Source organism: Eleutherodactylus coqui, chromosome 8 (assembly GCF_035609145.1).
Source record: "Eleutherodactylus coqui strain aEleCoq1 chromosome 8, aEleCoq1.hap1, whole genome shotgun sequence".
In the NCBI taxonomy this organism is placed as follows: Eukaryota; Metazoa; Chordata; class Amphibia; order Anura; family Eleutherodactylidae; genus Eleutherodactylus; species Eleutherodactylus coqui.
The window spans coordinates 63025495-63097583 of NC_089844.1; the positions used below are offsets into that span (position 1 = coordinate 63025495).

The following is a 72089-nucleotide window of genomic DNA, read 5'->3' on the forward strand; positions in this document are numbered from 1 at the left end:
GTATATACTGAAAGGCTGTAAAGTACCTAAGGAAACGGACATGGACTGCAGAGATGGAGCATGCCTTTAAGGCTAAAAAAGGTCTGCAAGCTAAAGTTTGGGGGTAAATTTGAATAAAGATGTCGATGGAACTACATTATTGTGATTTCCTGCGACAAGATATTCCTGGACATTTGCGCTGGATGTTTCACCAGTAGTCAGCCATCATATGCATATTCCATCGTCCACAGTCCTATTCTTCCACGGTCACCAGTAGTCGGCCATCATATGTGTATCCCATCGTCCACAGTCCTGTTCTTCCACGGTCACCAGTAGTCGGACATCATATGTGTATAACATCGTCTGCAGTACTGTTCTTCCACGGTCACCAGTAGTCAGCCATCATATGCATATTCCATCGTCCACAGTCCTATTCTTCCACGGTCTCCAGTAGTCCACCATCATATGTGTATCCCGTCATCCGCAGTCCTATTCTTCCACGGTCACCAGTAGTCGGCTATCATATGCGTATCCCGTCGTCCGCAGTCCTGTTCTTCCACGGTCACCAGTAGTCGGACATCATATGTGTATAACATCGTCTGCAGTACTGTTCTTCCACGGTCACCAGTAGTCGGCCATCATATGCGTATCCCATCATCCGCAGTCCTGTTCTTCCACGGTCACCAGTAGTTGAACATCATATGCATATCCCATCGTCCACAGTCCTGTTCTTCAACGGTCACCAGTAGTCCGCCATCATATGCGTATCCCACCGTCCGCAGTCCTGTTCTTCCACGGTCACCATTAGTCGGACATCATATGCGAATCCCATTGTCTGCAGTCCTGTTCTTCCATGGTCAGCAGTAGTCGGATATCATATGCATATCCCATCGTTCGCAGTCCTGTTCTTCCATGGTCACCAGTAGTTGGCCATCATATGAGTATCCCATCGTCTGCAGTCCTGTTCTTCCACGGTCCTTATTTCCTGGTGAAATCATTTATCCTGTTCATTACTTACATCACCAAGACCATCTGGAAATCCATCCAAAATGACCTCAGGTCCTGCAATCTGATGCTCACGTTACACCCAAGTGTTCAAAACCAGCAGCAAGCGTATTCTTCACAAATTCACCATATTTAACGGCCTTATAGCTCTCAGGGAAATGCTTTACAGCCAAACAAACAACCACCACGCCGCGCCTCAAAGTTGTCCACTGAATCTTGGAGACGCTGGTCTTTCATGAGTTCCTGGATTTGTGGTCCATCGAATTTACCTGCTTACAGCTTCTCCATGCTCATCGCAGGAATTCTTCTACATATGTAGATGAAACCCATTCCATTTCTCTTCAAAGTCTTTACACATCGTTTCATCAACCCAAGTTTGATGTGCAACGGTGGCGATAAAGTAAATATAACAAAAATAGATAATGACATCAGGAATATCTCAGAAACTAGAGCTCCTAGAATGCAATGGGTGGTACTTTCGGAATCAGAGGCACAAAAATACCCAGAATAAGGTCTAAAATTCCAGGCACCATGAAATTTTTTCTTTTGTTCCCCAGTGCTACAGCTGCTATGCTTTCACACTTAGTGGAGGTGGAGCACATCGGAGATCTCTTCTGGCTGCCCACCTCCATTCAGAGTGAACTGGCAGTCATGCATGGACAAACAACTGCCTGTTCACATGGGCCGCCAGTCACTTGGTCTTTAGGTGAGCTAAAAGCCAAGCAACTCCAATAAGAGAGCTCGCTTGTGCTGACGGGTCCGGTGTTATATGGGACAACAGTTGCCCGAAATCACTCTTTTGAGCAATTACTCAAGCAACTATCAGCCCGTGTAAAAGTACCCTGAGAAGAACCTTTACAGGGGTGTGTATAAGCAAAAGAAAGACATTGTTGGAATTAGCGAGGGTCCAAAGCTACGCACCTGATCTCGCTTACATGAGGACATGCAAGTAGAAGGCACATGAGCTGACCTGGAGCACACCATGGTCAAGAAAATGTAAAACTATATTGGAATGGATTCAAGATACAATGCATTTCGGGCCCACACAAGCCCCTTCCCCCACAGTAGCAGGTAATTAAGTATGACTAATTCAATGACAACCAAAATCCACAGGAATGGAATCAATATATTTAAATTTATATGTGTGGGTTTAAACTGGGTAATGTAGTTTTCGCTTGTAAAGTAGTTGAGGATTGCTTCCCCCTTAAGATGATATAAGTGGCACTGTTGCTCTAACTGGTGAGCTCAGGAGAAGGCCCTGCTGTGGTAGGAGAATGCAGTGGAGAAACAGTAAGGATACTTTTAGATGAGCCGATTCTCATTTGAAGAAGTGAACGAGCGAGTGACATCATCACTAGCTCATTCGCTTTCGTGTAGCCTATTTATACAGGCAAATAGATCGTTGGCTCGTTCAATGAACGGCGAACGAAAAGTGAACGATTCTTGTTCATCATTTAGTCATTAGCTCACATTTAGACCAAACAATTATCGTTCACTTTAGCTTTTTTGAACCTCATTGGATAATACAGGCCCATGTAAGGCCTGCAGATTAGGTCTGTGCGTGCTTGGCATCACACTCACACAGCACTTGGGCTTTAGGACGTCCAGCTACAGACGGGCAGAGTACGTGGCGGTAGCCATGGAAGACTAGTGATTGGACCACTGTCCCCATGTGGGGAGTAAAGCACGTCAGATGAGGAAAGGACTTGATGACCATGGACGAAATACACAGACCGAGTGGAAGGAGAGGGAGGCTCCATTCCCACAAGGACCTGATCCCAAAGTAGATGGCGAAATGCATGCATGGATGAATACAGACAGGTAAATAAGAGAGAGATGGTCTGTATTATGCGCACACGCTTTCACCTATGGTGCATGACGAGGCAAGATACTGTTATGCTGCGGAACTTTGAAAATATGATAATAGTAGGAAGTCCAAAGACAAAGATATATTGATGCCACTGTGTGTCGAGTGCCTTGCCATTCTGAAGACGTTATATCTTGTGGGACATGAGTGACCTATAATGCTATTGTAAACTTCCAATTAAAGTTATTACTAGAGATGAGCGAACATGCTTGTCCGAGCTTGATGCTCATTCGAGTATTATCATACTTGATGATGCTCGTTACTCGAACGAGCACCACGCCGAATTCGACCCCCTCACCGCATTACCATTTCCTGCTGTGGTGTCCGCACATCAACAACAGGGGGGAGGGAGAGGGAGGGAGAGAGAAAGGGAGAGGTAGGGAGAGGGGAAAAAAGCTCGGCACCCGGCGAGTAAAATACAAAAATGCTCAGGTCTCCCCTTGACTTCAATGGGGTTCATTACTCGAATATTACAAAAAGCTTGACTCGAATAACGAGCACCTGAACATTTTGGTACTCGCTAATCTCTAGTTATTATGCAACATTCAAAGTATTACAGCCCTCTTATGGAGCGAAAAGCCACCCTTAAAGTTTCAGTTCAGTAAAAGTTTATTTTTATAAAAGATGCTGACTCCGCCTCTGTCTGTCACCTCCATGCCAAATCACCTGCTTCAGGAGTCTCCCTACCTGCCTGTACTTCTAGGTGAAAGTGCGGGTGTTCAGGAGAGACGAAGCAACAGGATTAGTGCCAACAGGTCACAGGAGTTAATTCTTCAACCATTGTGTCAGAGCTGGAGGGAGAATTATGCCCCAAGTGAGTAACACAGCTGTAGGAAAGAAGACCCTGAGCCAGGACAGCTACTTGTGACATCGCCCCTCTATTAGGGAAATCCGCTATGGGACTAGCAGTAGGAGAGACAAGAGATTTTGTAAATATGTTAACCCGTGTATCCGTAAGGCCTGTTATCCTGTGAACTGTTACCAGGTAATATGCAACATTTTTTAAAAAAATGCCCCCACCCGCCATGGAGAAAAGAAATGTACTATTTGTACAGTTATGGGAGTGTGGTTGTCCTTGTTTCTACCTGCCTGATTTCCATGCCATTTCTACCACCTGCACATTACACTCAGCACAAGTACTTGCACTGTTAACAAGCTTTTTTTTGCGCTTGTGCAGCGACCGAGACACAAGGCCCACACTGAGGAGCTGTCGGGGTAAAGATGGCAATTGTCACGTAGCTCTACCAAGCTCCTCCCCGGAGGGACACACAGACACTACAGTTGCTCTCTGTATGACTCCGCTGTTGGACACACACACTCTGGGATGCAGGATAACACCGGAGGGGGACACAACACTTTGCAGATGCTCACTTGAGAATTAGTAGCTTAATTGCTGCACTGCGGACTCCTTCTCCTCTCTCACTCCTCAAAGGGGGTTCCTAGAACCAGAGACCTCAGGATACCTCTCTTCAGCTTCCATCCCTTCACTACATGAGGGTTGAAGGTACCTCCATGTGGCCGGAACTCTCATTTCTCTCTCAACCATGGAAGCAGATGGAACAAGATCCAAAAGACCCAGACATCCCTCTCTCATATTTATCATTCAACACCACATGACTAGACAAACTTACATTTTCCAGACATATCCTAGCCACTTTCAGACATTAACCTCTTAAATGCTACAGTTATGCAATACACATAACTAGAGACAAGACAATTATGGAGGGGCCAGATATACGTGTTTCGGGCCACTACACTTGTATCGGCGTAGTTTCCTATACTCTTTGCCCCTGCAGGGCATGTTCATTTGCACATGGCAGACAAACATGCCTCGATTTAAATGGCTATTCAATCTAATGAGTTCCAGATGTGTTTTTTCCAGCAGAATTGCGCTGTTTTTCATACATCTGCTTGCGTATTGTGCGTGCATCTGTACACCCTTCACAGATTTCTATGGGGACCTTTGGTGAGCAGATGTGCACAAAAATAGAGCATGGTGTGACTTTTTTTGCATGCGCTAAATATGTAAATGTGTATAAACCCATTGGCATCATTTTCTGCGGATTGCATACACAAATTTTGCACGTTTAAAAATGCACGCAAAATATGCTCGTGCGAAACCGCCATAATAGCTAAAATTTGTACTCAGCAGCATAACTACTATCAAGGCTCTTTTGGGGCTGAAAGACTACTTTCACATGTGCATTGGGGTTCTGTTTTTCTGCTCTGCTCAGGGAGCAGAAAAGGGGGATCCCCTGGCCGAAAGATCAGTCTTATGATGGAATTGAATAGCGTTGAATGGATTCCATTGACTATAATGGATTCCATTTGGTTTTCACTTAGCTGTCTGGCATTTTACTGGATGAAAAAGTCCTGCATGTGTAGTGTCCCAGAATAACATCCTGGTCCCCTCCATAATTGTAATACATGTGTTGTCTCATGTGGATGTACTGTGCAAAACTGTTATGTCACCTTCTGTATGTATGTTGCACAGCTGCGGCGTCTGAAGGGTTAACTCCCTTAAAATCATTGCCTGTCAGCTCTGTCTGCTTGTATCTATCTTACTGTGTCATGTGGTACGAGTGAGGTTATAAAAAGTAAATGTCTGAGAGCTTCTTCAATCTGTGTTGGAGCAGGGTTCCATCTTACCTGCTGCTCGGAGCTAACACAGAGCCGCATGGGAGCACCCTCAGCATCCATGTTGGCGAAGATGGAAGAGGAATGACTACCTGTAGTGCATGTAGAGTGGATGTAATAGGAGTGAGTCCATGCCAAAGAAAGAGAGAGTGCACAACCCACATCATACTACCTCACATAAGCCAGGTACACGTTCACACTACAAGCTTTATTTTTCCTGTGTGGCCATCCGCCAATAGGATCACCACACAGAGGTACGTGATTGTGACACCCACACTGAGAATGTGCGGGGTGCATCTAGACTAAGCCTATTTCTAAGTGATTTCTTGCCAGAGTATGTTGAGAGATTCTTGTCTTTCTTTGCCTCCTTCGGAGTATGAATGGCTGCCGTTCTCCTGACAGGTAAGGATCCTAGAAATGGCATATACTGTGATTATAAATACTCCTTTACTCTGTAGGATACTACAATTCCCAACAGGTCCTGACGGTCTAGAGCTGTTGGGGCATGCTGGGAGTTATGGTTTCCCATGGAGGGTATGAGGGTATAATTTCTTTGCAATGTAACAGTTTACTTAGTTCTGTTTATGCAAACTCTGCTGCCTACCTGGCCTTTGCATGCTTATTTCTCGGCTCTGTGGGCCATATGGCTAGAGCTACATAGCGACTTTGGCAGTGACACCAGTTCCATGGCCAAGATTGCATTGTGTCCTTGCAACATTGCAAAGTAATGGAAGTCCATGTGATCTTGCTGTGGCTTGCAAGTTGCTGTGACCTTGACTCGACAATTGCAAGAAAGACAAACTTGCTAGACGTCTTGCAATCACCGGTCATGGTAACTTTCAAGCTGCAACACAACCTCAATGACTTTGCAATATCATAGGACTACTTTGCTATTTTTGACAGCGCAACCTAGGTGACAGCTAAAGTGGCCATGTGGTCCTAGCCTAATCCTGCCATAGTGCTATGGGTCGTTGAAGGATGGGGACAGGCGGCTGTAAGAATGTCCTCACCGAGTACTGAGCAGTAGAGATGAGCTAGCACCAAAATGCTCGGGTGCTCATTACTCGAGTCGAACTTTTCGCGATGCTCGAGGGTTCGTTTCGAGTAACGAACCCCATTGAAGTCAATGGGCGACCCAAGCATTTTTGTATTTCGCCGATGCTCGCTAAGGTTTTCATGTGTGAAAATCTGGGCAATTCAGGAAAGTGATGGGAAAGACACAGAAACGGATAGGGCAGGCGAGGGGCTACATGTTGGGCTGCATCTCAAGTTCCCAGGTCTCACTATTCAGCCACTATAGCGGCAAGAGTGCCCCCCCCCCCCCAACAATTTTTACTTCTGAAAAACCCTCATTAGCAAGGCATACCTTAGCTAAGCACCACACTACCTCCAACAAAGCACAATCACTGCCTGCATGACACTCCGCTGCCACTTCTCCTGGGTAACATGCTGCCCCCCCCCCCCCCCCCCCCGCACGACCCAGTGTCCACAGCGCACACCAAAGTGTCCCTGCGCAGCCTTCAGCTGCCCTCATGCCACACGCTGGCCTCATAGCCACACCACCCTCATGTCTATTTATAAGTGCGTCTGCCATGAGGAGGAACCGCAGGCACACACTGCAGAGGGTTGGCAGGGCCAGGCAGCGACCCTCTTTAAAAGGGGCGGGGCGATAGCCCACAATGCTGTACAGAAGCAATGAGAAATCCAATCCTGTGCCACCTCCATCAGGAGCTGCAAACGTGGGCATAGCAATGGGGAACCCATGTGCCACACACTATTCATTCTGTCAAGGTGTCGCATAGCTCAATCCACACTGCAAGGGGAAAGCCGTCTGCGCTCTGCCCCCTACCCAAGTCAGTCAGTGTCTTTGTGCCAGACAGGTCAAACACCACAATGGAAGCTAAGTTTGCACCAACAGCATAGGGGGGTCCTAGGAAGCCCAAGACATGAACCAAAAATTGATCTGACCGGCCAAACATGGCAGACTTGCACCGCGGCCACGACATAGGCCTCGGCCCCCAGCTTCAGCAATCCTAGGCAGGAAGCGGACTTTAACTGCACCCAGGACATAGGCCTCTGCACAAACCCTCAGCAATCGCGGGCCTACAGCGGACTCCAATACTAGCGTAGCTGTGCACGTCTCATTAGCGCTGTATTGCTCCTGTAGTTTGTCCCAATGCAGTGCCCCGGATAGTAGAGCTAACGTCAGATTAAATACAGGTGAGCTTCGGCCCACACTGCATGCCCCAAACAGACCGGGGTTTTTAATACATAGACACAGGCAGGTACAACTCACTAATGTGAAGTCCGTGTGAACCGACAGCATGGGTGGCTCCCTGGAACCCACCGGCGGTACATAAATATATCCCATTGCAGTGCCCAGCACAGCTGAGGTAACGTCAGGTTTAATGCAGGTGGGCTTCGGCCCACACTGCATGCCCCAGTCAAACTGGGGTTCTTTATAAGTAGACACATGCAGTTACAACTCCGTGTGGATCGACAGCATAGGTGGGTCCCAGGAAGCCACCGGCGGTACATAAATATATCCCATTGCATTGCCCAGCACAGCTGAAGTAACTTCCGATTAAATGCAGGTGGTCTTCGGCCCACACTGCATGCCCCAGTCTGACCAGGGTTTTTAATACATAGACACTGGCAGGTACAAATCCCTAATGTGAAGTCCCTGTGGACCCACAGCATGGGTGGCTCCCTGGAACCCATCGGCGGTACATAAATGTATCCCATTGCAGTGCCCTGCTCAGCAGAGCTAACGTCACATACAATACAGGTGTGCTTCGGCCCACAGTGCATGCCCCAGTCAGACTGGTAATATGTACCTTAACAGTAACCGCGTTGGTGGGAATGTGGTGGCGACTACAGACCAGGTAGCGCGGTTTTATTTAGTTGGTTTTCAGAATGTGGCCAGGATTAAGTGGGCCGTGGCGGGGGGATGGTGGGGGGGCTCTCTTGTTGTGTCGGTAAAGGTGAAATTCTTGGACTGCCACCAGACGGACCAATGCAAAGGTATTTGACAAGAATGTTTTCATTGTTGGAGGAGGAGGGGGATGTTTTTGAGGCACTACATGTCCTCTCCATGTGTCCCTGGTTATATGCACCTTAACAGTAACCGCGTTGGTGGGAAATGGCCTCGCCACCATCATGTCTTTGGGAAGCCTCCGTTTCCACACCCCAGTGACATAGCATTAGTAGCGGTATAGGCAGAGCCCAGAATTAGTAACATTTCAGCGGTAGCATTAGGGACAGGCCCCAGTAACATATCACTAGCAGCAGTATAGGGGGAGCACAGTCTTAGTTCCATTTCAGTAGTAGTAGCAGTCAAGACAGGCCACAGTAACATTCCCGTTGCAGCAGTTTAGGGAGATAACAGTCTCTTTCACATTTCAGTAGATGCAGTATAGACAAGGCCCCAGTTACATTTTTGTAGCAAAAGTGTGGGCCAACCCCACACACCTTGCCGTACCATGAGTGCAGGCGAAGCCCATAAAAATTACTAGGATTACACTGTAGGCGAGGGCCCCAAAAATTGGTGTACCAACAGTACTAATGTACCTCAGAAAAATTGCCCATGCCCAACCAAGAGGGCAGGTGAAACCCATTAATCGCTTTGGTTAATGTGGCTTAATTTGTAACTAGGCCTGGAGGCAGCCCAGTTAAAATAAAAATTGGTTCAGGTGCAAGTTTCAACGCTTTAATGAGAATTGAAACATATAAACAGTGTTTACTAAAGTAATATGACTGAGCCTTGTGGGCCTAAGAAAAATTGCCCGTTCGGCGTGATTACGTGAGGTTTCAGGAGGAGGAGCAGGAGGAGGAGGATGAATATAATACACAGATTGATGAAGCTAAAATGTCCCCGTTTTTTATGGTGATAGAGAACGATGCTTCCATCCGCGGGTGCAGCCTACGTATTGTTTAGGTACCGCTGCTGTCCGCTGGTGGAGAAGAGAAGTCTGGGGAAATCCAGGCTTTGTTCATCTTTATGAGTGTAAGCCTGTCAGTTGACAGGCGGGTACGCTTATCCGTGTTGATTCCCCCAGCCGCACTAAACACCCTCTCTGACAAGACGCTAGCCGCAGGACAAGCAAGCACCTCCAGGGCATACAGCGCGAGTTCAGGCCATGTGTCCAGCTTCGACACCCAGTAGTTGTAGGGAGCAGAGGCGTCACGGAGGACGGTCGTGCGATCGGCTACATACTCCCTCACCATCCTTTTACAGTGCTCCCGCCGACTCAGCCTTGACTGGGGAGCGGTGACACAGTCTTGCTGGGGAGCCATAAAGCTGGCAAAGGCCTTGGAGAGTGTTCCCCTGCCTGCGCTGTACATGCTGCCTGATCTCCGCGCCTCCCCTGCTACCTGGCCCTCGGAACTGCGCCTTCTGCCACTAGCGCTGTCGGATGGGAATTTTACCATCAGTTTGTCCGCCAGGGTCCTGTGGTATAGCATCACTCTCGAACCCCTTTCCTCTTCGGCTATGAGAGTGGAAAGGTTCTCCTTATACCGTGGGTCGGGCAGTGTGTACACCCAGTAATCCGTAGTGGCCAGAATGCGTGTAACGCAAGGGTCACGAGAAAGGCATCCTAACATGAAGTCCGCCATGTGTGCCAGGGTACCTGTACGCAACACATGGCTGTCCTCACTAGGAAGATCACTTTCAGGATCCTCCTCCTCCTTTTCCTCATGCCATACACGCTGAAAGGATGACAGGCAAGCAGCATGGGTACCCTCAGCAGTGGGCCAAGCTGTCTCTTCCCCCTCCTCCTCATGCTCCTCCCCCTCCTCCTCCTCCTCAACGCTCTGAGATATAGACATGAGGGTGCTCTGACTATCCAGCGACATACTGTCTTCCCCTGCCTCCGTTTTCGAGCGCAAAGCGTCTGCCTTTATGCTTTGCAGGGAACTTCTCAAGAGGCATAGCAGAGGAATGGTGATGCTAATGATTGCAGCATCGCCGCTCACCATCTGGATAGACTCCTCAAAGTTTCCAAGGACCTGGCAGATGTCTGCCAACCAGGCCCACTCTTCTGTAAAGAATTGAGGAGGCTGACTCCCACTACGCCGCCCATGTTGAAGTTGGTATTCCACTATAGCTCTACGCTGCTCATAGAGCCTGGCCAACATGTGGAGCGTAGAGTTCCACCGTGTGGGCACGTCGCACAGCAGTCGGTGCACTGGTAGATTAAACCGATGTTGCAGGGTGCGCAGGGTGGCAGCGTCCGTGTTGGACTTGCGGAAATGTGCGCTGAGCTGGCGCACCTTTCCGAGCAGGTCTGACAAGCGTGGGTAGCTTTTCAGAAACCGCTGAACCACCAAATTAAAGACGTGTGCCACGCATGGCACGTGCGTGAGGCTGCCGAGCTGCAGAGCCGCCACCAGGTTACGGCCATTGTCACACACGACCATGCCCGGTTGGAGGCTCAGCGGCGCAAGCCAGCGGTCGGTCTGCTCTGTCAGACCCTGCAGCAGTTCGTGGGCCGTGTGCCTCTTCTCTCCTAAGCTGAGTAGTTTCAGCACGGCCTGCTGGCGCTTGCCCACCACTGTGCTGCCACCCCGCGCGACACCGACTGGTGGCGACGTGCTGCTGCTGACACATATTGATTGCGAGACAGAAGTTGCGTAGGAGGAGGAGGAGGGTGGTTTAGTGGAGGAAGCATACACCGCCGCAGATACCACCACCGAGCTGGGGCCCGCAATTCTGGGGATGGGTAGGACGTGAGCGGTCCCAGGCTCTGACTCGGTCCCAGCCTCCACTAAATTCACCCAATGTGCCGTCAGGGAGATATAGTGGCCCTGCCCGCCTGTGCTTGTCCACGTGTCCGTTGTTAAGTGGACCTTGGCAGTAACCGCGTTGGTGAGGGCGCATACAATGTTGCAGGAAATGTTGTCGTGCAGGGCTGGGACGGCACGTCGGTCGTCTGCACTCTCAGGGAAAAACTGCCAGACCTTTGAGCACCTTGGCCTCTGCAGGGTGGCATGGCGCGAGGGGGTGCTCTGGGAAACAGTTGGTGGATTATTCGGTCTGGCCCTGCCTCTACCCCTGGCCGCCGCACTGCCTCTTCCAACCTGCCCTGCTGCTGCACTTGCCTCCCCCTCTGAAGACCTGTCCTCAGTAGGCTTAGCAAACCAGGTGGGGTCAGTCACCTCATCGTCCAGCTGCTCTTCCTCCGAATCCTCTGTGCGCTCCTCCCTCGGACTTACTGCCCTTACTACTACCACCTCACTGATAGACAACTGTGTCTCATCGTCATCGTCCTCCTCACCCACTGAAAGCTCTTGAGACAGTTGCCGGAAGTCCCCAGCCTCATCCCCCGTACCCCGGGAACTTTCCAAAGGTTGGGCATCGGTCACGACAAACTCCTCTGGTGGGAGAGGAACCATTGCTGCCCAATCTGGGCAGTTCCTGGGAGTCTGCCTGCTCCTCAGAATGTGTCATTGTAATGGAGTGAGGAGGCTGGGAGGAAGGAGGAGCAGCAGCCAGAGGATTCAGAGTTGCAGCTGTGGATGGCGTAGAAGACTGGGTGGTCGATAGATTGCTGGATGCACTTTCTGCCATCCACGACAGGACCTGCTCACACTGCTCATTTTCTAATAAAGGTCTACCGCGTGGACCCATTAATTGTGAGATGAATCTGGGGACCCCTGAAACTTGCCTCTCTCCTAATCCCACAGCAGTCGGCTGCGATACACCTGGACCAGGAGCTCAGCCTGTGCCCACACCCTGACTTGGGCCTCCGCATCCTCGCCCTCGTCCACGTCCTCTAGGCCTACCCCTACCCCTCAGCATGGTGTATTACGAGATTAGCAGAAACAGAATGCTGTAATTAAATGTGCCGCTTATTGGCCTGTGGTTGGAGGCTGACTTCGCGTACATAACGCACCGCAGAGGCAGGAAACAATTATGCGCAAGGCTGGGTATTAATTCACCAACTACTACCCCCAGCAGAGACGCTGTAAACGGAAGGCACTCACAGGCAGGCCAAATCTTGTATATTTTTTAACTTGGTGGGAACAACCACATTGCCTGTGATATGCACTGTATTTCGATTGCCCTGTTGGAGGCTGTCTTCGCGTACGTAATGCACTGCAGAGGCAGGCAACAATTATGCGCAAGGCTGGGTATTAATTCAACAACTACTACCCCCAGCAGAGACGCAGTAAACTGAAGGCAGTGACAGGCAGGCTTAATATTGTATTTTTTTGAACTTTTTGGGAAAAAGCCCACTGCCTATATAGCCTGTATACCTCTTTCCCTGCCTCACCAATACTGCCCCTATACTGAGTAAAATGACTGCAGACTGAGGACGCTATGGTCTGCACGCCCGATATACAAAAAAAAAATAAATGTGCAACACTGCTAAAAGCAGCCTCAACAGTACTGCACACGGTCAGATGTGGCCCTAAGAAGGACCGTTGGGGTTCTTCAAGCCTAAAATAACACCTAACACTCTCCCTATAGCAGCAGCAGCATCAGCAGCACTGTCCCTGATCTATGTCAGCATGCATCGATGGCGAGCCGCGGGCGGGGCAGATTTTAATACTCGGGTGTCACCTGATCTCCCCAGCCACTCACTGCAGAGGGGTGGTATAGGGCTTGAACGTCACAGGAGGAAGTTGTAATGCCTTCCATGTCTTTCTATTGGCCAGAAAAGCGCGCAAATTTCTCAGAGATGAAAGTGAAAGTAACTCGAACATCGTGTGGTGCTCGTTTCGAGTAACGAGCATCTCGAACACGCTAATATTCGAACGAGCATCAAGCTCGGACGAGTATGCTCGCTCATCCCTACTGAGCAGTAAGAAGTTGCAACATGATAGAAACGGGAAGAGAAGGTGACACTGGGACTCCTGACTGAGTGTGACCCAATTCTATTCCCAAATCCACTGAGCGGTGCACTGATCACCTCACGCAGCACTGGCAATATACATACCTGCATTCACCATCATCATCTCTCTGGCTGCAGTACTGAGATGCCAGGTGCAGCAATGGCAGCTATGTAGGTGGTCCATGCAAAGGTTTGGAAAAAGATTTGTTGACTAGTACAAACGATTATTCTAACTTACGAACGTTCGCATGAAAGTTTATTCTCACGTGCAAAGCCCTGCCTCTTCTACTACATCTAGGAAATTTTGGGTGTAGTATAAGCCTCTGACCTCAATTACTGCAGGCAGAGAAGGGTAGCCTGAGAGACGCAGCTCCAGTGAGAAGTGAGCGCAGACGAGCAGGGGCAGCATCACCCAGCAGAGGCCCAGCGGACATGGTGGCAGCTAATTGAGAACTGTTACTGGACTACTGCCCCCATCTTGGGGAGCAGCGTAAATCAAATGAAGAAAGTGGATGATGACCATGGCCAAAATGCACAGACCATGCGGAAGGAGAGGCAGACTCCCTTCTGACAGTTGCCAGACATGTGAGACCGGTCTCTAATGACTAAGTATGCACACACTTGATGGACTATTATGGACATACGTGACTAAGTGATATGTGTACTGGTTATGTGTGGGTATCTGATTGCAGGTTTTGTGTATGCAATAAGTTTATACGGTATACCTGTTATGTGGAGGTTAATGCTGTGTATGGCAGGGCACTTCATGAAGCGGTATTATGGAGGTGATCTACCACATTTAGTGTGGCTGTATTTAATGTACCTTATGCACCCGTGGTACGTTGAGTCGGCAAGTAGGCAGAGCTCCCGAAATTATGTATGGATGAAAGCTATATGTATGATGTGTAGACAGCACCAACAATGCACTGAGCCTGCGATGTTGACGTGTGCCCTGGACCTCCTTACTACAACTAAATTCGGACAGATGTAAGGAGGGATTGATGTGCCTTACCGAACCGAGATTGATGCATAATGTTACCGTGAAGTAAAGTTATTATGTAACGTCTGAGGTATTACCGCCTTCCTATGGAGTGAAAAGCCATCCATAAAGTTTAAGTTTAGTAAAAGTTTTATTTAAAAAAAAACAAAAAAACATATATACTCGAGTATTAGCCGACCCGAGTATAAGCCGAGTCAATAGGTTTCACCACAAAAAACTGGTAAAACTTATTGACTCAAGTATAAGCCTAGTTATACTTAAGTATAAACTAGGCAAAGAAAAAATGCAATACTCACCTCCCAGCCGTTGTCTGTCTCCCCGGCGGTGCGGCAAGCTGCTTGAGAATTCTCCCCACTGTCATCTCCATGCTCAGCTTTGAATTCCCCCGCCGTCAGCGCTGTGTAGGTAAGCGCAGTGATTGGATCGAGTGCCAGCCAATCACAGCTGGAGTTCGATAAACCTATCACAGCCATTCAGTGATTTCATCTACTGAATGGCTGTGAATGATCGAGCGCTGGTTGTGATTGGCTGGCCCTCAATCCAATCACAGCGCTTACCTACACAGCGCTGACGACGGGGTAATTCAAAGCTGAGCATGGAGATGACAGTGGGGAGAATTCTCAAGCAGCTTGCCGCACCGCCGGGGAGACCATAGCGCCGGTGACACAGATGCCGGCTGGGAGGTGAGTATTGCAGGGGTTTTTTTGTTGTTGTTTTTTTACCTCACTCAAGTATAAGCCAAGGGGGGCTTTTTCAGCATTAAAAAATCTGCTCAAAAACTAGGCTTATACTCGAGTATATATGGTATTCAGACTCCACCTCTGTCTGTCACCACCGCACCATACATGTTCAGCAACCACCTGCTTCAGCTACAGCTCACTTGTTGTCATCTACAGCCAGCTGTGGAGCAGTTTTCTTTCATTGCTGGAAACGGTGTGAATGCTGTTATTTTTATTCTAAATGTTCTCAATTTTTCATCACACAACGAAATATCACAACTTTTCTTATCTTTTTTCTTCTTTATGTTGAAAAACATGCTTTTTTAACATTTGTTGCAAAAATATTTGGATTTTAATGGGCAGGGCTGAAATTTTTATTGAACAGGAAAAAGTTAAAGTAGTTGTAACAAAAAAATAAAGTTTTTCCCCTATCCACAGAATAAGGGATAGCTTTATGATTAGTGTGGGTTCAACCACTTGGCCCCCCACCGATCATGAGAACAAGAGTTCAGACTATTCCTGCATGAATGGAGTAGGGGATGTGCAATGAAGTGAACGTAATTTTTTTCGGCAATACCAAGCCAGGCCACTGCAGTGAAACGGCGCTGTCTGCTTCATTCACAAGTCATGAGCACATTGGCCTAGCAAACAGCAGATCAGCAAAGATCCTGGGCAGCAGACCCAGAAAGATCTACTACTGATTACCTATCCTAAAGATAGGCAGTTGATACTTTACAACTGGTCAACCCCTTTAAGTCTGAGAAAAAAAACTGTGGCTATGTGTAAAAAATACAACTCCTACCTGTATAAAGATATTTTTTTATGCACAAAAAACGTACGTCTGCATATACCAGTTTCATTCATTGGGTCCGTGTGCTGTCCGTAAAAAATGCAGACTGAGGGCGACTTCACAGTAGACTATGTGCAAATGAGCTTGCTTCAGCACAACATATTTACGCTAAGGTTGATTTGCAAGCATATCGATACATTTTACTCAACTTTTTGTGCCAGCATCCCGTTGCACATTCGCATACCTCCCATAGACTTCCATGGGGACCCTTGCTGCGCAATTTTTGTGTGCACGGAAAATGCATGCAAATACGTCCATCTGACGGAGCTCTTATGTGTACATCTGGGCTCACTCTGTGCGGCCGTTGGCTCCAGTAGTATGTGCAGAGGATAGAAAAGTTAGAAGAAAGTCACAAAAAAAAAGTAGCAAAAATGACTGTAGGGTTTGGCATATAGAAGATTCTACAGTAGTGCTGACCAGCAACCGTTATTTTGAGGCGTTCCCATAAAACGAGAGGTATGATTAGGGTGGAACGGTGTATCCAGGATGGTCAGAGCTGAGATGTAATGGGCACAGTGTAACACTTATGGTCAGGAAGAGGTTATGATTCATTCACTGCGGTTTTATAGGGTGTCCCAACTCAGTGGGCTCAGGGTGGCAGGCTTCCATGCAGTGGTTATAAAGAATAGGGTGTGACAGTAAAGACATTCATATTTTAAATGAGTCAATTACAGAAGTTATTACGAAGTTGGAAACGCAGTATAGCCGAAAACTTTATTAGCCAGCTATGAGTGGGAGGAGGGGAGATCAACCTTGTCAGAAATAGAAGCATGGAAATGATTTAATTATAAGGATTTACTGGGCAGATACAATGGAAAGATACACATCTAATCCAGCTCTCAGAAGCAGGCATGTACTGCCAGGGACATGACTGAGCGCATGGAGCCCCCTAGAGGACGAAGGCTGCCATTACAGCGTCTGATTCTAGTAATTATGCCCAGTGGCACTATGTCTACCCATGCTCATGTCTCTTTACGACAGCCATCCCCACTTCTATTTCTGTCTCTTCGGCACTGGAATAAACTATGCCAGAGCTATTTAGTAGTTGGTTCTTCTTCTTCACTCTCTTTAGGGATATACGTGAATATTTTAGATGAGGCAAGCCAAGATGCTAATAGCGATACCACAAGGTTTTTCGTAATTGCTTGCCAACGTTTCTTTGGAAATTAAGTCCTCATGTGCTGATCCTGGAGTATAACAGACCCGTGGTCACTCCATGTGTAACTGTATGGTACATCTATGTGGCATTACACAGTATTCTCCCCTAAGGGTGGCTTCAGACGAGCGTGTGCACAAGTACGCATGTTTCAGCGCAACGTATTTGCACAGTGAACAAGGTTGATTTGCACGTGCGTCAGCACATCGTACTGTACTTTTTTGCGCATGTAGGGACTGTTCATATGCGTGTGCAACACCCCCGCCCTGATTTAAAAATAGGGCTTGTTCTATGTTTTGCGCACGCATGCACAAATATGTCTGTCTGAAGCCACCCTGAGGGCGAGCACCCACTGGCGTTTGCGTTTTCCGCGGGAAAAAAACGCAGCGTTTTCGCCGCGTTCCCCGCGTTTTTTCCGCCCGTTTTCCGCGGCGTTTTTCGCGGCGTTTTCGCGGCGTTTTCGCGGCTTTTCCATTAATTTCCATGGAGAAAAATAAGGACACATATGCAACTGACAGCTCCTATGTTAAAAACGCAAACGCAACGCAAAAAAAACGCCAGTGGACAGGAACACATGTTATCTCTATGCCTGTGCAGGAAAAACGCAAAACGCAAAACGCAGGTAAAAAAACGCCAGTGGGTGCTCGCCCTAAAGGCAATGGTTCTAGGGCAGAATACATCTGTAATGCACCATGAGTTGAAGTATGGAATGATTTTTAGCTCAGATTCATATGGAATCCGTGAGAAAAGCCTCCACATAAGGGCTCTTTCACGTAGGCGATTTTATGTTCCACACCAATCTGAACTGGCCCGGTAGTGCAAAAAAAATCCAGTAAAGAAGCGTTGTTGCACTTGCAAGAGGACGTACTAGCGCTCCATTTAGAGTGCAATCACGTCATGCTCTCGCGAGCGTGAATACGTCATGATCATGTCGAGTCCTAAAATTTGCAGTATGCTCTATCTTGGCACAGGTTTTACACGCATACACGCCAAGATAGTGCATGGGGATTGGCAGCACGCAGAAAATATGCATGTCATTGCATACTTGCTGCATACCTGCATGCAAGAGATTTGCGCGTAGCACGACGGCTCATATGCGTGAGCCTGGCCTTAGAGCTTGTCTTCTTCTTCTATGGATTGCAGTAGCTTGGTGGTTGGCACTGTTGCCTAGCAGTACTTGAGTCCCAGGTTGAAATCTGACCAAGGAAAACTTCAGCAAGAAGTTTTCCAATTCCATGTAGAAGTAGATGGTCTGATTTGAAATGAGGACCCCAGTACTGCAAGGTAAAGGTGCTAACCACTGAGCTATACCTATGGAAGAGCTACCACCCTCCCTGACAGTACTTAATAGTTGTTTAACTTCTGGTTCAGTTCAAGCTAATTCAGACTGAACCAAACTTCTTCATAAAATTCAGCAAATCAGCTAAAACAAACTTTTGAAGGGTTTGATTATCTCTGTTCTTGAACATTTAAATGAGGAACTACCAACATTCCTGATATGCCTGTATGAGTAAATACTTGTATTCTTCATGAAATAACAATCCTCGAGCATCTTTTCTTATACCTCTAAGTCCTTATGTCCACGGGCACGCACGGATTCTGAGTGCAGAATCCCACAGCGGATACATTTACTCACCTGTCTGGACACGGCGTGGGTCTCCTCTGTCGTGACCGGATCCTCTTTCTCCTGCACGGCGTATGCGCACGACACATGTGCCGTACCTATTTTCCAATCTCTTGCTTTCCCGCGGACCCCTAGCACATCCGCGGTGTCAGCTGCAGGCGTGCCGCAGACCGGACAGCTTCCATTAACTTCAATGGAAGCCGTCCCCGTGGGATCCACAGAAAAATGGAGCATTCTGAGTTTTTTTCCCCACGTGTGATCCACATGCGGGGGAAAAAATGACATCCGCAGGTATTTAAATACCTGCAAATGCCCAATAATAGTCTATGGGCATTTTAAACTGCGGATCATCCATGCGAGAGACCCACGCAGATTCCACAATTCAATTATGTCCGTGAACATGAGACCTAAAGGCCCATTTACAACAGCCGATGATCGTTTTTAAAAAATGCCAATCGGCGATCGTTTTAGTGATAATGGGTGTGTCTAAATGTGCGGCCATCATGCGCTTTTAGGGCACTGCTAGCTGATCGTTAAATTCAGTCCGACCTAAAAATCATCCCTCACTTTTATCAGTAGTTCTCCACAGGGAGTGCTGATAGCATTGTTTTCCCGTGAAGAACAAAGGATCTGAGCACAGATAATAGCCTCTGGCTATTAACTGCATTCAGTGAATGCTTCATTTGCACACTTAAAGGGGTTGTCTCGCGAAACAAAGTTGGGGTATACACTTCTGTATGGCCATATTAATGCACTTTGTAATATACATCGTGCATTAATTATGAGCCATACAGAAGTTATTCACTTACCTGCTCCATTGCTAGCGTCCCCGTCTCCATGGTGCCGTCTAATTTTCAGCGTCTAATCGCCCGATTAGACGCGCTTGCGCAGTCCGGTCTTCTCCGTGTTGAATGGGGCTGCTCGTGCTGGAGAGCTGCTCCTCGTAGCTCCGCCCCGTCACGTGTGCCGATTCCAGCCAATCAGGAGGCTGGAATCGGCAATGGACCGCACAGAAGACCTGCGGTCCACAGAGGGTGAAGATCTTCGCAAGGTAAGTAAGAAGTCACCGGAGCGCGGGGATTCGGGTAAGTACTATCCGTTTTTTTTTTTCAACACATGCATCAGGTTTGTCTCGCGCCGAACGGGGGGGCTATTGAAAAAAAACAAACCAGTTTCGGCGCGGGACAACCCCTTTAATTACTACTAAGTAGCTGAGTAGCTACTTAATAGTTTATGCAAAATGATCACTCGAAACTGTCCTTTGAGCGATCATCACCCCGTGTAAACCAGCCTTAAGGCCCCCTGCACACGGGTGGAAATTCCGCGGCGGGATTTCCCGCAGAATTTCCCCCCGTGCAAGCTGCCATAGGATTGCATTAGAAAATGCAATCCTATGCAGACGGCTGCGATTTGTCCGTGTGAAATCTCGCACGGAAAACAAATCGCGGCATGCTCTATTTCTGTGCGGCGCGCTGCGAGCCCCGCACAGAAATTTCACTCTCTGGCCGCTAGCTCAGCTCTGCGCATGCGCCGGCTGGTCTCTGCAGGGGCTCAGGTTGGGTCCCGCTGCGAGGCGGCCTAAGTTGTGTTGTTTTTCCTCCAGAATATTTATAAATAAATTGACAATTAGGTGATACCATTACTTCTGTAAAAAGGGCGTGTCCCTATACTGTCTGACAGTATTTAAGATAAACGTCACCAATAAGGATAACCGAAGGCTACTGAGGGACAGTGGTATCTGGTATTAGGATCAGTGTCAGGGAGGCATTAAGGTGAGCTAGCATTAGGGTTAGGATTTATCTGGCTGTTATTTCTGTTCCGCACCATCTGTTTTTGTCTCCACTGTCAGTTTCATCATCACCATCTTCAACCTCACCATCCGGTTACCATAATCTTCTTCATCTACTAGGTAAGTCCCTAGTTTTGTATTTGTGTTTTCTATTGTGTTGATATATACTTCATATATACTATTCTTGAGACATTTCTTTTAATACACAATTAGGCTCTACTGTAAGTTCTGGGGGTATCTGAGTACTGGGAGACATGGATAGTACCCAGGAAAGGGGGCTGCCCAGGGTGCCATTTAGTGTCCATCTGTCATCGTTACAGGTATACAGAAATAAGAAAACTGAGTCACCGATGAGCACAGAATAATATATATTCTTAGACTTTTCAATAAATAATTGCATACACATCAATAATCTCAAAGTATTAGGAAGACAACATTATCATACTTAAATGAACTAAGTTTCATTCCACAGTGAAGACACCAGAAGCTAAGGGATCCCCAATAATGAAACAAGAATTAGTAAATTCAAATGTGTCTGGAGCAGAAGGAAACTTTTGTCTACGGTCTTGGAATATATGGTAAATAATAATGGATGATGCATTATATGAGTTGAAAGAGAAAATCTGTATACATAGATAATACGGGGCTCCTTATTAAAAGTCTTGAGAAGAGTACAGTACTTTAGAAAGATTCAAAGGGGGTGTCCTGATGTCCAAAACCATTTTCCGAAACTGAGGGTATCAGTGGGGATGTAGTTTTACTATAACTCTCTAAAGTTTTAATATTACGGTACATACTGTATATATGTACAGATGTAGCAATTGTTAACATGACTGGTGGATCGTGATAACTCAATTTACAACATTGTAGTGCATTGTAGTTAAAGGGGTTGTCCAGTTGCCAGACAATATTGCCTCTCTAGCTCCAACTGTGTTAAAATAACAAAAAGTATTTACTCCTCCTCTGGCACCACAATCCACCGCTGTAATCTTACCATGGTCCACGTGTTTGTTGTTGATGTCATCAGAGGTCAACTGATCGCTGCAGCAGCACCACCCGTTCTCCTGGCATCAGCACTCCCATCCTGGGCGCCATGATAAAAGAAGGTTAGAATGGTGACATTGCAGTCTCTAATTGGCTTCTGTGGCCAGGTGACTTCCGATGACATCATCAGCAACAACATACATCGAGACCATGGCAGGGCTACAGCTCTGGATCACTAATTGGCTTCTGTGGCCAGGTGGCTTCTGATGACCTCGTCAGCAACAACATACATCAAGACCATGGCAGGGCTACAGCTCTGGATCACTAATTGGCTTCTGTGGCCAGGTGACTTCCGATGACATCATCAGCAACAACATACATCGAGACCATGGCAGGGCTACAGCTCTGGATCACTAATTGGCTTCTGTGGCCAGGTGGCTTCTGATGACCTCGTCAGCAACAACATACATCGAGACCATGGCAGGGCTACACCTCTGGATCACTAATTGGCTTCTGTGGCCAGGTGGCTTCTGATGACATCATCAGCAACAACATACATCGAGACTATGGCAGGGCTACAGCTCTGGATCACTAATTGGCTTCTGTGGCCAGGTGGCTTCCGATGACATCATCAGCAACAACATACATCGAGACCATGGCAGGGCTACAGCTCTGGATCACTGCAGCAGAGAAAGAGTAAGTTCTGCTGTTTTTGTTATTTTAACACAGTTGGAGCTAGAGGGGCAATGTAGTCCACTAACCGGACAACCCCTTTAAGTCATCATAATGAATTAACTGTTAAGTTAAGATTTACTAGATCTGTATATATGTATTGCTAGAGTCTTGTAATGTGGAGAGCTTATTGATTCTCCCTACCTGTTTCTTCCATGGCATACAGTCGTACACAGAGTAGTGTTTTGGTCCCCCTGATTATAGGCAGTGTGGCTATGTACTCTTTTACCAATCTCCGGAGTACCATAACCTGAACTCAAAACGTTTCCGGGATTCAGATTATCTTTAATTTCTGCCACTGTCCCAGGATGCAACATATCATTCTTTAGTGCTGATCTCTCACATTGGTGTAATTAGAGATAGCTACATTTAAGAAACTACTGATATGCTATTCGGATGCAGGAGAATGGAGCAAATATTGTTTGTTTGTTGCATTGTAGGGGCACTGTGTAGATACATTGTTTTGGTTCGTCAAATTGAATGGGCAATGTTGTAATAGTAACTCAGTACAATACTTTAATAAGATTAGAACTATGTAATGGACACTACTATGTGGCTGCCACAATGGAATTGTAAATTTTGTATGGCAGTCTCAACACTTTGGGCAATTCTATATTAACATTATTATTATACCAACACTAGTAGTTGGCCTATGCTTTCTCATAGGCTCAACATAGGGCAATAACAGCAAGGTGTCACCAATCTGTAGATATTGAGGGTGTCTATGCATATTAGATCTAGATCAGGCGATCATCTAATGTGTATGGGGACATCTCAATTCTCCTTCTATGGCAGATGTCAGGGAAAAGAAGGGTTGAGCATGTTGGATTTCTACATACCCGATCCTTTTGCTCTTGGAGGGCATAAGCAGCCAGAGGTGTCTGGCAGCAGGTTTCTCCCCTCTCTACATTCACAATATGTGTGGAGTGTGCACATTTATGGGAAAATCGGGTGAGAAAGCTGTTGGCCAAACGAGTGTTCAGCCGACAGCTACTTAAAATATATGGGTGTCACAGTGTTGCTGGTGCCACCAAAGCTCAGACACATGCGTGAGTCCGGTGTACCATGACCGTGTCAGCCTCGGACCACATGATGCACTTGCGGGGGCATGCACAGTGGCATTTGGACGCCAAGGTAAAAACATGTCCTTTCTGTTATAGTGTTGATAGGGCTGCTGAGCTTTCTATTGTTTCAGTCATATCGGTGTCTTTCTGAGGGTATTTATGTGGTTCCTCTTTGCAGAAGATACTGGCAATATGCTTGTATACTAGTCCTGCTCAGTGGTGAGCGGTATTTGCCTAAGTGCTTCCATGTATTTCTTTTTGTGCCTTCCTTTTCCTGACTTTCGATTATGACTGCCTGTCTCTCTCTTTCTGAAACGAACAACAGTTGCTCTCAAACTTGCATCTCAGTTACTCTGTTTATTTTGTCTCGTCCTGCCCTCAATTACTCCTCTTTCTCTATATTACAACCAGGGATGATTAAGAAATCAATTTAGGTTCCATCTGTGGGGTTGCCCTTTTTGAGGCAGGTGCTCCATTTTCTTGGCAGGTCCAGTCAGGGCTAATCTAGGGAAAGACACTAGGTTTACCTCTGTTTCTACCATACCACATACATCTGTATTGTCTAACATGTCAACTGTGCGTTTTACATGTCAATCAGCCTATCCCTGCCCTCTGTTGGTCAGTTTCGTTGACAGGGCTGGACGGATGTGACAATGGTCAGTCTAAGTGGCTCTGATGTAAGGACAGCCAGCTGTGCACACTACTACATGGACTTTTTGACACTAGCTCTGCATACTCAGGCTGAGGACACAATCATCTTGAGGCTGATCACTGGGTTAATGTTGGAGACGCAGTCCTGATAATAAAGGATGGGGTTGTGGTGGGGCTTACATATCACAGATGTGCTGCGGCATGTGCTCCTATGATTGAGGCTCCTCAATACCAGATAGCTATTGCAGTGGCTCCCAGAAGGCATCTCTAGATGATCACTCTCCATAATATTTCAGGATACAGTAGAGGGACTATTATACAAAGGACAGGGCGGTTGAAGACGATACTTCTTGCACGGGATGAGCAAGTATTATTTTGGAAGAAGCAGGCAGGAAGGGTCCCTTAAGTTCTCGCCCCTAGGAAAGTAAGAACTAGGAAGGAAAATCAACCTATGGTTACATTAACGTGTTAATGGATTTCAAAGGGAGTGTCTGGGTGAAGCTGTTATCCAAAAACATTACATGAAACAAAAGGAGCACATTCTGAGTGCAGCATTTTAGATGTTTGTTTTTTTTTGTCTTTGGATACTTTCATTGATCACAATCACCAAACTTTGGGGAAATTATGTGAGAATTTAGTGCAAATGATTTGCAGTAAGCCACAGCAACCAATGACATACATAGCCCACTATAAACCTAATAGGGGATTGGTTGCTGCCGACTGTAACTAGTGTTCTACCTTTACTACAGCATAAAGTAAAACCTATTAAATGTGATGAGAACATGCAAATTACCTATTCACTAAACACAAATCCATTTAGGATCATTTTCATATTATCATTCCATTCAAAACAACACAATGAATAAATTAAAAGCAGCAGCTTAATCCTTCACCGACGTGATGACTTGCCAATTTCCTAATATTACTCTATATCCCCTGGGAAAATAAAAATGCATAGTCCGTTATCAAAAAGTATGGCGCATGCATGTGCTGCTGTATGAACTTAAAACACTCTGTATACTGAGCCCCATTAGAATATGTGTGTAATGACCAGTATGGACTGACTTGCAAGTCATGGTAACATTATTTCTCAGCATGCATGTATTGCAATACATTAGTTATGTACATGAACATATCTGTCTGTAATATAATGAGTCTTGTATGTGACCGTAATGGCTCATGATGTTGGTACATGAAATTACGCACATGGATCCGTAAGCATTCGATAAGCAGCTTTGGCAAGTCCTGCACGTATCATACAGGTCTGTAGTGTAGTTGGGACGATGACAGAAAGTAATAGAATCGTTGACTGTGGGCGGAAGGGTCAGAGTAGGAAGTCATAGGAGGAAATTACAGCGTGCCCATCCCGGTAACCTCAGACGTCAGCCTGAAAGATAGAGGGGAGAAATGGACATGGAGAGGCATAGTAAGAAGACGGTATGGAGTAGTTAGGAGTTAGAAATGGAGAAGGACACGGACACATCGGTGATAAATAGATGATAGGGTGGGAGAGGTGACCAGAAGACAGTATATCAGTAATAGTAAAATATAATCAAATGAAAAAAGTTCTATGCAAGACGACTGGAGTAAATACAATACATAGGGCTTAAAAATAGTCTACGCGTTTCGAGCGATAGTTCTTATTCATGGCATGTTGGGTTCAATGCAAGATGCCATGAATAAGAGCTATCGTTCGAAATTCCTGCCAGGCTGGATGTTGTCCAAGTATATGTATCTACAGAGGAAACCTGTTTCTGTGCACCAAGGTCACATTGCCGTGTTCGTGCAGTTGAGCGGACGCCCTTCTGCTTTTTTCCTAAAGAATAATCCAAGTGCATCCAACATTACACAATGACTAGTAATTGTACCAATATGTCAATTTGAAGGGGTTGGCCTTTATGATTATATATAAGTAATACAGGAGAGTGGGTAATGGGGTTATTCGTAAATTATTCAGTCTTGAGAAGTTCTTTCCCATTTATTTTTTCTTTTTGTAGCCATGCCTCTTTCTTCTAAACTACACAGTCCCACAGCTTCTGTCCGGCAAATCACCACTGGTGGAGGGGTATGTGATGCAACCTTACCCATCAGCACCTCCCACTGATATGCACTGCACCTATGCTAGTTTCCTGCCTGGACTTAGGTCCTGGATGAGCAAGAAACTGGTACAGACGCAGTGCATTCCCATGGAAGGTGTTGGCTAATGGGGTTGCATTACATGCCCATCTATCAGTGATGATTTGCAGAATGGGAGTTGCGGTACTGTGGAGGGAGAAGCAAGACCCCTACCAACTGGAAGAACGTTGGTCTTAAAGGTCCCCACACTAATAAGGAGAAGGTCACATATGTGCACCAACATGTAGTTTGCAGCATTGTTCTTCCATCCAAAAACCCGAAACCTGACAAAATAGAAGGCTGTGGAAGCCTTTCCATTTGCTTTCTATTTTTTTTTTTTAAACCCTATTAAAATCAATAGGGGGGAAAACTGATTTCTTTTTTTGGTTTGTTTTATTTCACTTCCTCTCCTCGAGAAACGCAGAAGAGAGCCGAAAACCCAGAACTGAGCCATAACACAGGTGTGAAAGCAGCCTAATTTATGCAAATAAAATAATATAAAATTCCATATTTATATTGTCTATTATGCCATTTGTAGCCCCCGCTTCTGTCTGCTTGGCCTTCTCTTTGCTTTCCTCTGCTCTAACACTCATGTACTTTATCATTGGAAGATTTATCGGTTTTAAAAAAAAACAAACTTGAAGTTCTTTGGAAAATAAAATAACTCAAAAGGGGGCTCTAAATCTGTGTGTCCGGTAAAGCAGAAAAATATCTGGATGCAATTAGATTGCTTCAAGCTGATACTTGTAATGCCAAAAATATTGTTGCCTGGCTCATACAGTGTTCTGATCCCAGCGTAGAGCTTTTCTTGCGGAACACAGTGTGACTTGATGATCAAAAAACATCTGTATGCAAGTAGCAATAAATGGCCTTGCCACTTTGGACTGCATTTTTTGCCATATACCTAGTGGTGTAACTAAGGTGTAGGTGGTGGTGTATGTTATTCCTAGAAACTAGAGGGAGCACCAACAAGCCTTGTAGGGATATGTAGAGGGCAACAGGGTAAGGGCAGGGAACGTAATCATTATCCCAAGTGACAGAGCTCCTACACTTCTTACACCAAAAGTTCTAGATGTTCAACTGGCTGAGGATTAAGAAGGAATGAGGTGGTCCCACTTCTAGCTATTGATCAGCTACCTTCAGGATTGGTCAGCATTAGAAGATTGCTGGGATTCCGCTGACCAGGACTCCCAGCAATCGGCTGTTCTCTCTGGCCGGTGTCTTTGGTACTTTTACATGGGCCAAGAGTTGCCCAAGTAATCACTGAATAGAGTGATTAGAAAAGACTGTGATCTTGTGTAAACATGGGACCCAACAAGGCAAAAAAGCAAGAATCGCTCACTTGTCGGAATCGCATCTTTTTTTTTTAGCTCACCTAAAAACCAAGCGACCATCAGCCAGCAGTCAGTGGTTCACCTATGAACAACTGCCTATTTATTCTGAATGGAGGTGGGTGGCCCCGTCTCCAGTCAGTGAGAGGTAATCGCTGGGACAGTTGTCAGGGACTTAAGCCCCCGATAGGTGACTCATGTAAGGATACGTTCACACAGGGCAGATTGGTTGGTGATTTTGTGCAGATCTTTCTCCACGGGAAATCTGCAGCATTTCCACACGTAAAATCTGCTTCTCAAATCCGTGGTTATTATTGCAGATTTTGCAGTGGATTATCTGCATACTTTATGTCCTGAAAACCTGCTGCCGAAAATCTGCAGCTCCTCTCCACTAAAGTTTATTGGCCGAAATCTGCAGCCTATCTCGTGCTATAATTGAGGAGCTGCGGATTTAGGTTCCGCACCCCAAGTCAATTTCCACAGCGGATTTTTTCCACAGCGTGTGGACAAGATTTTGAAAATCTCATCCACTTTGCTGGTATTGTTAATGCTGCATATTTTCCGTGCGGACGGTCCGCAAGGAAAATGAGTGGCAAACCCAGGCCATGTGAACATGGCCTAAAAGTAGCCTTTGTGTAACCTGCTAGCAGCAGACAGCTCCATAGATTGCACAGTGGCCCGAGTTGGTATTGCAGGCTAAGTGCCATTCACTTCAATGAAGATAGGCCATCAATAGCTAGAAATGGGGCAACCCCTTTAAGAATTTGACCATGTACCTGGCAATCTTTTTGTAGACTTTCTGGATGCTTTTATTCCATTGCCCCATATCATCACTGGTTCTACTGTTTGGATGTTTCCTTGGAGTCAGAGACCTTTATATAGCCCTCACACTCACTCATCATCTCCATAGCATCTACAGGGTGGGTCACAAAAAAATAGTCACCACACTTTTACGGAAGCTTTCTAAAAGAAAATCTGTCATTGTTGCCCGTAGCAACCAATCACAGCACAGCTTTCATTTCATATACTGCTGAGGTAAAATGAAAGCTGCATTGTGATTGGTTGCTATGCGCAACAAAGATTTTCTTTTAGACAGCTTTCATTACAGTGTGGTACTGGGCTAATTTTCCAACTTGTACAGCAAACTTTATTGAAATGTTGATTACCAGGAAATATTTTAATGAGAAGTGCTAAGGATAAAAGAAATGTCTGCGAAGGGCTGTTAAAACTTTCGCCAGTGTCTACAAAAATAGGCCAGTGGGGCAGCACGTAAAGGGACCTCCATGTTGGTTGGCCCTGAGCATTTCACAAATTCAAAATGGCCGACGCCTTTGTACTATAACTATTATTCCTAATTCTTCTAAATAATTTCTTTTTCTGAACATGGATATATATATATATATATATGTGTCTGTGTGTATATGTGTGTGTGGTGTGTGTAGATTGCAGTCACCGTCTTGGAACAGTCTTTCTACTAGTACAGCATATTAGGATTCATACACACAAACGGGCTCAGTCACGCCGCACCCTCGCTAGTCTGTATTAACCCTTTCCGATCCATTTTGTACCCTAGTTTTCCTAAGGGGCTGACTCTTTTTCTGCCATTATACAACAGCGCTATATGCTGGCTAAAGCCAGTACTGCATAAGGTGATACATTGGATAGGCTCCGACAGAAGAGAGGCTGGCAATATACAGTAAGAGAACCCCGACAGGCATCTTCCAACATCGGAGCTGTACAGCCTTAAATCATAATGTCCTAAGACATCAGACAGTGGATTGGAAAGGGTTAAGAAGATGGAGGCATTCTAGTTGCCACCATATCTTGTTTCCTTACAGTATTTTTATTTTATTATGGAAGCAATTTTTCTAGAGAAAACACCTTTTAACATCCATGAGGGAAAACGTTGCATGCCTATATATAAATTTTGAGGCACAGTGGTACAGTATGGGGGCACAGCGGGCTATGGGCATGGTATGACGAGTCCGTATCACACAGATCTGCAATACGTCATGAGGCCTGCAAGGAGTATGTTCACACTGTGATGTTACGTAAAGGTATCCTAAATTATTTCAGTATTTTTTGGCTTAGTTTATAGTTTTTGTTTGCAGTAAAACCTCCACTATTTTCTATTCCCCTAGTTTTATAAGTCTTCACGTTGTACAGTATACAATGCCTGCAATATTGCTTACCTAGCATTGATTAGGTACTGAGCAAGGCTGATGTTAGCTGGGCTTCCAGTGATGGTGATCTGACGCTCCGCTGACCCCTCCATGGCGCTGGCTATTTTGATTTGTGCTCCAGACATCTGTCGAATTTCATTGATTTTGGTCCCTTGGCGTCCGATGATGCAGCCTATTAGCTGGAAAGTTAGAAAAGCTGAAACATATCCAGACATGAAAAGGCAAAGGAACGGCAATTGCCAAAATGTATTTGAATACAGCGTACTACTGAATTCAAAATAATAGAACTATATTTTATGGGGATATGATAAAAGGTTGAAATAATGGGAATTAGAGATGAGCGAGCACCAAAATGCTCGGGTGCTCGTTACTCGGGACGAACTTTTCGCAATGCTCAAGGGTTCGTTTCGAGTAACGAACCCCATTGAAGTCAATGGGTGACCCGAGCATTTTTGTATATCGCCGATGCTCGCTAAGGTTTTCGTTTGTGAAAATCGGGGCAATTCAAGAAAGTGATGGGAACGACACAGCAACAGATAGGGCAGGCGAGGGGCTACATGTTGGGCTGCATCTCAAGTTCCCAGGTCCCACTATTAAGCCACAATAGCGGCAAGAGTGGGCCCCCCCCCCCCCCCGCACTGTCAGCATAAAGATCGTTCTCCTCTGCCATAGCTGTAACAGCTGTGGCAGAGAAGAACGATGTTTGCCCATTGAATTCAATGGAGCCAGCAATACAGCAGGTTCCACTGAAAGCAATGGGCTGCCGGTGATCGCGGGATGAATTGTCGGGAAGGGCTTAAATATATAAGCCCTTCCCTGCAATTCATCCAGAAATGTGTTACAATAAAAATATATACTGGCGCATAAGGCGACGGGGCGTATAAGACGACCCCCCAACTGTCACCTTATACGCCGGGAATACAGCGGAGCAAAGAATAAAAATCATTACTCACTTCACCGGGCGTTCTGCGGTGCTCCTGCAGGCTGTTGCTCCCTCCTGGTCCCCGGCAGAGCATTGCTTTCTCTACGAAGGGCTTTAAATCCCCGCCTCCAGAAACACACGTGCCTTCAGCCAATCACAGCCAATGACAATGATGTCATTGAATGGCTGTGATTGGCTGAAGGCACGTGTGTTTCTGGAGGCGGGGATTTCAACCACTGCGTCCAGAAAGCAATGCTCTGCCGGGGACCAGGAGGGAGCGACAGCCTGCAGGAGCACCGCAGAACGCCCGGTGAAGTGAGTAATGATTTTTATTCTTTGCTCCGCTGTATTCCCGGCGTATAAGGTGACAGTTGGGGGTCGTCTTATACGCCCCGTCGCCTTATACGCCGGTATATATTTTTACTGTAACACATTTCTGGATGAATTGCAGGGAAGGGCTTATATATTTAAGCCCTTCCCGACAATTCATCCCGCGATCGCCGGCAGCCCATTGCTTTCAGTGGAACCTGCTGTATTGCTGGCTCCATTGAATTCAATGGGCAAACATCGTTCTTCTCTGCCACAGCTGTTACAGCTGTGGCAGAGAAGAATGATTTGTCTTCTATATGTTCTCAATGGGGTCGGCGCTGCTGCCGCCGGCCCCATTGAGCGCATATAGAGAAGAGAACAGAAATCGCAGATCACACATAGGTGCGATCTGCGATTTCCATGGCCTAAGAAGGACCGTTGGGGTTCTTGAAGCCTAAAATCACTCCTAACACTCTCCCTATAGCGGCTCCGGCATCAACAACACTTTCCCTGAACTATGTCAGAATGCATCTGTGGCGAGCCGCGGGAGGGGCCGATTTATATACTCGGGTGTCACCTGATCTCCCCAGCCACTCACTGCAGGGGGGTGGTATAGGGCTTGAACGTCGCAGGGGGAAGTTGTAATGCCTTCCCTGTCTTTCTATTGGCCAGAAAAGCGCGCAAATTTCTCAGGGAAGAAAATGAAAGTAACCCGAACATCGCGTGGTACTCGTCACGAGTAACGAGCATCTCGAACACCCTAATACTCGAACGAGTATCAAGCTCAGACGAGTATGCTCGCTCATCTCTAATGGGAATGCATTGTATAGAAGATAAAAAAAAAACATAAAAAATGTGTATTAAAGAAGAAATTACAAGATTATATAAGATGATGTAACTATTCCGACCATGGGGTATTCTTTGTTATGAAAGAGCGTGTTACTCAAGTACTGGGACATACATATCATAGAAACAGACTATGCAATTCCTACGTGGACCTGGGAGACAGGGAGGCCCAAGCTGTGATTGCAACATCCCTTTTTCTATGGAATAGCAAGACCTTATGGAGGACTTTCCTCCAAAGAGGAACTGCACTGTTAGCAAACAAAGAGATGGAGAATATGCTCAAGGGTCATTTTAAAGGACGTGGAAGAGGAAACCAACACCGGGTCCTACTGTCCTGGGTGGTTAAAGTGGACACCATAATAGGGGACCTATTTAAGTTTTTGCTATGGAGCCCCCATCACTTCAATGTATGCCACTGTTCATGTACACATAGTTTCTGAAACTTGAACTGGTCAAACATGCAGAGAAATTGCTGTATTAATTATAATAGTGATTTGTAATTATGGAAGAAGATTAACCCCTTTAGTGGCACGCCCGGAAAATCTCCAGGGCTTGCTGCACTGACCATGCAGTTAAACCCCGGAAGATTTCCGTGGACAGCTCTAGTGCTGAAATGCAGGCCAGGACACACAGTTATTGTGCCGCTGTACACATTTGCCACTTTGAAGTACTTCAGGAAAATCTCTGAGGCTTGCTGCGCTGACATGGTAATAATAAACCTGCCACTGAAGGAGTTAATGGAGTTCATATCAATGCCATGTGACAGCTAATATTGAGCCGATGCTCAGATATGACAGCATAAATTGGCTTAGAACAACCATCTTTCCTGTTAATGATTCTCTGGAAAAAAAGAGAGATGTTTCAGGACGTTCCCTGGGAAGACATCTACTGCCTGTTTTTTTGGATATGCACCATGTCATCTCCTGACACTAAAAACAAATGGCAATGAGCCCTGAAGTCATCTGGAACACCCAAATCTTGTGAAAGAAGAATGAAAGAAGGACATCAGCAAACACGGACCATACTCACATCATTTGGTATGGTGAGTTCATGAGTACTTGCCTGGGGACTGGCATCCATACCTAATATATGAAGAAAGTGTATTAGAGCAAAGTCATAGTTTCCAAACACCCCAACTCTGTTGCTCTCACCTGCTCCTTTTCTTTGCTATCTCCTAAATGAGATCAGAATTTCAACATGCCTTTGAATTTTTTTGTGATTTGTCATACTGTATTTCCCAACATGCAGCTAATTAGCAAGAAAAGCAGCCAAATTCCAAGCTGAAGCTAAGGATGCTCTCAATGTGCTCAAGTGCTACTTACCTGCGCTCTACAAGGGTGTTCCCCAGACATTTTTGTCCAACGGATGTAATTCTTAAAACAAACCACTAAATTATTGATACCTCTACTAATTAGAACTCTACAGCAAAAATGATATTAAAACACTAATCAACCAACACGTTTTGTATTAAGTGTAACATAAGCAAACAAGTTAGTAAAGGATATCGATTTCCAATGATATCCGTTAAAAGTGTCAAGTAGTAAAAAAATAGAGGACAGTGTTAGACAAATCTCTAAAATATGGAAACAGTCTATGCCTTTAGGGTAATCGAACACAAAATATCAATCATACACAAAAACAAGCCAATATTTAGTATTAATGATTTTTACAACATTTATCTCAGTTGAGTTTCAAAACAGGAGAATCCATTTGCATGTCACCAGCTAATGATTCTAGGAGATCTTCCGTGCCAGAAAAGTCTTCTACCGCACTAAGAAGTTGCCCAACAGCCCATCAAAGGCCGTCATATATCGAGCTTTTTCTCTTGTATGTACTGTATTATAATCTAGTGACAATATAGACCTTATTATTCACCAATGAAAGTAAATATATCATATATTTAACTTCTCTGGTTGAGAAAAAAGAACATTTTTCAAATACCCCATTAGATATTAAGAGTTCATTGAGATCTTTATCAAATATCGTATTGGAGAGGTTACAATGAGTGTCTTTCTCTCTCTGGGGTACATAGCACATCTGTGCATTTCACAGACATCCTATTGATTTTCGATGGGAACTATGTAATGCTCAACGTCTCCTCTGGTGGCGCTGCAGTGGAATTGCAGACTTGCTGCTCGGTTCCCACACAGATTGCAACTGATTGCTGAGGGTTCCAGCAGCAGGACAACTTGTGATCAGCTTTTTCTTGGAGGATCCCAGTAATACAAAGGGATATCCAAAGCGGACAACGCCGTTAAATAAATTTAAGTACATAGAAATGTAAAGTACATATTTAAAAATTTAGCTATTGAGTTTTTTTTGTTTTTTTTAAACTTCCCTGGGGTTTGCTATATTGGAGGCGCACGAAGCCTCTTAGTTTTGTCTATATGCAGCAGGGTGTTTGTGTTTTCAATGAATAGAAGAAAATTAAAAGGAAAGTGCCAAGAGACTAAGGGCAGCTTCACACGGATATATTTGCACCGCATATTGCACATATGCTCAGCCACAAAGAATAGAATGGTGTGTGTCCCACGCCCATATGAACAGGCCCTGCATGTGCAAAAAAGAACAGTACAATGTGCCGATACGCAGGCAAATCCACCAAAAGCACATAAATATCATGTATGCGGTCTTGTTGGGGGAGATAAGGATTAAGCAGCTGCATCTCAACGGTCCAATTCTTTTTTTCTCATTGGAGGTAAGCTTTCTACCATCTCTATGTTCAGAGCACATGCCAAGAATGCACGTATTGGGCAAGATAGTGTCAGCTGAATGAGCATTTGGATGACAGCTATCTAATATGTACGGCCACCCTAAATGTCCTGACTTATCTAGGTTTCCAGCACTACAATAAACCTGTCCACAAATCTCTTTAATGATAATCTGATAACTTTGTTGACTCCGTCCCAGTCTACACGGCAAAGCCGAAAAATGACCTGCGATAAAAAACAAATGTCCGTTTGTTGCATGTGCTCTAGTAGCTAGTGTAAAAAAGTATGTCACTTTCTGTATTGCCCTTCTGTGATAATATACAGTCTGTGAATACATTTGACATGTTTACTGATAAATTCTGTAGAAATCGCATTTAGCCAATTGTAAACATAGACTTTTGCAAACTGGGTTCGATTCCTAAGACTTTTAATTTTGGAAGGAAAATGAACAATTCAAGTCTACTTGCCAATAGTATTTTGCCAGATCTCCCCAACTGTTTTGTATCACTTTGTATCCAAGCAAAACAATGGGGTGGATATTCTAGGATAAGAATGAATAGGCTGCAAACAGTAAGTCACTCACAACGATGAGAGACCTAAATCTCTATACACTGCCAAATCCTATTCTCCAATGATCATACTTGGTCCAGTCATTTCCAAGTTGTCTTTCTGCTGAAAAATACTACTAACAAGTAATCAAATTTAACAACTGGAACATCTACAGTAGGATATATTTCATTGTGTGGGTACATGATATGATCACGGCTGTTTTGAATTGTAGAGTAAAACTTAATATGAAAAAGGGCAATGAAGTGAAGTTGAAATGTACAAATATTTGACTGTGGAATGGTCTGACTACAATATTGAAAACTGAAGTCAATGTAGGATTCACAAGATGGATCATCATTACTTAATCTTAGATTGACAGGAGAATGATATGTAAAATGCAAACTTCTCCACCACCTTCCAACCCTTCATATTTGGGTCACAATCTTCCAGTGCTGTCCTAACTGATTAAGATTTAACATAAAGGTCATCCACCCAACAAAGCCTAAATTAAGTAGTGGAGACACCTAAATTTGCATGCAAATATATCTAATCCTACTATGATTGTTTTACCTGCTGACTGGCCCATCAAGTTTTGAGCTTCTTCAGAGGAATGTAAGGGCAGCTTTTCTCCTAAGGAGAAAGAAGAGATATATTTAAGTTTCTTGCCCTTGCGAAATATTGATGTTTTGCATCATCTAAAAAAGCTCATAAATTGATGAGAAAATGGAATAAAGCCAGCATTATTTCTAATACATATGACTATGTCTACCAAAGAACTACCAGAAGTTATCTAAAACCCAACCATTCAGTATGGAGTGCAAGCTGATGGAGTTATCAGAACATTACTAATTGTAGTGTATTATAAAGGAAATTAGTGCATAAAAAAAACATAAATGAACAAAAAAAATGAAATGCCTGAGACGTGAGAAGAGAAAAGAAGGAAGACTCTAGAACGGGAAAGTTGGGTACGTACCAGGGAAAGCAGGGGTGGTCTGTCCGAGGGGAGTAAAGGGGGTTTGCTGCATGGCCAACTGGTGGAGCTTGGTCAACTGCTGAGGGGTAGGAGGGACATTAGAACTAAGAAGGTTATTGTTAGAGAGTACAAGAAGTCACAGGCACAAGAAAACAGAGTCAAATAATAAAATAAAACAAAAATCACTAGGTCGCCATGGGACATACAAACACAATGTAGAGGAGAACAAGCCTGGCCCGAATGGACAAGAAGCATGGGACCTGACAAGTCCCTTTAAAGGGAATGTATCGCTTATATTTTTTTACTAAGTAAAACCATGTATTGAAGTATTTCCGCTTTTGTTTTCTGATTTTTAGATTTTTTTATTCTATTGTCTGTTCATGACTATGGGGGCGGCCAGTTTACCCAAGCATAAATATGCGTTATGGCAGCATCTAGAGATATACCTCAGGAATCATGGGCCATTCACACAAAAGACTGGAGTTGACCCACTGATGTCTACAGAGGACTGTGCCAGCCATGAACTGTTCTAGGCATGTCTGCAAAAAACGTATGGGAGGAGGGGTAGTAGATAAGCTGTGATTATCACCTATTGTGAATGGTGGTTTCTGTTTTATATATAGGTGTAAAGCTGCATTTAAACAGGACGAATGTCGGGCAAACGATGTCCGTCACTCGTCCGTGTGTGTCCTTACTCTCGTGCTGTTGCTTGGCTCGCTCACAGAGCGGCAAGCATGGGGGCGGGGAGGCTGCAGGGGATTCACTTAACACAGAGGCTGTTCAGTACTGAACGGCTGCTATTTACACTGAGCGATCAGCTCATCGTCTTGCTGTGAGCCAGCGATACTAGCTCCCGTGCAGCAGCACGACAGCTAGTATGTGCGGGGACGAGTGTCGGACATCGTTTTCCCGACATTCGTCCCATCCAAATGGAGCTTTACCTGTCAATGTAATCCTGTGTGTGATGATAATGAGATACCTGCTGAAACATTTTCACTACAGAACAGGAAGTGGCTGACTTTTATGAGGCTTAGTGGTCAATGTAAAAAATGCTGAACTTTAGAATTTTGTATAATAAAGATCGTGACATCGAAAAATTACAAAAAAAAATCTCCCAAATATTTTAGAAAATACAGTTTGCATAAATACTTGGCTTCTACAGCAGGTAATCTTCTGATGACACATTTGCTTTAAATATTTTGCCAAAATCAAGCATATTTCTTGGCTGGAGCATATTCGCTTCAGTTCACAATAGTAGGACATTTTATTTTCGGTGTACATTTACCTTTTCATTAGCTGGAATGTCCACGTTCCCTATACTGCTGCAGTCTATAATATCTCATTGCATAACGTTCAATGATATTACTCACTTTAGGTAGCATAGATGGGTATTATGTTCACAAACATGAAAGAACACAAAAAATATGTAAGATGGCCCTAAAAGTGGCCATTTACATTAGATAAAGATTGGCAGGACCAGCCAATCATCTGATGTATATTGTGGCCTTTCCCACATGACAGGTATCAGGTGAGCTAAAGAGCCTCACTACACGCTAGGCCAGAAAGAGGGGAGGGGAGGAGGGAGGGACTTGTTGTTTGTATAGCGCCAACTTATTCCATAGCGCTTTCAGGTAATTTATATATTAGCCCTAGTACTCCTTTTACCGACCTCAGAAGGATGGAAGGCTGAGTCAACCTTGAGCCGGCTACCTGAACCATGTGGGGATTGAGCCCGCAAACCTTAAGGTCATGAGCAAGAGCTTAGGACTGCATACTGCTGCCTTACAGAGCATGCATGTGTTAGATGAGGACGGGCAAGCTGGCTCTTGGCTGAGGACAGCTAACTAATGTGTATGGATAGTCTTATGGAGGGCACCAGTATTCAGTATTGTTGGAGATGTGAATCTACTATGGACTGTGTACCCACTATACACCTTGGCTTGACAATGCAGAATAATTATATTTCTACTTTTGTAAAGTCAACACTGTATTTCTAATTTAACATGTGCAAATATATTAATTGTAGGAGTAATTAGAATAATAAGCTACGAAAAAAATGGAAACATCCAAACTATACAGCATAAACTTGACTTCCATAGCAGAACAGAAGAACTGATGAAGCCAAATCCTCTTTCCATTGTGACATACATTCCATGGCTGCCCACTGAATAACAAATACAGAGCTCCCATCTCAGACATATTAATATTATGATCTAATATTAATTATCAGTAACATCAGCATGCTGGGGAAGAAAGTGTAAGGAAGAGAAAGGGTGATAGAAAATGAGAGATGAGAACTCACATCAGGGTGGGGGATTGCGTACTGTCCTTGGATAGAATAGGCCTGAAACAGAAGGGGAAATAAAATCAGAGTGATCTATAGATATGGAAATATAGGCATAGACAAAGAGAAGAAGACTACGAATGAATCCTAATTGACCCAAAAGAACTACAACGCAACATTTTGAAACTTGCACGATTTCATACTATGGCATCACACATGCTTCCCGTTCACGAGTCTCATACTAGTTCATAAAATATCAGAGAAGAGAATGACAAGTGTTATCAGTGAGGCTATCAGTCATATACCCAATACGGGCAACATAATATGTATGCGACATGGTATACAACCGCTAAATGTTGTGGCTTGCTGCAAACTTGGTATGCTTTATTAATGCTATGCAGCGAACAGTCCATGGAACTCAATATACACTCAACTTGTATGGGGAGAAAAGGTAAGTTGCATAACTCCAACGGCACAAACGTTGCCATTAAAGTCTTAAATAAAATGATCTGCTATTAACCGGGTATACAGGCAGGTAGGAACTATTAGGGGTTGATCCAGGGAACAGTCTGATTGCCATTAGGGAGTTGGGAAGAAAATTTTTCCCCAAAAGGGCTATCTGGCTTCTGCCCTTGGGGTTTTTTGCCTTCCTCTGGATCAACATAGAAGGATAAACAGGCTGAACTAGATGGACATTGTCTTCATTCAGCCTAACAAACTATGTTACTATGTAACCAAAAATGATTGAAGCAACAGATATGACAGTGTTGATGATACTATGTAAGACAATATAACCTTTCAATGTGATCTTGATGAACATACAGTAAGTATAGTGGACATAGTGGATAACTGTGTGCTCTAGGACTACTCCGACTTCAGGGAGAATATTGTATTATAGTGACATCTAGCGCTGACCATAGTATATTACACTGAATGGGAAAAGTGAAAAAATATGGAGTGGAAACATTAATTCCTACAGGGATAGCATTACCTTTAGTCTAGGGCTGCTACAATGTCACGCTTTCTCATTCTAGTGAATGATAGTGAATGTGGTAACATTGTGCCCTGCAATTGGCAGAAAGCCGGACCTGCGGAATCGCAGTGTGACTACAGTTACTATCATCAGTTGTCATTTTGGCAGCTGTTCAGTCCTAACCTTGTTGGGATAATTTTTATATATTATATTAGATAATTATATTACTTTTCTAGTAGCGAAATAATTGATAACCACTAATAAATTTGTCGTTCTCTGATTTTCCCTTTGGGAAAATGTTGATAGTATGAAAACAACTAGTAATAAATAGATCATGCATATATCTGTATTCTATGACCCCCTAAGTTACTGCCGGATGCAACTGTTTCTGCTTCACATGTTGCACATGACTTGTCAATGTTCTAAACACCTGCAGACAATTACAATCTAGACATCATTAAGACAACAAAGCTGTTAACATAAACTCCCATTACATTGGATGCAGACCATTGCACTAAATGTACCCACCGATTCATGCATAGGATGAGGGATCATTAACTTTGAGTCACACTGCAAGACTGTTTTGGCAAAAGATAATATATAGGACCTCGTGCAAAAGGAAATTTGTATAAATCGGTAAGAAAATACCTGTTTGTCTCTGTATGAATTCGGAGACATACGGTGGTATAGTATGGGTCCTTAGACTTCTATGGGTGCCACATTTGGATCTGTAATATGGCTATTTGTTTAAGATTAAAGAATGATGTAAGGCCCATAATATTTACGGCCTATCTAATATTGATCAATTAAGAATGCCTATTCTGTGGATCCTATGACAGATTGCGTTAAAGGGGTTGTTCAGTTGTAAACTATTGGTGGCCTATCAGCGGGATAAGCCATCAATAACAGATTGGTGAGGGTCTGCCACCAGGGACCACTACTAATCAGTTGTTTGCTGGGTTGGTGTGCTCATACAATGAGCAGATTTTTGCAGGAAGCAGACAACTCCATTCCCACTGCAGTGGCCAGGCTTGGTGTTGCGAATCAAGTTCCCATTCATTTCAATGAGAACTTTGCCTGCAATACCAAACCTGGCCACTCCAGTGAGAATGGAGCTGTCTGCTTCTTGCAGAAATCAGCTCAGTTCACAAGCACACAGGTCCAGTAAACAGCTGATTGGTGGGAATCCTTAGTAATGGACTCTGTCAAACTACTATTGATGACTTATCCTGCTTAAAGGACACCAATAGTTTGTAACTGGGCAGCCCCTTCAGCCTTTAGTTGATATGGATCACTTCAACATTGAACTGGAATTATTCCCATTAATGAAATTATTCTAGTCTCAAATGACAGTTCTATGTATTGGCATACTAAATACTAATAGAAAAACATTTTTCTTCTGTTGTGTGCAATGTGAACACCATGCCGGCAGTGTCTCAGAGCTAATGATCCAGTCTTGATGAGTGATAACTTGAAGGATGAGAGAACATGCAAGAAAATCTTTGCAAACTAACGGGCAGAGGCTGGTGCTGCAGCAATAGGCTGAGGTTGGCAGTGGAGGCACCCAGCGGGTCCGCTCTTACCTGACCACCTGCAAAAATGACAGGGGCGGAGGCGGGTTTTGGACGGTAAGGGATGGTGGCACCTTTTGGAGGGGACTAGGAAAAGGGATAGGAGAGGGAGAGATAATATTAGAGTACCCCCTCAGAATGAGACAATAGCCACTTGATGCAAAAGAGCAGAATAGTACTAAAAAGATTCTAAAATAATGTAACTATTTGGTATGTAAAGGGTGAAATCATTTAAAGCAAGAGCTCAAACAGGAGTGGACTGTCTCCACTTGAAAGAGATATTCGAAAAATGGTAGGAAAGGTAAAGAAAAATTGAGGAAATTTCAAAGTCAGTCAACTGGCTCAGTAAAATTAATATGTGTAAATACACAGAATATATATAAAAATTGGCAAATTAAGTAATTATTATAAATATCTGAACAATGGCCTGTTAGGCATCAGTTTTATATAGAAGAAATAATGTGCACAGTTTTCAGTCTTCTTCTGCATTCTGGTGGCCAGGGGTTTAAAAAAAAAACCCCGCCTCCAGAAAGCGCTGTCCCTTGATTGGCTGAGGGCTGCAACCAATCATAGGCAGTGCTCAGCCATTCATTGAATGAGAGCTGAGCGCTGTCTCTGATTGGCTGAGCGTTCAGCCAATCAAGGGACAGCGCTTTCTGGAGGCAGGGATTTTTCAATCCCTAGCCACCAGAATACAGAAGAAGACTGCCGCGGACGGGGGGAAGAGCCAGCCAGCACTTATAGGTGATTTAACTTTTTTTTTCCTACAGCTGGGGATGATTTTTGGAGAAGGGCTTATATTTCAAGCCCCTCACCCGAAAATCATTGCTGCGGGGGTTGCCTTCATCCCATTGCTTTTAATGAGGCAGCAGCAGCGCTGACCCCATTGAAAGGGGTCAATGGGATAGCATCATGGTCCTCTGCCACAGCTGTGGCAGGGGATTCTTTCATCCCGGCTGCAGTCCCATCCTCACTGAACACTGTCACAATGTTCAGTGATGAGGGGACTCCCCGCGAGGATTAAAGGAACCCTCTGCGAGTCCCCTCATCCCCGCGAGGACTAAGGCGTTAACAACGCTGTAAGCGTCGGGGAATCTGTTTTGTGCGCAGGACTTTCCATTAACTCCAGCTCCCATCGGAATCAATGGAAACTCCAGCAAAACACGCACCTATGCCCAATCTTTTGTAGGTGCGCGCCATTTTGCGCTCAAATTCCGCACATATGAACCCTTTTATAGGAATCCATTGGTTCTTTTAGAAGCGTGCATTATGCGCGCATAAAACAAACGCTCGTGTGATGAGGCCTAAAATCAAGTCTCGTGTACATCCTGCGGGTTCTGGTCTCCGTGTTAACTAATATTGATTTTTTTTTTCAGTGACAAACAGTAATTTGGACTCTGTTTTCTGGGACTTATTCTGTGCGCGCAAATGCGCAATACGGTGCACAATTCAATTTAAAAAAAAACATCTGTTCCTCATTAGGCTAGATAGCCATTTAAATCAGGGCTTGTTCGTCTGCCATGCACAAATGAACATGCCCCGCGTGCGCAAAAAGTACATTAAAATGCACCGATGCACTTGCAAATCAACCTCGTTCATAGGGAAAATACGTTGCACTCAGAGGCGTAACTTGAAGCTCCGGGGTCCCAATGCGAAACCTGTAACAGGGCCCCCAACTATAATGCTTTATTCATAGTACTGGGCTTCCTATATGGAGAAGAGAGGCCTTATGGGCCCCCTAAGGCTCCTGGGCCCGGGTGCAACCGCATCCTCTATAGTTACGCCAGTGGTTGCACTGAATTATGTGCATTTGCTTATATGCTCATGTGAAGACCCCCTTTTCTGGTAAATGACAAAGGATCAAGTGTGAACTAAGCCCTGAGCTACTCAAACACAAGAGTGATGGCTGAGGTTCTTTAGTTAGATGGATAACGTTATGCAGATACAGTTAATATAAGCATTTTCCATCAGTATCAGGATAATGGCCGTCTGTAACAGAAGGGAACTGGAAGGGTAACCAAGTCGAAAAGGGTTCTACTTCTAGGAGTAGGTGACTCAAATCTTTGTTCACAGAGCTGCTCAGAAGGGAGACCATGGTATGAAAATGTGGCAAAACATTTAATTTGTAAATTAGAAAAATTCTTCAGAACTATATATATATATAGGGCAAGCCATAAAACTGATGAGTCCAATGCACTTCTGTGTGGAGGCTCTTGCTTTAAGAATACCATATGTGGTTGACTTACCGAAACTAATAGTGTACAGTGTAAAGTCTGTTCTCCCTACATTTACATTTCAGCTAAAGGCTAAACTGAATGTTGGCTGAAGTATTGTTGGCACAATGTAAAAACATGCTCTATGGAAAACTCAGAATCTATAAAATACTTAAAATAAGACATTACTACTTAGAATGGAAGCTACCATCATAAAGCAGCCGTATAAGAACATGCCCATGCGAAATAATGCAATGCCCATCACCTTAAATACCCTCTGCTCTATTAATACATACTGTCATAGTGACACTTTCATAAACGATATACCATATCTTCCAAGTCAATTTGCAAGCATTGGCAGCATCTAATTGGCCAGTTTAAAGCCGCTTCTGCTAACTAGTAGTTTGTGAGATTATAACATTTTAACTACACAATCACCCCCTCGGTTCTGTAAATTTCCTTGCATTGAACAATTTGCTATCCAATTCCTATACTGAGTCACATGAACATTTCTATAGCACTGAATAGATTCCAGACAATTGGACCGCTGTTATGCATGTCTGCTAGATTTATTTTATAGCTACATTATCAGTCCTACCGGGGGCGCTGTCTCTCAGAATAATAGTATCTTCCTATGGAGGTCACTGGTGTGCACTGGTGTGTATACATTACCACTACTCCGACACTGTACCTCCAGCATCACTACACATATCTGCTTCACACACTGGATAATAGCATCCGGGGTGCCCGAAATTGTTACTGCTCGCTCTGTGGAATTTGGCAGCATGTCTCCAGCCACCTGCACCTGAGCTCCTGTAGACTGCACCAGAAAAGAGAAGAAAATACAGCATACTGTATGACAGGATCACATTACTCGATTGCTTCATGATGTCACATTATCTTCCCAAGGTTCATTTAAATAGCGTATCAATAGTTAAAAGGAACAAACAGGGATTGGACAAAAATGTGGAAACACCATACGAAATGCATGCCTTAAGTTACATGGGATTATAAATCATATCTCAATAAGACATGTAGAGATTAGAGATGAGCGAACACGTTCGGCTCCGCCCCTTTTTCGCCCGAACACCGAACTTTGCGAACACTTCAGTGTTCGGGCGAAAAAGTTCGGGGGCCGCCGTGGCAGCGCGGGGGGGTGCGGCGGGGAGTGGGGGGGAGAGGGAGAGAGAGAGGGCTCCCCCCTGTTCCCCGCTACTGCCGCCCGCGCCGCCGCGCATCTCCCCGCCCCCCGGCGGCACCCGGACACTTACGCGCGAACACTGCAGTGTTCGGCAAAGCCGGTGTCCGGGTGCGGATGTGTCCGTAACGGACACGTTCGCTCATCCCTAGTAGAGATCGATTTAAAGTGAAGGTATTATGACGCAGATGCTGCCAGGCAGAAGTGAACATCTACCCGAGCAACATGGTTCCATTGGTCAGGGGTTTGAGCCACTCAGCTGCTGTTACCAGCCGGCTCCCGAAACCTCCCAGAGCAGGGCAAGAGGTGAAGTAAACATAATTTTGGTGGAAAAGCTCTCAGCCAAGCAGGAGTCAAAAGGGCAGCTCAGTGCTAATAGTTAAAATCCCATGCATTTCATATGGTGTTTCCATATTTTTGTCCATCCCCTGAACAAGAGAATAGATATCCAAAAATAAAACTTGTTCAACTGGTTCATTATTTACATTTAACATACCTCTCTAATTTCCTTGATCTTAGAACCACCTTTTCCAATCAAAGATCCACACTGACTTGCCGGAACTACAAGTCTTAAAGTGACAGGAGGTTTACTGGTTGCAGTACTGTTACTCATGGAATTTATGATGTCCTAGAAAGAGAGGATACATCGAAAACTGTATAACATTTGCAATCAGAATACATAATTTCAAAAATAAGTATAGTTCTGGGTGCTACAATGAAAACTACTTTCTTAGGCCGCTCTTACACTGGATGCTTTAAACAATGGTATGATGCCCCTATTGGTTTCAATATGGCATCGCAGACCTGCGCTCGAATGTGGCGTTTCTACCGCAGAGATTTTCAAGGGCTGCCTGTTCTATTTTCACGTATTTTAGTGCTTTTTAATGCACCTCACCACCCATCACAATGATGGGGTGCGTTAAAAAGTGCTGTCAAACGCTGTACAGTGCGTTCAAAAACACCACTTGAAATTGCAGTAAAATGCCGCGATTTCGAGCGACGTTTTCTGAACACGCGTGTGAGAGCAGCCTTGGTAACCTCCTCAAGCTGATACGCATCTGGTCTACTCCCCTGAAAATATTATAGCAGTTTTTTTTAATGAGGTGAGAAATAGACTTTAATAGTAGTAACAGAATACTAATATAAAACTCTTACCTCTTCGAACTTATAAGCAATCATGGCAAAGGCCTTGAAAATGGCATCTGTTGGTCCTGTGATGGTGACAATCCTTTCGGGGCAATTCCCTTCGGATATATTAATTCGTGCTCCACTCTAAGTTATAAGCAAGTTTTTATTAATAATGGCATCAAAGAGTTGGATTCTAGGATCCCTTTAGAATGAATGTTCAACATCAAGCTCTATGTTTGGGTCTAGAAGCATTCTTTTTAAGAGGCTGCCCAATCTGGACAACCCCTGTTCTAAAGAAGGACCCACTGGCAATTAACTGATCATAGTGGGTCAGGCACATGAAACTTCTGGCAATTACAGCTGATAGTAGGAATTAGAGATGAGCGAGTATACTCGCTAAGGCACATTACTCGAGCAAGTAGTGCCTTAGCCGAGTATCTCCCCGCTCGTCTCTAAAGATTCGGCCGCCGGCACGGGTGACAGGTGAGTTGCGGCGGAGAGCGGGGGGAAGAGAGGGAGAGATCTCGAGTAGTTAGCCTTAGCGAGTATACTCGCTCATCTCTAGTAGGAATGCATCTTCTTGCACACAATTTTCTGACTCAAAGGGAGGGCAGGAAGGAAACATCCGACTATATGACATACATAAGCCCTAATACTGTAGGATTGATAAGCTACAGTGCTGTGAAAAAGTGTTTGCCCCTCTCCAGATTTCTTGTATTTTTGCTAATTTGTTACATTTAAAGCACGGCCCGTTTCGGCCTGCAGGCCTTGACTTTGACACATGTGCTTTAGACCGTGGCATCCGGTGCTGCTCTTTGATACCTTCTAGCCTACCTCACATTACAAGACGGGTTGTATTTAGGCTCCACACACTGGATATAGAGGGATCAATCAGAGTAGAACTGTCATTTCTACTGGTGACAATTATATTGCTAGATAGATTATTGTCGCCATATAAGATAAATGAACTGACAGGACTACGAAAACCCTACTACTACAATGGTAGAAATAAGAGTAGGGTATAGGTAAGAAAAATTTCTACCCTTTATGTGAGAGAAAGTTATAATTTCTCAGGGATAATAGTCCCGAGTACAGAAAGATAGAATAATTTTAGCCGTTAAGTCAAAGAGTATCCCGAGGGCAAAATTTTAGCAATCGGGTCCCTGGATAATCAGATGGCATATTCACAGCAGCCCAGAATAGCCGCCTTTTGGATAGCCATCTGATAAATTTTCGCTCTAGACCTACAAGGAAAATTCCTAAGACCTATAATAGTCCCTCAATAGAGTGGAAAGAGGATTCAAAGACCTATATTAGTCCCTCAATAAGGTGGTCACTAAGTCAGAGCCTTAATAAGCAAAAACTGAAATCAAACAAATAAACAAAACGGCGGCATGTCAGCCCTGGTGGTGGACTGACAGTTGTATTTAGGCTCCACAGGTCTAGCAGTAACCAGACTAGTAACAATGAATCCTGGTGCCAATTGAATTTGGTTGACTGGTTGCTTTAGTAGCTAAGGAAGCACGCTCACGAAGGGTCAGGTAGGGCTGCACGGTAATAAATTAAATCATTATTATAAATCATCATCTTGTGTTTACTTCGCTTATCTTTATCTAATATTAAAAGTAGTTTGATGATTTGAGACTTTTAAGTGTGACAACTACACAAAAATGGAAAGACTTGGGAAAGGGGCAAATACTTTTCCATAGTACTGTATCATTTCATTGCTGCATCTACTGTCTCTTCCAATCCTTATATCCGAATATATATATTTTTCTCAATCTCCAAAAGGCTCAGTAGTTCCATATTATGCTGTTATATTGGGGTCATACATACTACAACATCAAATTCACATTGTCCTTCAAATTCACAAAGACTATTGTCTTTAAGGCATTACCGTTTGTCCAGTTGCAAACTATTGATGGACTATCTTTAAAATAGGTCATCAATAGTAACTTGGCATGGGTCTGTCATCCAAGGCCCTGGCCAATCAGCTGCTCTCTTGGCCAATGGACTCATGCACTGAACTGATATCTGCAGGAAACAGCTTTGTTCTCACTTCAGTGGCCCAGCTTGGTATTACGGGCCAAATTCCCATTCATTTCAGTGGGACCCCTGCTGATCTACTATTGATGACCTATCCTGAAGATAGGCCATCAATAAATTATAACTGGACAACCCCTTCAATGGACAGGCAAACTCTGCATTGGCCTCAAGGGGAAGAATTATCATCTAATGGTAAATAGGGTAATGGAACCCATGCCCAACGATCACCAATTACCAACGATGACGGGGAGATAGCTGTCAATAGGTGTCAGTGGGAGATTAATGCCTGCAGGACATGAATAGTACAGACTTACAGGTGAATTCTAAAATGTTTCTGTTCTCACATTTTTGACCTACAGCTTTGGACCATCCAGACAAAGTACATGCTTAATTTAGAAAAGAATAAAAAAAACTAAAGCTCTCACTTGATTGGATTGGAGTACTGTTCTGAGCTGAGGGATTGGTATACACTTAACTTTCATCCTTTAGAGCGTTTGTATGTAAAAATAGAACAGATGTCCTCCAAATGTTTGCCTGGCTCAGGGCAGAACTCAATGTGCAAATCACAAGAGATATATGCATTTGACTTTTGCAAGAATTTGCAAGTAAGATTTGTTTTATCGTATGCAACTGCAAGACTTGACTTAACATACATGGAAAAAAAAGATAGCTAGCTACATGGAAACAAATAGACAGGACTAATCATTCCTACACCCAATGACGCATGCAAGATAACAGTGAAATAACATGCCATGGATGTGTATATCATGTACAGGAAACTGGGGGGGTTGACTTCAAAGGAACCTGACATCAGCTATAAGCACCATAAACTAAGCTATGGTGCTGATATGTAACGGTGGTGAGCGCATGGACGTTTAATAAGATTATAATGACTTGTTTGTAATGGCTGAACCTACAGCAGCCTCTGCTGGAGAAATTGTTGTGTACTGAAATGTTAACAAAACAAATCCAGTTGGTTGGTTGGTTGGGTCCCAGGTGTGGAGGGGAAGTTGTGTTTTTACGCTGGCTCTGGCGAATGTCAGAGAGTAATGTGAAGAGAGAATAGATGTATCTTGTTCCCATAGATCCTTGCATTTGGAAATTTGTTGAAGATCAATTGCCCTTCGCTACGAGGCAACTTTATATTGCCGTTTACTGCAAATAAAAGTTTTCTGCAAAGTTAAGAACGTGACATCCTGTTCACCAACCCACCGAAAGCCACAGAGTGCACACTTACACCTATGTGGCAGATAGTATGTTATGATGAGGCCACCAGTAGCTCTCTTCCAGAGAACCCGAGAAGAAGAGATGTTCCCTTGTAGCCAGTGCCCCTCGGCAGGACTCCTATTACCAGCCTGTCCTGTTCCATTGAACATTCCTGATTGCCCCTTCTATTTCCACTCCATCAACCTGTGGGCTATCTACATATAGTGTAGATGATTGGCGGTCCAGGGAGCTGTGTTTCATACTCACCCGGTCCCACATTCCTGCAGTGTTCCCTGGCAGAGTCAGCACGTGCACCTCAACTTGTCTCTTTTCAGAAGGCCATGTACGTGCACTTCCCATAGAGATGAATGGAAGGTGTGTCTGCACAGACTTCTAACAACAGTCAAGCTGCTGTGCGTGCGCTGACTTTGCTGGGAACGGAGAACTAAGTGAGTATGAGACACAGCCCCTCGGACTCCCCATCACCTAAACTATAAGCACTATAATTTAGTTTATGGTGATTATAGTTGACGGCAGGTTCCCTTTAATAATTCCTCGCTGCGCTTATACTGTTTCACCTAAACTAATAATACGATTAAACAGACAGAGGATAGGACATTTACTTAGAAAATGTAGAGGCAATGCCTACTACAGGATGAACAACTTTATTATCACAGCATCCACAAATATCAAAGCTGTAACTCTGAGAAATGTACCCTATATGAAGGTATAGGCCCGAATACGAAATCTGTGACAACTATTTAAGCTAGGTTCACATTGCTGTCAGTGGTTTCCATTGTTCAGCTCTATTGTTGCAGCCAAACAACAGAAAAATCTAAAATTTTGGATCTGGCATATACTAGACCTGGGTGGCACTGAAAGGACTCCATTAACTATAATGGGGTCCATTCGGCTACCGGCATGTGGGGAAAAATTTTACCGGATGGAATAGCAAAATATTGATGGAAGATTGTAATAAGCTGTGTTATTTTGTTGGGGATTTCACGTCAGATCAGTGCTGGAGGCTCTGAACGGAGCCCTCGACACAGTTGTGAACCCAGCCATTCCATTACATAGTATTAATCTCCTGATAATAAGCGCTAGTAGGACCTTTAGATCCAGGGCTCAGGTTCAACTACAACTTATGCATTCCCTATAGTTACGCCCACAAATATAACTCTGGAAAGATTTTCTGATACGACTTACCTCTTCCCGCATCTTTTTCACAGTTTCTCCTTTCTAAGAAAAGCAAAAAATGTTTTACTAGTCTTTGTAAAGTTTGACTCTTGTACACCATTGATGTGTCTTAGAAAAAGAAAATTTACTCCTCACCAAGGACTGTCAAATCATGTAGGTTTTGTATTTTGTAGGTAAAACCAAGCACAATTGAATCCTCATCAAGGTTGGTCTATTACCATGCAAAACCTTACTTCGTCAATGTAGAGGAGTTGTTGTACATGAATAATGTGGAATATACATGTATAGAGACTATGGCATAACAGAATGCGATGTTCTGATCTAAGCTCTCGATCTCTTACTTAAAAGCCCAGTTCTAAGGGTTCTTTTGCACGTGAAGACAAATGGATGCATTTGTAAAAATGGGTCCCAATGGATGGCATAGAGATATTTAACATTGGAAGACTGTACATTAGGTGACCAGTTTTGTAGATCCGGGTCTTACATTCAGGTAGGAACTATCAAAGGTTGATCCAGGGATTATTTTGACTGCCATTATGGAGTCAGTAAGGAATTTTTTCCCCTGAATGGGCTAATTGGCTTCTGCCTCTTGGTGTTTTTTTTGCCTTCCTCTGATCAACAAGGAGGTTGAAACAGGCTGAACTGGATAGACATTGTCTTCATTCGGCCTAACATACTATGTTACTATGTTACTATGTTACAATCGTCGTTCTTCCCACAATTTTGATTGCTTTTGAGATCACTTGTCTTTCCACTTTCCTTCCCATCTCCCATGCTAACAACCAGCAGATGTCTGTCTACATGAGGGGATAGAATGCCGACAAGCGATACTTTTTAGGCTGTCATAAAACATTCCATCAATGACAGGTGAGTGAATTATCGCTAATGGTGCAATCGCTGCACATATTTGCACTGGACAATTTTTGGAAAGGTTTGCCCGATATAGAGAACTGCGGCATGCTGCGATTTTAATCACAGGAGCGGAAAATCGCTATGATTCTCCGCTCGTGTGTGGTAGGCTGCACTTTCCATAGTTATCCTATGGAAAACGTGTCATGCGAGCTCCGCGTGCGATTTATCGCCGCAGATCTCCTAATGCACCTCGCCCGTGGACAGCCAGTCTAAAGGTTTTGGGAGCAGGAGATACATCTAAGATACAAATAGGTAAATATGTTGATTGCTGAACTGATAGACAGATGTAACTGACATATTTTCTCAACTTCTTCCATTCATTCAGTTTCTTTCTTGTATAGATGATTAATATAACAGAATATTGTGCTGTGTGTCCATCGTATTCTTCACTCTTACACTCATATATAATATTAAAGGGTTTGTCTAACTTAATTATTTTATATAGTTTTGAGCCCAGCATGCTGGTATCACGGCATTTGACAGGTGACATCACCGGGTCTTCATGACCACTGCAGCCGGAGTAAGCAGAAGGCTGGAGGTCTAGAGCTGGTGCAGGGAGCAGGGAGGTGCTGAGTATTGTGGGTTTCTTAAATTTATGACTCATGCTCTACTGCCACCAATGCTTTATAACTCAGAAACCCCCGAGCTGTCATCTAGTCTACTTCAGGTAATGTATGGACTGATCTAATTGGCTGCATCTATTAGCACTATTTGCGTATGGATTTTTTTATTGCCTTTGGCAGCCCTACATTTTCTATGACTGTTTTTTTCCCAATACAATGAAACCTCTTTGACATAACCAGCCAAAATTGCATAAAAAAGTGGTCTTCTAGGGGGCGCTCTTCTCAAAGAATATCGTCAGTATATACAGTATACTATAAGGTGAAGTTGAAAATGTGTCAGAAAATCGGATCCAGATAAGGGGTGACTTTCTCAAAGAAGTGGTCTTTTTAAAGAGGTTTTACTGTATATAGATACATAGATATGCATAGATACAATGCTGCTTTTATAATGGTTCTTACCTTCCCAATTATGCTTCCGACTTCCTGTATAAAATGAAAATGAATATTTGTCAATTTTCAAATAAACATAGCAAATATTGAGAATTCATACGACAAAATACATCGGGACTTCTAATAACCCGTGCTACCTTCCTTTAGTTTATTCTATACTGGTCAACCATGATGTTGTCATTGAATATTGAAAGGAGATTGTAATAAGCTGGGAAATTAACCTATTAGTACTACATTTACATAAATGGAGCATCATTTCTCATTGAAATTAGCACAATTTACAGAAAGGGAAATTGGAAGACTTTTTGAGACAGGCAGTCTGCAGCATAGATATGTGCAACCTGTAGGATGCCTCTATGTGGATGGGACTGTATCCACTGGACTCAAAATTGATCATCAGTAGGCACTATAACTTTTGGATTTGCCACTTGTGATCCAGAATTATGTCAAGTTGGTATTTGAACTCCCAGGATTAATAGTGAGTTGATAGTTGTAGTAGCCACTAACATATAATGGCATAATGGTTGTAGAAAAATTCACTTGAAGGTCTGTTCATGACCAGACAACCCATTGTAAAGAAGTTATCCTTTCTTTTCAGGTGGTCTGCCAACATAGAGCCATAGTCAACCATGACTTTCAGGAAAAGGAAAGGCCTCCGATATACAGCAGGAGTTAAGGTTGTACAGGCAGTGGCGTAGCTCCAGTGGAGACAGACCATACAGTTACTATGAGCCTTTATGGAGAGTCCAGTGCTGAGCAACCTGACCCACACCTATGAAACCATCTTGGTGATGTATTAATTCCTTAGGCCTCCTGCCTGATATCCAGCCATGTACCATCAGGCACGTTTCTTCCCCACCACCAAAATATGTATGTATATTACTGAACAAGCAATAACACATATAAAATAATGTAACATGCAATATAATGGCTGAGTTGACCACTTACTTTTCCATGCATTAACAGACGAATTGTCAAGGTGACATTTAAACCCCCTTCAGAGACTTTAGACTCCATGTTATAAGTCAAGAATAGCAATGGCTTGGGTTACCTGTGTGAGAAATGCATAATGAATACAAAAAAATTAAAATTAGATAAAATTACAATGTTTCCACGGGGAATCTAATATATCTGTACAGCATGCGCTTGACTTGTTGGCATTGTGCTACAAAACTATTAGTCTCCCCAATAATTCACAAAATAGGCACCTATCTTACTGTTCAATTCAACTACCAAGTTATAAAATTATTCCCCATCCACAGCGCAGGGAATAGATTTCTAATCGGTGAGGCATGGGTTGGACTGCTGGGACCCCACACTGTTCCTGAGGACAGGGCTCAATCGGATCTCTAAGTAAATGGAGTGGAGGTCGCGCAGTCATGCCGCCACTCATTCGCATCAATGACAGCATCGGAGATTACCAGGTTCAAGGGCTTTGGCAATCTCCAGTGCTGCCATTGAAGTGAATGCAGCAGGGGCACACCTGCGCAACCTTTGCTCCATTCATTCAGGGACCGACCGGACCCATGTTCCAGGAATCAGTGGGGGTTCCAGCGGTCCCTGAATCAATGGAGATAGGGGACAACTTTATTACTTGGCACAACTCCTTCAAAGTTGCAGTATCTTGTTAAGCATGGATAAAATAAAGACTTTGGCACCTAAATAGTGTATTTCTTGCTAAGTGGTTGTGCAGTTTGGTATCTGACAGGTTTGCATTGGATCACGAATTTCCGTAAATACTCTGGAAATTTTGTAGCGACTAATTTTTTTTATTCCACAACATCAGTATGCAGTAGGTTCCTAAATTCCCCACAGTGCTGGCAATAGGTAAGCAGAATTTTGTAATTTAAAGGGATTGTTCAGTTTGGAAGACCATTTTCATATACCATATTAGTGAATTCTGAGTTAATAGAGGGAGGTTCTGTTCAGGATCCTCATCTCTTGGGTAGAGTGAATAGAGGCTACAAGCAGATTTATAGATTGGGGGGCATCTGTCCTACATTACACAGACATCCCAATGATATGACTGCAACTGGGTAATGCTTAATTTCTCCAGTGGCGGCACTACAGGGAAATTAAACACTTACCTCCAGGTTTCTCACAACTGATCAATGGGGTTCCAAACAGGGGAGTAGTTTGCAATCAATATATTGTCTAGGGTCCCTTCTGACAAGTAGAAGTTGTCCAAAGCAGAAACCCCTTTTTACTATGCTTGGATGTTGGAACTAAAAATGTTTTTGTGAAAAGGTGTACATTCACTTTAATGAACAAGATATAACTATGATTGTTCAAGGTCAAGTTCAAAATCTACAAGTTACGAAAAGAAAAAGCTACAGAACCTGTCACCACCTATGAGCACAGTTATGGTGCTCATAGGCCAGGGAGGATCCGGGGATGCAGTTTTTATACTCACCTGACTCCCCATTCCCATGCTGTCCCCAATGGAAGTCATGTCCACAGACAACAGTGTGTGTGCATAGGCACCACCTGCAAAGATACGTGTGCTGTGCACAAACACATATAGTTTACTATGGCAGGGGTCCCCAACTCCAGTCCTCAGGGACCACCAGCAGGTCATGTTTTCAGGATATCCTATGGTAAGAACACTTGTGGCAATGTCTGAGACACCGACAATAATTACATCACCTGTGCAATACTGAGGAAATCCCGAAAACATGACGTGTTGGCGGTCCCTGAGGACTGGAGTCAGGTAACAGTGTTCTATGGAACTGCGCATACACAGCTTGCAGAGATGAATGCTAAATACAACGGGTGACAGCTTGGGAACAGAAAGCCAGGTGAGTGTAAAAATGACATCCCCGGACTCCTTAACCCTTTCCAATCCACTGTCTGATGTCTAAAGACATTCTGATTGAAGGCTGTACAGCTCCAATGTCAGAAAACGTCCGGCTGGGTGTTCTTACTGTATATTACTGGCCGCTCTGTTGTCAGAGGCCTCTCCAGCATGTCCCATACTGCAGTACTGGCTCTAGCCAGCAGATGGCGCCATTGTATAATGGCAGAAAGAGAAAGCCCCCTAGAAAACCTTGAATCCAAAATTGGATTGCAAAGGGTTAAGACCTGGCGTATGAGCACCATAACTTAGTTTATGGTGCTCATAAATGGTGACAGTTTTCCTTTAAAATGTCAATTGAAATTAAAAACAGCTCAAACAATATAAACATGGCAAACAAGACCATAAAAATGTAAGACACAGTTCAGATAGAGTGAGTAAGTCTGCCTGGAAATAAGCCCAGGACCTCAGTGGTCCTCGGAGCCAGCTCTTTGTCATATACATATGCTGGAAATGGTTCCTGCGGTTTGATTCCCTGTTTGTTTGTGTATGAGTCTTGGGAATTTTCTATGTATATGTGTTGGCTTCTGACTGCAGCATTTTGTCAGCCCAATATGAAAGTCATTAACTGAAGTCGCAAAAATAGGTAAAAAATGCACAGCACCACAGTCATAAATGATGACTACTACTCTTAAAACATCATAAGGAATATAGGTAAAATGTTACAAACCAAAGATGTGTTTAATCGGCATTTAGCTCAGCCACCGAGAGCTACGGACCTTCACACCTTCAAGGGCTGAACTTGTGGTTATCCCCTGTGATTTGTCTGGTTATTCCCTGTCATTTCTCATTAATGCAGCATGAAAACAGCCAAGGGTAAGCAAAAATCATTTTAGGGCTGCAACTCTGCTTGCTTACTTCCATGCACAGCGTAGCGACACTTTAGCGAGGTCGGCTGCAGGAAATCTGAACTGCTTGAATTCACAGGTTGCAGCAAAAGAGTCGGGGTATGCTCACGTGGGAACCCACCCATATGTTCACGTGGGAGGTTTGTTTCACATATTTCAGGGAAAGATGAACAACTCTGAACAGAGTTTGCAAAAGTCTATACACCTTAGGCCTCATGTCCAAGGTCGTGCCGTACCAGTGTTTGTAAATACCGTCTCTACCGGCAGAGACCGTGTATGGGCAGCGAGTGTACTGTGCATGCTCGTGTGTTACACGCATGCAGTCATGTGCAGTGTGACTTTTTGAAAACGGTTCCCCACTCTCTTTCATAGCGGGGTTACATATGACAGCATCGCCCATACATAATGTATTGTGTATGGACAGCGTTTGCATACGCTGCCTATACAAATGTATGGGGTTTATGCTGAGTGGTATACCGAGAAATAGAGCATGCTGCAATCTATTTCTTGTGCATATCTACACGCAGTGTCTACACATGTGCATGGATCAATGAAAGTCCATTTACTTCCATTGACTCACATTCATTGCGTATCACGTGACCGTGCATCACAGGCGTAATACGGGATGAAAAAGTGTCAATGGATGTCAGCCCTTACAGAAACAATGTCATTCTTATGCGTAGTTTTGGAAATTTTTGCAGAAAGTTCTCTACAAAGTTAGTAAATTGATTCATTCTTCTCCATTTGAGAAAACATTTATGTAAAACAATCAATGTTTATAAATACGTATCAAACTCAATGTCTCCTTCTACGGTCATTTGTAACCACCAGAACAGTTTTAGGCTGATTTCACATTTGTGTCAGAACCTCCATCGCAGATTCAGCTGCAAATACCGGAAGGAAGAACACTGCATGCAGCACCTTTTCTTCCACCCAAAAGCCAGCCAGCTGGACAGCCGTCCAGAGACAGAACTGTTCGGCCGAAAGGAGTAGGAAAGCGGAATCCCTTTGTAAAACCACCCATATGCATTTCTAGTCTGATCTCGGTTATGGAAGGGGCTTCCATAAAGAGGTTAAATGGTTGCCATGGCAATGCACAGAAATGCGTCAAATTGACCTTGTGTGCTAATGAAAACTGAGCATGCCCAGAACAACATTCCCTGATGCCTATTTTGCTGTGCCATAGAAAGATACACAGATGTGACAGAAGAGATGCTGCTGAGGACTCGAACCGGGAACCTCCTGCACTCTGAGCGGTAGCCCTTCTTATTGAGCCATCAGTTGCCCTGCATACCTGTTGCCTTGTTCCCAGATCCTGCAGCCCACCCCATGTCCTAACTCCACCTGGTTCTTTATTAGACTTCCTATAAAAGCCTGGCCCTGCCACTGAACCAGCGTGTGATTAATCTGCTTCACAGCCCTGTTTAGTCCAGCTCCACATTGCCTCCTTGTCCGCTATTTGTACATGATCTCCTGATGCTGGCTTCTGGCTTCCTCCCTGACTACATTACCTGCCTCATCCCTTTGTATTGCAAGTCGAGACCTTGTGTTGCTGATCTCTGGCTTTCCATCCGACTAAGTTACCTGCCTTTTCCCTTTGTACTGCAAACCGAGACTTCCCGATAATGGCTCCTGGCTATCCTGACTACTGACCTGCATGGCTACTACACTCGTGGTACCTATCTAGCGCCAGTAAGGTTAGAAGTTACAGGGGCTCGTGCCTGCTGCTGAGAGATTGCTGTGGGCGCTACTGTGAACACTGCCTGAACAGGGAGGACCAGAGACTATTTGGAGCTGTTCCAGAGGTTGCAGGAATGCAACCATCCCAAGTGCAACAGTCTGTAGACCAGAAGTACAGTCAGCCTTGAGATTTCAACTGTCAGAGGACATCTAAAGCATTTACTGGATTGTTGAAGATTGTGGTTGAAGAATGCTGTTGATTTCGGATTATTCAGAACAGGTTGCAGCCAGTAACATCAGACGACTTATGGAAGTGAGGCCGGCCTCATTAAAAAGCAATTGGTGTACACACCACTAAGGACATGTTAGGCCTGCTGCACAATATTGTGGCCCTGGATATTAGTTATACAGACAGAAGGGTTTTACCCAGGGCTCGACCGGCCAAGTGTGAATTATTGGGGGGACTTTGACCAGGATCGAGCTTGAATTTCATATACGCAAATATAGCTTAAAGGGGTTCTGTCATTACAATCTGTATTTTTTTTCTCCAGTAAATCTGCCCCGCTGGCAGAACCTGTGGTAAATAACACATATAAAACATTTTTTTCAGAAGTAGTACTTACCTAGGCTTCATTTTTCACCTCCATGCTCTGTTTACATCTTCAGCCCCTCCTGCTAGGAGGTCATCTCCCAGCACCCCTTGCTGTGCTGACCACTTCCGCCCTCACAAAGCTACTTCCGCCCATCCAGTGCAGTGAATAGTCCTGCCTGCAGTCTACCAAAATCTGCTAGTGTTTCTCCCTGGGTCTCTGAACACCCAGAGTTTCCCAAGGGCCTCCAGATCTTCCCTGCAATCTCACAGTAGCCACTCACTGTAGTCACTCAAAGCAGTCACTCATAGCAGTCACTCATAGCAGTCACTCACAGTAGTCACTCCACATGGTAAAAACAGGAATATTCCCCATGCAATGTATTGTATGAGTGTATGTATATATACATTTATCTATGCATATATGTATCAAGATGTGTGTGTATAGATATATGTATGTATGTGTGTGTGTGTGTGTGTATATATATATATATATATATATATATATATATATATATATATATATATACACATACATACACACACACACATATAATATGTATAGTAATATATCTACACACTGCATAGGACATGTACGTTCCACGCTTACACCCATGTGCGGCTGCCCTCAGAGAGACAAAAAAGTGCACAAAAGTGTGCGCAACTGCACTTACATCTGTATAAAGCTGGTCTTATTGTATGTATATATGTATGTCCTGTTGTACCGCCTCTAGCTTGGATACAAGATGTGATACGGGCGGGCATGCAGGCTCTAGTACCCTGTTGTACCGCCTCTAGCTTGGATTCAAAATGCGAAACGGACGGGCATGGACGTTCTAGGACCCTGTTGTATCGCCTCTAGCTTGGATACAAGACGTGATATGGGTGGGCACGCTGCCACTTGGGATGCATTATGCATTGACACTTGGGGGTCAGGATAACAGCATGCTGACAATAGAGGGCAATGTATAGCTTTATGTCTTTGGTGATGTTAAATTCATTCTCTGTGGCTGATTTTACACAAGTGAGCACTATATCAGCCCGAGAAACTCAGACAAATATCTCGCATGGCAAATATGCGAGTGTGTCTGCCAGTGCAGTGCGCCTTGTAAGAACAATGGCTTGTGATGTGCGTATGTGTGTATCATATATATACACATACATACATACATACATACATACATACATACATACATACAAACAAACACACACACCGCTGTAGGAGCAACTGTAAGAAACAAAATAAATGGTGGGAATACGGCGGCCGCCTGATCTTTCACGCACATAGTATTCATAGGGGAGGTCCTATATTTTCTCGGTCAAGTATTAACGAGAGAGAAACCACAGTAATCATAGGCTTAGTTTTGTCCCAATATACGGCCGTGACAATCATGGCCGCATAAGGGAAGAAAATTACATTCGCCTGAAACCGCCATATACACACACACAGACAAATAAAGCTAGATAGATATATGTGTGTATATACACATAAACATATAGATGAATAGACGCGGATGGATAGACGGGCAGACGCAGACGGATAAATGCAGACGGATAATTACAGACGGATAGATGGATAAATACAGATGCATAGAGAGATAAATGTAGACGGATAAATACAGACGGATAGACGGATAAATACAGACGGATAGACGGATAAATACAGACGGATAGACACAGACGGGTAGACAGATACAGATAGCATATATATGCATATAAATATATATATATATATATATATATGCATATATGCTTTTTATATATATACTTTTATTTATATATATATATATATATATAAAAGCATATATGTGTGTGCATATATATATATGCATATATATATGCATATGCATATATATATATATGCATAAATATATATATATATGCATATATACATATATATATATATATACATATATATATATACACATATATGCATATATACATATATATATATGCATATATATATATACACATATATGCATATATACATATATATACATATATATATATACACATATATGCATATATACATATATATATATACATATATGCATGCATATATATATATATGCATGCATATATATATATGCATATATATATATGCATATATATATGTATATATGCATATATATATATATGTATATATATATATGTATATATGCATATATATATGTATATATGCATATATATATATATATGTGTATATATATATATGCGTATATATGCGTATATATATTTATGCATATATATATGCATATGCATATATATATGCATATGCATATATATATGCACACACATATATATATATATGCATATATTTATATATGCATATATTTATATATGCACACACACATATATATATATGCATATATTTATATATGCACACACATATATGCTTTTTTATATATATACTTTTATTTATATATATATATTTATATAAATAAAATATATATATGCTTATATGCAGAAGCTTGCATTTCCATTGGCTAATAGAAATATATTCTGCCTGACAACAGTGTCAGGGATACATTTCTATTGGCCGAGAGGCAGCAGAAGCTTGCATTTCCATTGGCTAATAGAAATGTATTCTGCCTGACAACAGTGTCAGGGATACATTTCTATTGGCAGAGAGTGTGCACGTGTAACGTGCTCCCAGGCGAGCGCGAGCGCGCCGCAGACTCGCGCATGCGCAATCGTGTGCCGCGCTCCCAGGCGAGCGCGAGTGCGCCGCAGACTCGCGCATGCGCAGTCGTGTGCCGCTGTCTCGCGCGTGCGCAGTCGTGCCGTTGTCTCGCGCGGCTACCTTCATTCCGCGCTTCCTCACAAGACAATGTACGCACACGTCACTAGTGACGTATGCGTACATTGACCTGAAGGAAGCGGAAGGTAGGCAGTGTACGCTTTTTGACCGGATGGAAGAAAATCGGGTGCTGGAGGTCACGTGACCGAATTGACAAGCGGCTCCAGGAGAAGATTTGGGATAAGAAGAAGAGGTAAGCAGGCTGCCTGGGGAGCAATAGGTAAGTATAAAATTTTTTGTTTTTAATGACAGAACCCCTTTAAGTAAACCATTTCTAGATAACACAAAACGTGTTGTTAATGGATTGCACAAACTGAAGTGCAATTTACTGTTCCAGTTGCCTTTAATATTGTGTGTGCTGGCATTGTAGCAAATCTATACGAAATGTGAAATATTGTTTTTTCCTAGTGTGCCTATAGTAATATTGCTAAGCCTTAGCTAGTCATAGTTAGGGTTAAGTAATGGTACCATGAATGTTAATTAGTATGCTAGAACCTGTGTCTCATACCACCACCCATGACAATAGTTTTTGTTAAGTTCTTCTAGGCTACTGGCATTGGCTGCATTGGTTTCTTCACTTAGCCCCTGGCATTCCATAGTATGTACTATTGGGTTATTCTTAAGAGAAGTCCCACAGGGAACAGGGTATCAAAAGCTACAATCTAAAGGGGGAGACAGTTTTATAGTTTTAGGTGTGTAATAACTAGAAAAACCATTTTGAATTAGTGTTAAGAGTGTCAAGTCCTCTTACCTTCTACCCTGTTCTCTCAGAGTTGCCTATATTGTGTGAAGACATGTGAGGTCTGTAACATGATTGAACTTGACACTGACTCTCTATTTCTAACCTCAGATCTAGGTAGATACTCATCTCACGTCTGGTCGTCTGTACTACGGTTGTGACCGTGATTTACTTAATTAGCTTCTTTCCTGAGAATTAACCCATGTTCAGCCACCATTGGTTGAGACAGTGTTGTGATGTTTTATTGCTATATTTGTGTTGTTTATGCTTTTCCGGAGTCAGAGGAAGAACATCTGTTTTTAAAATATGTATTCCTCTTATCATACACATTGTGTGATGGGGATCTGTTCCGTGGTGATGTTAAAAAGGGTTTTCCAGACAGTGCCAACTGTCAGTGCCAGGATAAACCAGGGTCGGAGTGGAAGCCACTGCTCCGACCCCTGTGCACTGGCTGGTGCTTGTAATTGCAGGTGAAACTCCCATTGATATCATTGTGCCATCAAAAGAGTATGCAGTAAAGAGGCGAGAACTGATGCAGTTACCCAGAAGGGTTAGCTGTTTGCTGGAGTAACAGAAAGTGCCTACATTAGGCCCTTCCTGTGAGCAGTATCCCCTAGAGATGGATGGAGGGGTTAGATAGAGACTTGACCATTGTGGCTCTGAAGTAGTTAGTGGACTGAGAAATATTGAGACTGTGATTAAGAGAGGGTCTGAAACAGTCACAACGAACGTAGGCCACCGGTCAAGGATCAAAACTGGGTACAGTTGGAATATTGTTGAAACTGTCAACCTGAGAACTACTGCACTGAGTAATCCGAGTAAAAAAGTTAAAGGTTAAGTACCTCTCTGACTGGACAAGACATCATTCTACTCCATTAAACTGTTTTCATTAAGTGAGTGTGTAGTGACCCAGTACATCATCCTGGTCCCCTCAATAAATGTCATACAGGTTTGTCTTATGTGGATGCACTGTGCAAGCCTGTCTTGTCAATTCCAGTGTGTGAGTTGCACAGCTGCAGCACTTGAGAGGTTAATGTCTGCAAAAATCCAAAGCCTGCATGTAAGTGTATCAAGTCTGTCATGTCATGTAGAATGAGAGAAAGTATAAATAGGAGTGATTGAGAGCAGCCGTGTTGAGCCTAGATCACAGCGTAGAGGTACACCCATTAATTAACACACCCCTACGTCTTCCAGGCTGGGTGGAGGTACTACAAGAGAAAATAATATGCGTTGAAAAACTAACCTTTTGCCTGCACTGTGAAGCATATGAGTGTACTGCCTTGTATTTCCCTGTTTAAAGTTTTCAAGTAAAAGTTCACAAGGAAGCCATAAAACTGTTTCCAATGTGTATTTCTTTCCTCAATAGGGCCTTGTAGCTCAGAAATTTTGAAATGTATTGTCCTATAATATATTCATCTAATCTGTTACTATAAATTTCTGCTTGAAGGGAACCTTTCATCAGGTTTGAGCTCCACAAAATACATTATATGGCTCAAATATGAGGGAACAGGAATTCGGGGAAGTCGTGCTTCATCCCATTCCAGCACTGTGCCCCAGCAAAGTTGGCGCATATACACAGATTGACTCTTTCTGCATGCACATCTTCCATTCATCTCTATGGGAGATGCTTACACAAAAAGAGTCAGGCTGCTGGCGCCAACTTCGCAGGGACACAGTGCTTAAATGGGGTGCCTGGCGAGTGGACTCTCTGTTCCCTGACTATTCAGCCCCATATTGTAGGTTATAGGGCTCAAATAGGTTCCCTTTAAAGAAGGGCTACCTTCTACAGCAGTGTTCCCCAACTCCAGTCCTCCGGGACCGCCAACAGGTCATGTTTTCAGGATTTCCTCAGTGTTGCACAGATAATATAATTATTGTTGGTGCCTCAGACATTGCCACAGGTGTTCTTGCTATAGGATATCCTGAAAACATGACCTGTTGGTGGTCCATGAGGACTGGAGTTGGGCACCCCTGTTCTACAGTAGGTATATATAAACCCCTATGAGCACTAATGCAGCTCTCATATTGCACATATCCCACCCAGCTGAGTGTATAAGCTTTCGTATTGTGTTGTTCAAAATTGTGTCCACTGACCTGAAACCATCTTGGATTTTCTAGATGATAGCAGAAGAAAATACGAAATGAATGATCCAACCAATAGGCTATTCAATCACAGCAAATAGATATTCTGACAACAAAAGTCTATGGTGGGTCCCAAAACTTTGGACTCTAACCTATTGGAAGATCAGTTCACCTGTTGTCCTTGTTTGGCATGTTGCAGCCAGTCGGCAGCAGCCACACGGAGTAGAAGAAGCCGGACCAGCATTTGCATTGCTCTCTATTATAGTTTATGGGAATTATGGAGACAGAAACACAAAGTAGAGGAGTACATGCTGCACAATGGGCAGTGGCATGTCAGCACAATGCATACAAGTTGACTACACAAGTCAGATGTGACAACAATGCTACACATGACCGGGATCTGCTTTCTTTCATTGCATGTACTATTTTTACGTCATCTACCCTGTGTATACTTAGGCCCAATGTCATTAATTATGCTTAGTTGAATCATTCTGTATATTATAGAAAACAGATCAAACTACACACGACTATGAAGATATATATACACATTGTTTGGAAAGGGCTGATTGAGTTAGATCTAGACAGTAATCAATAAGAGATATCACAAAGGACAGAGATTACATCCAGCATACCACATGCTGACAAAGACATCATTAATTCCCATGTCTGCATCTCCTGTGTAAATGTTTCCAATTGACTGAAAAAGTGGGTCATGTGCTGAAGCGGTGAGATCTATCAGGGTTATTGGATTACTCACGCTTCACGTTCTCCTGTACTGCCGGGAACACAAGTCTTTTCTTACCCATCTAAGAAGAAACTGAGATGTAGAAACTGCCCTGCACCTATTTCATCCATTAAAGGGAACCGATCAACAAATGAGAGCTTCTATATGTGAGGCATAAAGGGGGAAGGTGGAGGGGGAAGTGGTTACAGTGAGCAGAACATAAAGGGCTTGGTGTTGACAAATATGCTTTAATATCGTATTAGTCAACAACATGTGCATTTAGTGAAACACCAACAATCATCAGTAATAGAGGATATCCAAACAGAATTCAACCGAGGACTCAGAAGTTACCTTTAAGTTGTCAGATTAACTGAAAATGATTTTTAAGCACAATTTTAGAAAGGATAACAATCAGGACTCATTATGTAAATCATTGCCTTAGAGCGGCTTCAAATGGATATATTAGTGCGCAATTGTGTGCGCAAAATACAGAGAATAGAAGCCATTAATTTTAATGGTTGTGTTCACATTTACTTTTTTGCGCAGGCAAAAAAAATAGGACATGCTCTATTTTCCTGTGTATTTGCGCACCAATTGGCCCCGTTGAAGTCTATGAGGGTGGGCAAATATGCATGCAATACGCTGCGCAAACCCGCCAGGAAAAGTGCACACAGCCATTTATAGCTCTCACCCATGTGAATAGGCCGTGCCTGCACAAATACATATAATAAAGCACACAGGCATGGGTGCAAAGAGGTCTTGTTCATTGCGCAAATAGGTTAAGGCAAACATATTTGCGCATACGTTTGTCTAAAGCCGCCCTAGGATCCATCCCTGCCTTTTTCTGATTTCAATGCACAGGACAGTGACTGTGTTGTTTTTTTTTGCGTGAGTAAGTAGTTGCGTGCACAAATACGTAACAACCTATGCGCAAAAATGTGGCACAATTACACATATGCTTGTGTGAATCAGGCCTAATTCTAAGATTAAGATGATCCAGAAGAATTGCTGTTCCCTATATATTGTGCAAAACAACTTGTGTGCATTTCATGCATGTGCAAAAAAATAGGACATCTTCAATTTTCCTGTACACTTGTGCAGAAAAGGTCCCCATAGAAGTCTATGTGATGCATGAGCAAATATGTCATACGCTGCACCATTCCGCTGGAAAAAGAGCACATCTGGAATTCATTAGGCTATATAACCAATTAAATCAGTGTGTTTGTCTGCTGTGCAGAGATGAACTTGCGAGAGCAAAAAGTACATTTCAATGCGCTAATACGCGCACAAATCAAACGTGTTCATAGCGCATATGTGTTGTGCTGAAGCGTCCATATTTGTGAAGAAGCCCTTGTATTCGTAGATGTTACAGAGGATTGTTTTGTACAAATCCCCAGTGCTCAACACATTCCCACTTAATGAATAAATAATCGTAACAAATGGCTGTGTGTCACCGCTGCACTGATATCCGTCTACAATGTAACACAGCCATATGACATTCTAGGCGGAGAGTATATCTTACATGATACATAATTGAAAAATCCTGGAGTAAGGGCAAAAACACATGGTTGTATGCACAACTACACTCTACGCTATGGAGCATAGTTGTGCATGAACCTTTGTTTTATTTCTCTGAGTATTCAAACTCCGCATTATATAACAGCGAGAATATAGATCCTGCCCCATCTTATCTCGCCGTTTCTGGTGGCACAATGCACCACACAGCTCTACTACATGCATTCTGATTCACACACACATCATGCACATGGCTGTGGTACATCCATGCTGATTTCCAGACATCACCAGCTCCGCAGACTCCTGGATATAGTGATCAGCTCCTGGTCAAGTGATCCCTGACTCCACCCACACAGGTGATCACTTGACGGTGACGTCATCACAGGTCCTAGTGGTTGTTGTCGGCTTCTCCAGCATGCATAGATCCCTATTCCACACCACCTCTACTTGAGCCAACCTAAACAACCAATCACCGTGAATCAGCCAACCCAAATAACCAATCACTGTGAATCAGCCAACCCAAATAACCAATCACCATGAATGAGTTAATCCAAACAACCAATCAGGTTGCGAACGGTATAGAGATGGTGTGGAATTTAGTTATACACATCCAGTATATAGTACTTTCTGCCAAACTGCACGATGGCCCCTCCCACAGGAGTGACGTCACCGCAGGTCCTTCAGCCCACCGGATCTCTTTTACCAAACTGCACAATGGCTCCTGCCACAGCAGTGATGTCATCGCAGGTCCTTTAGCCCACTGGATCTCTGTGGTGGGGTAGGTCAGTGTCTTCTGTCAGGACTGCTGAGTTGTGTCTGAGATAATAACAGCTTAGTTGTATTTTCATTTTGTTATTTTTGCCCTCCCCTCCCAAGAGTCCTAACTTTGCTGCTTCTCTGTCGGTCAGGCTCTGTGTTTTATATATGTTGTAGGACCTGTGATGACATCACCAGGGGAAAAGCATAAGAAGCACCCACACACAAACATACATACTCACGATCAAGTGGTTGTTAGTAGTTTGATAGCATTCTACCACTGGATGAAACGGTCAATATTTTCTGTTTAAAGACTATGTTTTGCTATATATGGTCGGCATATTTTTGCTGGTTCCGCAGGACTTGCTTATTCCTGTACTGTACTTTAGGGGCTTGGTTGTTCCTGGTGGTCTTTTGGGAACCTGCTCATTCCTGTTGGTCCAGTGCTAGTCTTCTCATCCATACAATGTCTTGGACTAGAGATGCCTTTACACCGGTGAGATAACTTTACTTTTGAGTCTCAGCAGCCGACTGTCCATGTGAAAAGGAAAGTTTTCTACCCAGCTTTAGGGTTTCTTCACATGAGTGTACGATCAATGTATTTGTACATGAACAAGGGTTGTTGAGGAAGATCAGTGCGTATGTCTAGCATAGTACTGTACTTTTTACACACGCAAGACCAGTATTTAGCCTAATGAGGTCCAGGTGTGTTCTTTTTTTTGCAGTTTTGCGCAGTGTTTCATGCATCCCCCTACGTATTTGTGCACCTCCGATAGACATCTATGGAGGCCTTTGCTGTGCAAAATGCAGAGAGATAGAACAGGACTTATTTTTTGCGTGCGCTCTAGATGAGCCCTATTCTCTGTGTTTTGTATGCATATGTTTTACGCTTGCAAAAACATGCGCAAATGTGGTTCTATGAAGAAGCCCTAAAGGTGTCTTTAGAGGGATTGAGAATTGGTCCATTGTAACAAGTACTGATGGACACAGCATATCGGTCAACACTAATTCACTGATGTTCACACATGGGAGAGGATTGCCTGTATGGGGTCGAATGACCATTACTACGATTGTTCATCCCCATGCAACTATCATTGGTCGGTTTACGCATCTCATTGTTCACATGGGGAGATGTACAGCCTAGGAGCTAGCAATTTGTATACCTGCTAAAAAGTCAAGATCCCAGGCGAATATTCATGCCTGGTAGTCCATGCAAAAGGCTCTTAATAAGTTACACTGACAGATTTTCTGCCAGGAAAGATTACTAATCATAGAGTCAAAGAATGTTCGAGTTGGAAGGGACCTCCAGGGTCATTGGGTCCAACCCCCTGCTCAATGTAGGAGTCACTAAATCATCCCAGACAGATGTTTGTCCAGCCTTTGCTTGAACACTTCCATTGAAGGAGAACTCCCCACCTCCCGTGGTAACCTGTTCCACTCATTGATCACCCTCACTGTCTAATATCTAATCTGTGTCTCCTCCCTTTCAGTTTTATCCCATTAATCAATATTTTCACAAGTCGATTGGGACTCATTCATTAACTCAATATAGTACAAGTGCAGTATGTGCACAGAACTTAGTCCTGGGCTTTCACCTGTCCCATTATAAATGTACAGCGCAGGTTTAAAGCACCTTCTCTGGCAATCTAGCGGGAGCAGGTTGGGTGCTCGGATGTCAAAGAAGATAGAAGTAGCATATAACCGCTTCTATTTTCTCTTTTCCAATCTACATAACGCTCAAAGAGTGCTTTGTAGTGATGGTGGACCCAGCAACCCTTGTCAGGCAGAGCCGCTGGGTCTTAGCAGACCCAGATCAGCTCTGCCAGTAACTAATGTCACCATATGGAGATGTTTTCCCCTGTAAACAGGGCTCCTATGGATCAGGCTTCTATTGATGCCCCACTTACAGTGGAAAACTGCAAAAAAGAAAAATAAATAACATTGTAAATAGAGATGAGCGAGTATACTCGCTAAAGGCAATTGCTCGAGCGAGCATTGCCTTTAGCGAGTATCTCCCCCGCTCGAGACAGAAGGTTCGGGTGCCGGCGCGGGGGAGCGGTGAGTAGCGGCTGTCAGCAGGAGGGAGCGGGGGGGGGGGGAGAGAGGGAGAGAGAGATCTCCCCTCCATTCCGCTTCGCTCTCCCCCGCAGCTCCCTGCCCGCTGCAGGCACCCGAACCTTCAGTCTCGAGCGGGTAGGTACTCGCTAAAGGCAATGCTCGCTCGAGCAGTTGCCTTTAGCGAGTATACTCGCTCATCTATAATTGTAAATGTCCCCAGAGGTGCTATATGCTGTAATGGGGGGACATACATGTTAGAAAAATATCTACAAAAATAAGTAATATAATTATAAAACAAACTACAAATACATTTTTTTTAAAAAAGCGAAACAAACAACTGCCCACTCCAACCTAAACAGTCATCCTAGTCAGCCTGTAGTCCAAGACCAAACAAGTTATATCTTAACAACGGAAACCAAATGGAAAACCAATTCCTATGCTTTGTTTTAGTGTTTATTTTTAAAATTTCTTCACTAAGAACGGTAAATAAAAAAAAAAAAGTTTACATTTTTTGCAGACATCACCCATAATTAAACAAAAAGGAAAAAAACAAAAAAACAATTTCCGTGAAAAATGGTATTAAAAGTAGTCTTCTATGTCACGAACGAAAAAAATACAGCAAAGATAATTTTGGCAACCCAAGAAAAAAAAATACAATTGCTAAAAAGGATCTAGTCCTTTAGAACAAAACATTCTGCTCATTAAGGGGTAAAAATACGACATTTCATATAAACGTTTAACAAGACCTTTTCCAGGATTTCCTTATAAGAGACCTTTCACACGAGACGGAATGACATTGCAAGATGCAGCCAAATCTGCAGCTCCAGAACTTCAAGGTCCCTTAGGGGATATATGGGCTGCTTATAATAAAAGGTAACAAAGAGATAAGAAAATGATCCTATTTACCATATTTAGACAGCAAACAAAATACCATTACTAGTTACCAACGGGAAATCTAGCTGTTGATCTACCCTGTTTCCCTGAAAATAAGCCCCAGCATGATTTTTAAATAGTGTCTAGGCAGCTATACATGTAAAAAAGAAATATTTTGGAGCAAAAATTAATATAAGACCCTGTTTTATGTTCAGGGAAACACGGTAGTGAGTCCTCTGCAACATGCAGTTTGTATGTACAAATCATTCCTCTTCTGTACTTCTCAATCTGACAAATCACATTAACCATTTTCAGTTCCCCTAATGGAACATGTACAGAAGTGGCCCCTCAGGGGCTGGAACGTTCAGTACAATTGTCAATTATGTTCTTGCTTACAGGAGAAGAAAACCCTTTGTTAACTGGACCTACTCTAGGACAATATGTGTATTCTATAATTGCTGGATGGGGGTTTTCTTATAAGGTGCCTATTTTAGTAAGATATATAAACTAGAACTTCAGATAAATATACATTTTGATGGTTAATAAAGGGATAATTTATTACATAATGTCACAACCTATTGTGCTACAAAGCTATCTACATATTACATCAGTCTAGTCCCATGGCCCGGCTGTCTACTGATGGGATCTCACAACATATTTGCAGCCAAAACTCACAGCTATTTGTGCCTGGGGCTGCATAGCAGGATCCCATGGGGCTCAATTAGTGCATTAAGATGACAGTCGCACATTATTCCATCTTCTATCAGCTCAACTAAAAAAGCAGCCATGAAATGATTGCAATCAGTTGCTATTTACAGTGGTAGAATATTGTGGCTTCATGTTGCTTTATATCAAACATACTGTAGATTGTCACTAATAATTTCCCTTCATAAGCCTATGGTATTTATTTGTCTGCCGGACAGGTCCCCAATCAAAGTTTTATCTAGCAGGTCTCTAATAAAAAGGAAATAATTTTTAAAAAGCCAAACGTCACCGCAAGGGGGAGCACATGAGCTTAGTGCATACAGGTTTATTACTTACTTGGATGGGAGCTGTATAAATCTAAATAAATGATGCTCCTAATCTCCTGTGTTCTGCATCAGAAAAAGAGATGACCAAACCTTCTGAAGATTTGTTATGAAGTTATTAGAAAGAGAATCTGGGACCTACTTTGCATTTTTTTAAACATAGTTCAAAAATTGGGCATTCACTATAAACTGGTAAATGGTGAAGACAATGGGGCATATCTAATATGTCAAGTGTCTAATGTATTAAAGGTGCACTTTTGGCGCATGTTTTCAGGCATTTACGTTATGCCTCAACCCTTTTTCAAAAAGCGGGCAGGGCATAGCATTAGGGGGCATGGCCATTTGCCAGCCTGTAACATTTAATATAATGTATGCCAGAAACTGGCATACATTATACTGCTTGGAGCTGCTGTAGGTTTTCATCTGGCGCATGGGAGTGCCACCAGATGAGAGAAATGCATTAGACGGCTTGCAACTATTAGTACATTTATCACTAGCAACTGGGCTACAGTGTGTGAAACGCTGGTCTAAGTGAATATACCCAATATATGCTCCTGACCATAATAAGAGCTAGGGATATACACAAAGATTTCCCAATGAGTTTGGAGATGTCTATATGGAAACGGCTCTGATATACTAGCAAGAGGCGTAGTATTCTCACGTTTTGTAGGAGCTGTTGACGAGCTGTATGAAATGTTCCCAGTAGTGCTATACATGGGGGAATGGACAGTTTACGAAGAAATCAATGTTAGTATAAACGACTACCAATGCTTTGCCAGCCTTAGCCATATGGCCTACAATATGTATTCTACAGATGTGTAAATAAAAAAAACATTCCACAGATTTATTATTTTTTTATCATTCTTATAAGCTAGGCTGTACTGAAGTTACACGCACAATGATAAATATTCTGCATGTAGCACTCTCTTCCTCCAATGATACCATAAGTGAACTAGATTACCCATTTTCTGTCCAACTCCAGTCAACAAGGCATATTAGCAAATGTATGCATTCAATGTTCATATAAATTATGTGCGATTTTATGTACGCTATGTTGACAAAAGTATTGCCCCCCCCCCCCCCCTCCAGATGAAGGGGATATGTAAGGCCACCTGCAGACGAGCGGGTCGCATCCGGCGGCGAGAATTCTCGCCGCGGGACCCGACCCGAGCGCCTGCAGGCAGGAGCGTGTACTCACCCGCGCCCGGCGGCCCCGGCTCTTCCACAAAAATAGGACATGCCACAGTTTGTTTGCCGCGCGAGATTTCGCACGGCCAAACCGCGGCCGTCTGCATAGGAGTGCGTATTGTAATGCACTCCTATGCAGGCTTTCAGTGGCGGAAATCCCGCGGGAAATCCCGCCGCAGGATTTCCGCCTGTGTGCAGGCGGCCTAAATTGGATGTGTGTGCATTAGGTATAAAGGAGAGTATCACACAGGCATATCCCAGTACAGAAACCATCAGAATGCCAGGAGGTGTAGAGTTGACATACTTCCAAAGGGGCATGGTGGTGGGATGTCACCTGAGCAACCACTCACCAGTACTTTTGGACCTTCCAAAGTCTACTGTTGGCAATGTTATTCCGAAATGGAAAACATCTGGTGTGTACGGTGCAACCACATTCGGTGGGGCCTCGTAAACTGACAGAATGTGAACAAAGAAGCATTGTACGAGCTAAAGGCATCACACACATTGTCAACCAAAACACTCGCTCAGGAGGTCTCACAAGCCATTAGAACATACATTACCACCAGAACCATCTGTAGGGAACTGCATGCAAAGGGTTACCATGGACCAGCGGCTGCACACATGCCCAGCATCACAGCAGTGAATGCACAGAGCCACTTGCGATGGTGCTTGGACAGTAAATGACTGGAAGCAAGTGTTGTGGACAACATCTGAGTACAACATCTTCTGATCGGATGGCCGCACTTGGGAGTGGAGGCTGCCTGGACAGGTGGTTTCTAC

General features: G+C 43.7%; 1 protein-coding gene across 10 annotated transcripts; it reads right to left on the reverse strand.

The window, feature by feature from the left end:
* Window positions 1–25189: 25189 nt before the first annotated feature.
* Window positions 25190–52592, reverse strand: PCBP3 (poly(rC) binding protein 3). 10 transcript variants are annotated; one of them, XM_066577394.1, is made up of 13 exons: window positions 52524–52592; window positions 51585–51608; window positions 49660–49692; window positions 45229–45345; window positions 44570–44701; window positions 43567–43695; window positions 40675–40749; window positions 38137–38178; window positions 35835–35910; window positions 35273–35275; window positions 32631–32683; window positions 29534–29703; window positions 25190–25282 (listed from the first exon to the last, which is right to left on the reverse strand). In XM_066577394.1, exons 1-13 carry the CDS (start codon window positions 52590–52592, stop codon window positions 25246–25248), a joined length of 960 nt encoding a protein of 319 aa, XP_066433491.1. In that variant the 3' UTR covers window positions 25190–25245. The 10 variants fall into 10 exon arrangements, with proteins under 10 accessions (XP_066433491.1, XP_066433492.1, XP_066433488.1 ...); XM_066577395.1 differs by lacking the exon at window positions 35273–35275 and adding an exon at window positions 35432–35434; XM_066577391.1 differs by lacking the exon at window positions 35273–35275 and adding an exon at window positions 35432–35491.
* Window positions 52593–72089: the final 19497 nt, after the last annotated feature.

Excerpts from the sequence above, each read along its gene's own strand:
- PCBP3 (XM_066577387.1), bottom strand. The coding sequence starts at position 52,592 with ATGGAGTCTAAAGTCTCTGAAGGGGGTTTAAATGTCACCTTGACAATT. Across the intron at positions 51,609-52,523 it reads GTCTGTTAATGCATGGAAAA|GAAGTCGGAAGCATAATTGG; the intron begins GTAAGTGGTCAA and ends CATTTTATACAG. Across the intron at positions 40,750-43,566 it reads TATGTGTAGTGATGCTGGAG|TCCCCTCCAAAAGGTGCCAC; the intron begins GTACAGTGTCGG and ends CCCTTTTCCTAG.